At 44.8% G+C, this 60948-nt stretch overlaps 3 protein-coding genes across 12 annotated transcripts in view; 1 reads left to right on the forward strand and 2 right to left on the reverse strand.

Annotated features, from left to right (window-relative positions):
* The window catches only part of NUMB (NUMB endocytic adaptor protein), a 181391-nt gene extending 177653 nt beyond the window's left edge, over window positions 1-3738 (reverse strand). For 5 of the 7 annotated variants that reach the window (XM_032405523.1, XM_032405519.1, XM_032405522.1 and 2 more), the window contains exon 1: window positions 3654-3738. The gene's annotated coding sequence lies outside the window, so the exon portion shown is untranslated. Of the gene's footprint in view, window positions 1-2508; window positions 2685-3324; window positions 3488-3653 lie in introns of those variants that run through there. The other 2 variants (XM_032405520.1, XM_032405521.1) reach the window with 2 other exon arrangements.
* Window positions 3739-20496: 16758 nt separating this feature from the next.
* HEATR4 (HEAT repeat containing 4) lies at window positions 20497-60561 on the reverse strand. Its single transcript, XM_032405513.1, has 17 exons — window positions 59490-60561; window positions 58124-58314; window positions 56785-56925; window positions 52531-52734; window positions 52171-52314; window positions 48188-48367; window positions 46362-46522; window positions 45614-45718; window positions 43280-43398; window positions 42414-42594; window positions 41594-41663; window positions 40569-40758; window positions 38977-39055; window positions 38075-38234; window positions 36633-36691; window positions 22559-22721; window positions 20497-22108 (listed from the first exon to the last, which is right to left on the reverse strand). The coding sequence occupies exons 1-16, from the start codon at window positions 60368-60370 to the stop codon at window positions 22563-22565; spliced, it is 3024 nt and encodes a 1007-aa protein (XP_032261404.1). The 5' UTR covers window positions 60371-60561; the 3' UTR covers window positions 20497-22108; window positions 22559-22562.
* RIOX1 (ribosomal oxygenase 1) lies at window positions 32390-37992 on the forward strand. 4 transcript variants are annotated; one of them, XM_032405516.1, is made up of 3 exons: window positions 32390-36237; window positions 37355-37531; window positions 37876-37992. In XM_032405516.1, the coding sequence occupies exons 1-2, from the start codon at window positions 34510-34512 to the stop codon at window positions 37493-37495; spliced, it is 1869 nt and encodes a 622-aa protein (XP_032261407.1). In that variant the 5' UTR covers window positions 32390-34509; the 3' UTR covers window positions 37496-37531; window positions 37876-37992. The 4 variants fall into 4 exon arrangements, 3 of the variants coding, with proteins under 3 accessions (XP_032261407.1, XP_032261406.1, XP_032261405.1); XR_004299573.1 differs by lacking the exon at window positions 37876-37992 and having other exon boundaries at window positions 32390-36919; window positions 37355-37437; XM_032405515.1 differs by having other exon boundaries at window positions 37355-37992.
* Window positions 60562-60948: the final 387 nt, after the last annotated feature.

Consider the following 60948-nt stretch of genomic DNA (forward strand, 5'->3'; position numbering starts at 1 on the left):
TCAGTTAGTAAAAAATGAATTATCTCTACAAATGTGACCACCAACTGCACAGTGACTTACAGAACAACCATTTTGGTGGTAGGAACACTCCATCTAACGCAATGCAAGGAATTCAAAAGCTTTCATCCTTGGAACCTTTATCATAAAAATCAGTAAATTTATTCTGTGAAAAAACTGCTTATGTTTTTCAATTCAAGTATGTAATGATTATATGTTTTGTAGTCTTCCAAACAAAAATAAAATTTTAATGAAATATAAAAATCTGAGAAAAATTATTTTTGAGAGACAAGAAATTATGTAAAAACCCTAACGTGGGGCACCTGGGTGGCTCAGTAGGTTAAGCGTCTGCCTTCGTGATCCCAGAGTCCTGGGATCCAGCCCCAATTGAGGGTCCTGCGATCTAGCCCCAATTCAGGGTCCTGAGATCCAGCCCCGATTCAGGCTCCCTGCTCAGTCGGAGTCTGCTTCTCCCTCTCCCTTTGCCCCTGTTCATGTGCTCTCTCTCCCTCACTCTCTCACTCAAATAAATAAAATTTACAAAAAATCTTAATGCAAAGCTACACCAAGAGTTTCTTCACAATTTCATAAAATATTAATGAAAGGATTACATAAATCCCCTGGATTAAAGATTTTAAGGAGAACTGCAAGAATCTGTTTTCGATACTGCTTTCTCTGTTCTTATATCCACAAAAACTAATCTAAATCAACTCCTCCTAAATATAAACCATCTAGGTTTTTATAGAAGAAAAATCAAACCAAGAATAGCACAGAAAAAATATATATTCTTAATATAGCTTTAAAAAGGTACTACAGATTACATTTAAATCACTCAAACAAGTTAAATTTACAATATATGCCACATCCAGTTCATTCTCAAGGGAGAAAAACATCAAAACAAAAGCTCCTGCTTAATATTTACCTTGTACTTAAGCCTCTATCCCAGGTGCATTTTACCCTGGATTATTATCACTTTCTTCGCTCTTCAAAAACCTAAAAATCTAAAATACACAAGTATATCTGATTCCCTTAAAAATGCTTTTATATGTTTTGTATTAGTGTAAGGCCACGAGAAGCTTTAAATAACTTTTACTCTCTTTTAAAAAGGAAACACTCCTTTGCTTTTCTCCTTTGAAATGTATCTTATTTGGTTTATGCTTATTTTCTATATATGAACTGTTCTCAAACCAGTTCATTTCAGCGTTAGTTATTTACTGCCAATATGTCTATGTATACTTAGGTTTTTTACAGACAGTGCTTTACAGTATGGTGGTATAAAAAGAAAGGGTAAACAAGAGAGCACAAGTGAAACAAAGGTGTACCACATCTGAGAAACACCACTCGATTTCATTCCTCTGCCTCAAATTCCCTAAGTCCTCATACCAAAGATTTTCAGTATCTAAAAAGAGGCACAACACAATATGTGATAAGGCAAACATAAGAGAAACCAAATCAGAAGCTGAAGAGATGTAATAGAATGTATCACCACCAGAGACAAATTACCAGAAAAAGAAAAATAAAGATATAAATAATAAACCCAGTCTAGAAACCCTCTACTGAAGGGTTACTTTTGCTGCACTGCATGGCTCAAAACAGTTTTTGAGTTTCTTTTGACTGTAAGAAACACATTTTACATTGTGACCTAGTACACACACGAGAAAACTTTCCCAAACAATACTTTCCTTACCAAGTGCAATTCTGTTCTATTTCATTTTATTTTCAATGCTGACGGTAACCCACTAAATTGATTTTATAAATTACTAATAAATCATGATCCACAGTTTGAAAAACACAGGCTTCACAGAGGTATCCCTTATATTTGGATCATTTTTGCAATCTGCCTCTACTTGTCTCTAGCAGGATAGACAGATATTTTAAGGTTGCTACATTATTATTGTTTTCATGGAAGCAAGTGGTTTTTAAAGTGTGATCCTCTGACCAACATAAGCATCACCTGAGATAAATGCTAATTCTCAGGACCCACTCCAAACTTACTGAATTAGAAACTCTGGAGGGGGCCAGCAGTCTGTATTTTACCAAGCCCAAAATGATTCTGGTGCAAGCTAAAGTTTGAGAACCACAGCATAAAAAAAAACCCGGTCTTTTTCCTCTATTTAACAATCCAGTCAGTAAGTACCCAGGGCTTACTCCGTGGCAGTCACTATTCTAGAAGTTCTACAAATATTAACTCCTGTGAAAAAACAGCCCTATGAAATAGAGAGCATTATTATTCCTATTATACAGACGAGGAACTTGCATAGAGAGGTTAAATTGTCCAAGCTAAGTGGTGGAACTAGAATTCAAATTTTTTTCTGATTTGGCCAGGGTATGTCCATCCTTTCATGACTCCCCTCTTTCTGATCAAGTCCTCCGACCTACTCCCTTAGTTTCAGCTAGTCCTCCCCTTTCCCTTTCAAATTCACCATCCTGTCAATGTCCTCATTTTCTAATACCATCGGTGTCATCCTAAAACAATTTTTTTTCTAAAGCATTGGAATGCAAGTCACTTACAGTATTATGAAGCCGAAGTTTCTTCTATTTCTGAAGTCCTTAAAATCTACTAATGGCCACTGTTAATTTCTCCTATGTACTGTTCTAGCCCGTTTCCACAAGACCACCACTCTCTTCCTGAGCAACTTTCTCGCTCCCTCTTACTACGCCCTATGAACTACGCGCTTCCTACAAGGAAATTATTTCTCCCCGCCCACCCCTGTGTCATTTTGTTTGACTCCTCTCCAACTGAGACAACTTCTACTCCCCAGTAGACCCCTCACCCTAGTCTCAAATCCGAGCTACTCCTCGAGGATGCCCGGCCCCCTCGGATCCTCAGACCCAGGAGCTCCCAGTCCAGTCTTGGGTATCCCATCCCAGACCAGCAATGGGGGCAGGGCGCTCCGTTCCACCCCAGCTGTTCAAGGTCTCCACAGGTCCCACCCTCCTAAAACCCGCGGCTCCCACTCCCCCGGAGCCCTCCACCCTCGGACAGCCGCCTTTCTCAAGAAGGTCCCCCGCCACCCCCCCCCCCGCCCCCCCCCCCGCCTTTCCTCGACGCCCTCGCTCGGACCCAGGCCGCTCACTGTCACCCCGAACCCCGATAGCCCTCGGTCTCCCTTCTCCCTCGGACCCCGGCCACTCCCAGTTTCCCGGACCCCCAGTTCTCCCCGTTCGGGCCGCTCCTGGGATTCCCGGGGTCCTCTGCTCCCTCGCACCCAAGCTGCCCTGGGTGTGTATTCCCGAGTCACCCGGTCCTCGAACCAGGTCGTTGCCAGTCACCCTGGGTCAACCCCCCCGGGACCCCGTCCGCTTCCGTCTCCCGAGGGATCTTACCCCTCACACACCGGCCGCCGCTCAGTGCCCCAGACCCAAGCAGTGGGACGTCCCAAGGGACCTCCCTGTCAGAACCGCTCGGGTCCGGCCCCAGCCTATCTTGCCAACGCGAACTCCGCCGCCGGGAATCGGGCCATTCTCCCACCAGCCCAGTCAGCGCGAACTCGCTGCAGCCGCCGCCGCCGCCGCCGCCGCCGCCACCCTGGCCCCGGCCAGACCCGGCCCACAGTCCAGGCCCCCTTCCTCTGGCCTCCGCCTCCGGAGCGCCCAGCTGGAGTTTCTGCCCCGCGACGGCCCCCAGACCTCAGGCCCGCGTTACCGGCACTCACCTGCCGCTGCCCCCAACCAACTCCAGCGCCACTGCCTCTACCTCAGCCGCCAGTAGCCACCAAGCGCCACCACCTCCCCCATGACAACAGGCCCACCCCATTTCATACTTTCTACCTCTCCATTGGATAGTGGGGCGGCGGCTTTCTGCTCTGACTGGCTGAGTTTAGCCGTCCGTCATAGCTTCTTCACCGCCCCTTTTCCTGGACCCGGTATTAGCCCGCGTCCGGACCCGGAGCGCCCAGAACCAAGCTTTAGTTGTCATTGGTTGATGGTTGGGCAGTTCGAAGTTATGATAGGCTGCTAAAAGTGTCTGTTAAGTCAACTGGCAAGGGATGTGATGGCCATGGTTGGTTCAAGCCTGGACACAGTTTGGTTGCGCAGTAGCAAGCAAGGAAGGGGCAGACGCTCACAACCGAGGTTCCCGGGGAAGGGTTAACTCTTTGTTGTAGAGTTCACTCTGTATTCCCATCCCCTTCGCCAGTTCCCTGCCTATAAGGAGTTTATCACTGCTAGTTATAGAGTAGTACTTACAAAATACCAACATCAGAGATTGTGTTTAAGGAGTGTTTTCCAACTCCTTGGGAGAAAAGCACTTATACAGATAAAAATTTCTTCTTGAAGTCCCAAATGCGCCCAATTTCCTTGAAGTTCTTTCCAGAAGTCTCCACGCTAAAGGGCAAAGCACAGGTGCTTATTTAGCAGAAATCAGTCACTTCTGTTGCAATTATAACGTCGTTAATAAACTGAAGTGGCATGTTGAGCGTTCTCTAGCTTCCAGACTCACCCCTAGCTGGGGGCTGTCAAGTGACCAAGCAGCCATCAGCAAGTTTGGACTAAACGGGCCACATTTACCCTTGCGATGCTCTGGAATTGAGAATTTGGTTCCCCCCACCTTCTCCCAAATTGATTTTTATGTTCAGCAGTTCTTAAATAGCCCTACTAGATGTGTGTCAGATACTTGAAAAGCTTGTCTTTTTTTCCCAACCTCTCCTCTTCCTAGCAGTCTAAATTAGGATGATGGAATGAATTGCAGCCCTTTTCTTACATTGGCACAATGCACAAGAATAAATGATTGCATTTTTTATTCATTTGGTTACAAGTCACAGTATGCATTTTTGAGAAATCTGGTGTTGCTATAAAAACTCTTGTGCTCCTAGAAATACATCCATCATTAGATTTTGCTTTTCTTTCTCATTTCCACCCACTTTTCCTACTCCTAAATAACAAAATCCTGGCCTGGTTACTCTTTAAATTTCTAAGTCAGATTTAAATGTACCTTCCTCATAACTCTACCTATAAACAAACCCATGGACCATGAAACATACCTGGGGATGGATTGGGACAGGTCAAAGAGGTACCCCCTTACAAGAATTACCTTATGGTTGGAACGTCCTGTGGGACTGAGAATCTGGACTTTAGGAATTTTGTGCTTTGCCCCTTTCTTCTTCCTGCTAACTCTTTGTCCCATATCTCTTCTATTCACTCTTCTGTCCTTTGCAGAGCAAGCTACAGATAGTCTAAAACTGCACTCTTGGTTATCCAAGAAAAAAAATTGTCTATTTTCTAGCTTATATTTTTAGTCAAGTTTGAATAAAACTACCTATCACCAAACTAAGCGGAAATTATTCCTCCAGTAACTATAACAATAAGGTGTCTTTTCCTAGTTATTTTCCGGAACTTTCCTCCCCCTTCCCTCATCCTCACCTTCCAATTTAGAAATAACCTCCCCTTCAATTCAATGACTCATAAAAAGCCTGTAAAAGGAAAGTGGAAAAGACAAAATAACTTCAGAGATGTCTGAATCATTCAGTCGAAGGAAAGATCAGACATTGACCATGGTAAGATGGAAGCCAAGACATAAGGCAAGCCTGAGCTAACATCCATAACAAATGAAGTAACATGCAAATGTGAAAATTCCCCAATGAGAAGGAGGTGTCAGGATGTCCTTTACACAGCTTTTTAATATATTACCAGTTTTCTTCTCTCTAGTCTTGGCAGTATGCCCTACCTACCAAATTTAGAGCAAGTTAGAAGGCAATTAATGTCCTGGCAGATAGGAAACAATAACGTCATAGGAGGGCATGGGCATTATTATGGTACTTTGGGTAATAATGGCTCTTGTACAGCCATAGTGACTTGGTGCCATGGAGAACATAGAATTATGCCAATCTCACTAAGAGGACTTGCCATCAAGTTCAGGAACTCAACAAAATTACTGTCACAAAACTAGGAATACTGCCACAAAGGTCAGCTATTCATTCTATTCCATACACTGAAAAAAAAAAGGTATTCATAAATGTTTTCACTCATACATACATATTTACACTTCTACCACTACCATTCCTTGTGAAAATCAAATAAGAAATGTAAAATAAACATGTTCAACCCAGTAAGAAGAGGAAAAAAAATCTTAAAGAAGGAAGGCTTTAAGGAACATTCTTTGACCCACCAGAAAGCTATTTATTGTGTTATTAAAACCCATGCAGGGGGGTGCTTGGGTGGCTCAGTCAGTTAAGCGTCTGCCTTTAGCTCAGGTCATGATCCCAGGGTCCTGGGATGGAGCCCCGCATCGGTCTCCCTGCTCTGCGGGGAGCCTGCTTCTCCCTCTCCTTCTGCCTCCCTCTCCTTCTGCCTGCCACTCCCCCTGCTTGTGCTCCCTCTCTGTGTCAAAAAAATAAATAAATAAAATCTTTACAAAATAAATAAATAAAAGTCCGTGCAGTACTGGGAAGGTTATTGCTCGTACCCCCCATTTTGATTTAGCACACACAAGGTGACCTTATGACGTAATTAATCCAGTCAGACTCTGTTATCTTTCCTGTGCTATGTCTTCACCACTCTTCAGACCCCATCTTAGAAAGCAAGAACACTGGAGTCAGGGAGTCTGCATCTTTGTATTGTGAGGCTGACCGTGGGGGTGGTGCAGATGATATCTGCTCAGAGCCACTTGAGCAAGACCAGGATAGCAGGTATATTAAAGGCAAAAATAGACTTTATAAATCCTGATTAAGTAGACAATGGAGGACTTGGAGTGATGTCCTGATGTCTAAGGAGGAGCACGGTTTGCTCTGGGCTCCAGTGCGCGCTGACACTGCTTTCTGCTCTCTTTTCATCACATCACTTTTCAAGGGAGCAGAATCCAGGTTTCCTTTCATTGCTCTTTTATTTTATTTTATTTTATTGAAGATTTTATTTATTTGAGAGAGACAGAGACAGTGACAGAGATAGCGAGAGAGAGCACAAGCAGGGAGGAGAGAGAGAAGCAGGCTCCCCCCTGAGTAGGGAGCCCGACGCGGGGCTCCATCCCAGGACCCCGGGATCATGACCTGAGCCGAAGGCAGACGCTTAACTGACTGAGCCACCCAGGCGCCCCTCACTGCTCTTTTAGTCCAGGGGGCAATCTCACTAGGGAAAAGCTGCTTTTGGGGGTTTGTTTTTGGATTTTACACACAATTCCAAATGGATTAGAGAAACAAACAACTGGTAGAGAAGAAAAGCATTCAGATAGTAGACAAGAGCCAGAGCTGCCTGCTTCTAGTAGTTGGAAGCAAGCCAAGATATTTGATAAGAAGAGAGTTCCCTGAATTAGGGATCCCTGAAGATGGAGACTGACAGGGATGAAGGGATTAGAGAGGAGGGCTTGGGGTGGGGGTTGGGGGGGAAGGCCAGCAGAGAAGAGAGTAAGGAAAGCTAGACAGAGCCAAGAGGCCACGAACTGCTGAGCCAGCTTAGAGTCCTACCCCCATCTCCCTGCTGTGGACTTTATACCAGGTTGCACAATTACACCAACAAAGTGCAGCCTCTGTTACCGCTGAAAGGAGAACCATGTCAGAACTTTACCCTATGGGCTCTTTGCTCTCCTGCCACCTGGAAATCCTCCCTGAGCTCAAAGCCTGCTGCTCTGGCATCAGGGCAAAGCCGACAAGATCCATGTAGCCAGCCAACAAGTATATCTTCATTTGATGTCATAAAGGTGACCACTGGCGTGAAGCTCTGGATGAAGAAAGGGAAACTGTCTGGAAGAAGATGTTTTCAGCATCTCAGACTGGGGAGATTCCAACAGAGAAGTGCCAAGCTATGTCCCATGATGGAACAAAGCACTGTGGGTTCAAAGTTCAAGGCTGTCTTCCATGGATGGAAAGACAGTTAAAAAAAAAAAAAAGTGAAAAATGGTGTTCTCTCGGGTAGAACCATTTGCTTTCCAATGCTAGGGCTCATAAGATTTTTTTTCAAGATTTTTATTTATTTATTTGAGAGAAAGAGAGAGATGGGGGAGGGGCAGAGGGGGTGGGAGAGGGAAAGAATCTCAAGCAGACTCCACACTGAGCACGAGACTGACACAGGACTCAATCTCACAACCCTGCGATCACGACCCGAGCTGAAACCAAGAGTCTGATGTTTAACTGACTGAGCCACCCAGGTGCCCCCAATATGCTTTTTAAATAGCACACCAGACCTCCTCATTATGTAATGCATGCATTTTCATCCTCAAGAAAAATGTGCGTACCCCTTTACCCACCTTGCATTTTATAGATAAGATAGCCTGAGTGCTTGTAAAATGGATGGGCCGCAGCTCTGAGCTCTGCCATTATGCTGTTGAATGGAGCCCCTGGTTACTATCACTAGATCTATGGGTGGACCAGCCACTCTTCCGCAGCAGGGAGTGGGCTTTTGAGCACCATTTAAACTTTTGTCCATCCCTGTTCTACACACAAAGAGTTTCCTGGAAACATGGCTACACTCCAAAGATTTCGGAGAGTAGAATGCCTTCTAGAACTCCACTTTTCCAGTCACTTGGAATCACATAAGAAAGTAGATTTGAACTAAGACTCTTGAACCTAAATGTGTTCAAATCCTGGCTCTGCCATTTACTCTCTGTGTGACTTTGGGAAAGTTGATCCACATCCCCAAGCTTCAGTTTCTTCATCTACAAAATGGGATGTGTTAGTTATCTTTTGCTGTATAACAAATTACCCCCAAACTTAGTAACTTAAAACAACATTTATTATCTCCATTTCTGTGGGTCGGAAATCCTAATGCAGCTTAACTGAGTCCTTTGGCTCTGAGTCTATCACAAGGCTGCAGTGATCTCAAGGCTCAGTTGGGATGGATTTGCTCTCAGCTCACTCACATCATTGTTGGCAAAACTCAGTAGCTCACAGGATTTAGACTAAGGCCTTAGATCCTCATGAGCTATTAATATGAGGCCTCCCTCAGTGCCTTGCCATGAGGGTCTCTCCATAAAGCATCTCAAAACAAGGCAGTTTATGTCATTAGAATAAGCAAGCGAGAGGACAAGAGGGAGGGCCATTAAGAGAGAGACTGCTAGCAAGACAGACGTCATTGTCTTTTGTAATCTAATCACAAACTGATATCCCATCACTTTTGCCACATTCTATAGAATGTTAGAAGCAAGACTTTAGGTCCTGCCCACACTCAAGGAGAGGGGATTATACAAGAATATAAATACCAAGAGGGAGATGATTGGAGCCACTTTAGAATTAGCATACCTTAGGGGTACCTGGGTAGCTCAGTTGGTTAAGTAACTGACTCCGGATTTCAGCTCAGGTCATGATCTCAAGGTCTGATCTCAGGATTGTGAGATGGAACCCTGTTGTCGGGCTCCCACTGGGTGTGGAGCCTGCTTAGGATTTTCTCTCTCCCTCTGCCCCTCCCCAACCTCTAAAAAAAAGAATTAGCCTACCTTAGGAAATAATAATACCTCTTTGTAGGTTTCACTTAAAGATTAAATGAGAGGGGCGCCTGGGTGGCTCAGCTGGTTAAGCATCTGCCTTCGGCTCTGGTCATGATCCGAGGGCCCTGGGATTGAGCCCCATATCGGGGTCCCTGCTCAGCAGGAAGTCTGCTTCTCCCTCTCCTTCTGCCCCTCCCACCTACTCGTGCGTGCAGTCTCTCTCTCTCTCTCTCTCTCAAATAAATAAATAAAATCTTAAAAAAAAAAAATAATGATTAGATGAGAGAATGTGTTCAGTTCAGGGCCTGGCATATATTATATAACTGGCATATATAATAACTATTATTACTATAAATGTAATAGTACATATAGTAATATAATAGTACAATAGCAATGGAATGGAATGATTTCTCTCTCTTCTAGCTATTAGAACAAAACCTTTATGAGGAATAAATGAGATAATCTACATAATTCAGGAAGTACTGAACACATAGTATGTACTCAGTAGCCATGAGTTATTATTAGCTTTATATGAGTGTGTGATATCTGGTTTCCTCTCCAAGCTACCGGATATGCTATGACTATGGTAACTTTTCCGGGATGGACTTATTTTCAAATATTTTGTCTCATTTATCTATGCATACCCTACACTTGCCAGATCATAATGCCGGATTTGCGATTCATAAAATATGGCCAACAAAGCTAAACTCCAGCCTAATTTCCTGCCTGCCCTATGCTAAGAAATGTATACTCAAAACCAGCAAGATGGGCTAATCATGGCGCCACCTCCTACATGCAGAAATCTGAGCCTGGCTCCATGGAAGTTCCAGAGAGCGGGGAGTGTTCCCAGAATAAGCAGGGACTTGTTTGTGTGGACTTTGTTCCTTTCAAAAAAAAAAAAAAAAAAAAAAGCTGGTCACTGTGCAGTCTGCTAAGTCAGTCCGTAACCGTAGATAAGAGAAAGGGGATCCCATACAGTCTCTGTGGATGGAGTAAGGGCCCCCAAGAGGATGTTTCCACACCTGGATTGGGAGCAATAAGAACCAAGAGACTAAAAGAAGAGCAGTTTTGCAGTAAGAAAGTGAGAGGAAGAGGGGCACCTGGCTGGATCAGTTGGAAGAGCGTGCAGCGCTTCATCTCAGGGTTGTGAGTTCGAACCCCACGTTGGGTACAGAGAAATTTAAAGAGAAATTTTTTTAAATAATAATAATAAAAGGAAAGTGGGAGGAAGAGAGTCCAGTTCGCAATGTGAAAGAAAGATCAGTAAGAGGTTGGAGTGAGCCAGCAGGGCTGGGTCGAAGCTGGCTTCCTTATAAGGAAGGAGGATATGGAGGCCTGGCCTGTGGCCAGAGAAAACGAGGAACTATAATCAAGGAAACCCCATTATTCTGGCTTTGAGTCACTTCACAGGTTTCACTCATGATTATATGAGAAAGATGGGGGCTCCTAAGGTATAAATAATCTTTAAACCAAAAACACTATAGAAAGACAAAGGTCCAAGTGCACCGCTCATCTGATCTCATCTTTTTAGGCCAGGGGTATCTGTCCCCAGTCTCTCTCTCTCTCCCCGCAATCCCCTTCTCCTCCTGCCCGATAAGTGTACATGTTCTTTCCTTCTGTCCGTGTTCCATGAGGAAGAAAAAAAAACAATCCTCACACGGAAATGCCTTAGGATCCTTTAGACTGGAACTGTTTCTCGGTGCAGAATCACCTTCTCACGCAGTTACTGCTGTGGTGCCATACCGCGAGGGCTCAGTAAATACTCACGGATGATGGCAGCTTACGCCTCTGCCTCCAAATCACGTCCCCTGTGTAGCTGTGATTTAAACAGGCCCATGGGTTTTCAGAGATGCACTAGCCCTGGACCCTTCGCCCCCTGACGTGTCCCCAGACATTACCAGATTTGTGCACGGAAGGTTCAAAGCAGAAGTTGCTGGGAAAGTTCTGTGGAGTTCAAGGAGAGGTGTGTTGCAATATCAAGTTCCTCTTCCTGTGACTGTTGTCTTCTCTCCTTCTAACTCTGTGTTTCCTCTGTGTTTGAGAAAGAGGAGACTTGTAAGTTTCAAGACATTTCAGTAGCGGGAGAAAACCTCTGTCTGTTCCTCCGCAGGATGGCCGATTTTAGAAGGGAAAGAAGGGGTGGGGAGAAGAGGACTTGCCCCCAGGAAGCCTGACTACACAATGGGGATGGTGTATTTATTTACTCAGCCCTTTCCTACAGGCAGCCAGCGCAGCTGCCATTTCATTTTGCACTCAGGAAGTGTATTTAGTGGTAGGCTTGCTTTCTTTTCCTGTTAGTTTCCTGCAAGAGGACATCAGTGTCTTCTCAGGGCAGCAGCTGATAAGAAGGATGTTGTTGTTCAATAGAGACAGACAAACATATTTCCCGTCTCAGACCCGGACCCTTTCGAGGGCACAGGGAATTGGGCTTGGGTGTGGAAATTGAAGAACCTGATGGGCACGCCTATTTCCCTGGTGCCGTCTTCCTCCCTGACGTACTCTCTCTAGTGGGATACAATAATAACATCCTCCACTTGTGTTGAATTTCAGACTTTTCCAGGGTAGCGTCCCACTGTACAGAAGCAGAGTTGGGGGCACTGTATTTGGCTTAGCCTGGGAGTTACCTTGCAGGCCTAATATGAGGAGGCAGCTTTGGGTTTAACATTATGTTCTGGGGAAATTACCCTAAGTTGGATTCTATGACTAGTCCCTACTCATCCTACAGATCTCACCTTCGAAGTTACTACGACAGGGGAGTGTTCTGACACCCCCTCTCCCAGCCACCATTGAGTTGGGTGCCCCTCTTATACACACTACACTTCCACATTGGATTCACACATCCCACAGGGATACTTGCTTAGTGCCCGTCCCTCTTGTAGCGTGTCAGCATTGTGATACCAAGAACCACATCCATGCTGCTCATAGCTGCCTAGCACAGGGCCTAGCCCACAGTAGTTCTCTAAATATTTAGTGAATGAATGAGTCAGGAGTTGTCTCTAGGAGCAGCCTCGCCACCCTACACCATCATTTATTCTGGGGTGGTGCTCTGGGAATTATAAAAAAGGCATGTGCTAATTATCATATAATGATCACTAGTGGTTACAGTAATTAGTAGGGTAAAGCACAGTGGCAGAGCATGACTAAATAAAGCCCTCCACCAGTGCATATGGGCCCATCCCTGCACCCTGAATTTGGAATCCCACTGCCTGTCTCTGTTGGACTCCCCTAGACAGAGTTACTCCTTTTGGGGGAAATTCTGTTCAGAGTTGCCAACACTGGGGACAGGGAGAGCTCAGTTTCCTCTGAGTCAGTGAAACCATTCTGGCTTGGATATTAAATTAAAATACAGGGCCAATGGTGGCCATCAGGCTCTGAGACAGATTTCCCTTTAAGGGTCTGCACTGAGTCATCCCTCCTCCGAATTATATATAACTAACTAACTAAATAGATAGATAGATGGATGGATAGATAGATAAATAAATAAATAAATAAAACCTCTAACTCCCTCAGGATGAGTGATAGAAGCAAAAGTTCTTCCCATTGAGGCCAACGTTCATGGCCTCAGCCCCCTCCCTGGGAACAAGGGGGCAATCTGAGAGAAAAAAAACCAAACAACTTTTCCTTCCCATTCCTTCCTCCCTCACAAGCTCTGGGCCTATGGCTTCCTGTTGCTGAGGGGTGGTGAGAACGGAGATAGGGAAGGAGGAAGAGTAAGCTGAGGACACGGTACTTTGATGGCCCCGAGGCTGTGGGGGGAGGTGCAAACTGGGAGGAAGGATGACAAGACATGAAGAATCCCTGTAGCTTCTTCAACACTTCTCGCATCCCAGACAACCGAGGCACAGCCCAGATGCCAGGACACCGGGGAACCAGAAATGCAGCCAGTGGGAGGTAATGACAGCAAAGAAGCAGGCAGATCTGATACACAGGCCTGTGGGAGCACCACAAACTACTTAAGACTGAGGGTAGCCCAGAGAAGAAGGCATTGAGTGTGAGACCTTGAATCGGGAGGCCCACACTATTTTCAGCTCAGTCATCAATTTATAGGAGGACCTTAAGTGAAAAATGAATGTCAAAGATGTGGCTTAATCAGCTACTTAGGGTATGGGCAGATGTTTGTGAGATGCCATGAAATCTCTAGATGAAAAGAATTACCAGGAAAAGTTATTATGTTGAGCGTTCCATCATATGGAAGCCAGAGCATCTTTGAGCTCTTGTATTGGAATCAGAGGCCACAGTGTTTTCATCTTGGGTGGACTAGTCCCTAGTGATCTACTTTCTAACAACCTTAGCTGAGAACAGGGTCATTGTCGAGGTCCACAAGGAATAAAACCAGAAATCTCATCTCTGGAGTATTAGGAATTTCCAACCAAGCTCTAACACTTTTTCTGTGCAGATAGATTCTGGCCAGGCCTCACTTGCCTAGAGGAGTGTACAAGCTATGACCTGATCATGCTTCTCCCTCTCTCTATCTCTCCCAAACTCTCTTTCTCCTCTCTTTCTCTCTTTTACATGTACTTAGAAACGTTGACTCATCAAGGGACAGTTGGAGATTCCAAAATGATCACCCCAGTTGTGGCTCTCCATTTCCAACCACTCAGCCTTTTTGTTTTAAAGGAAGTGGCTAAATCAGACCCTTTTTCTTTTTATTTGGCAGGTATGTGACCCTGGTATTCTTCTCTATTCAATGCCTTGTATACTTTCCTATAAATACTTCCGCCCCACTCCCTTCTCTGGTTGCTTTCTGCAAACCATCCAGATTGTCATTCCAAAGGGATGTTAGTCATTGAGCAATTCAGTAAAAGTATATCCCCCTTCCTGATCTCTTCAAAGTTAGCAGGCTGTCTAGACTCATAATAAGACTTTAACCCAAATCTACAAGTACTGACTTGTGCTGAATGACCTAAGCAGTAACCACCCCAGGTCACAATCATCACAGGAGCAGATATTATTTTTCTGCTATTGCACAAAGTGGACAAAGGTTGTCTAGCTGATGCAGAATGGATCCCTTGATAAAGCCAGAGCTGCTTGTAAACAAACAAACAAACAAACAAACAATCACAAGAATGGGCATGTGACTGGTAAAGCATGCTTTAGGGGGAAAGCTGAGCCAAACCTACAATATCACAAAGAGCATGGGTAAGATCAACATGGACTCATCTCTGAAATCCCCAAATCCTAGGATTTCAATGTCATTTACAAACTTCCAGTATAAATAAGCTTAGTACTGATAAAAAGGAATATTACTTCACATTATAAATAATAAATGCATGACATTCTTATCCAGGGAGGGAATATAATCAGAATACAGTAAATACATGGATTGCAGAGCCATATATAAGTGAAGCAGCCATTTTTCAACCCTGGTCCTATATCACAATCCCAGGCCCCTCTCTTAGTTGCAGGGATTTCACTTCACTGGGCTGGAGTAGGATCCAGGGATCTGTATGTTATTTTTGCAAAGCTCCCCCAAGTGATTCTGATTCATAACCAGGTTTAAGTTTCACTACTCAGATAACCTTTTCTACAAAGTGAGAGACTATTGAATGGCCTATGGGTTTGACCCAGCCCGGTAGTCCCTATGATCCTAACTGTCAAATGGCTTGGGTAGAGACAGGCACAGCTGGTATCCTTGTGACATGGAACAAACTCCAAAGCAGCCTTCAGACTCTGGATCCACTGATCAAATCCAGTAGTACAACAGTCCTCTGGTCCCGGACTCATTTAGAAACTTCTCCAAGATTTGAGACTTTCCCACCATAGGGATGAATCAGTTGGGGCTTTTTAGAACTACCTTTGGAAGGAAATACTCAGATTTGCTTACCAGAGTAAGGCGCAGACTTCTTGAAACATTTCCCTTGTGGCTCTTTCTGCAGTGTTTAGCAGAGTACTGGACATTCATTTATTCATTCAGTAAATGCTCACTGATTAAAAATTAGATACATACTCTATGCTAATAGTTTGTTAGTGAGGATATCAACAAGTAAATACGACAGTGTTAAAACAGACCAGTTGCGGTCTCCAGCCTCTTTGGTACCTAACGGGCTCTCAACGTTTATTTATTTTATTACAGTGGCTGAGTACAGTGGAAGAGCCATCCCGGGAAATTCTACCTAAGGGTCATTCCACCCTCTTAGGAACAAAACATTTGAGTTCTTCAGAAGATATAGCTAGCCCAACATCAAGAACTGTAACAGAAGATCGCCCACATCTTTTCTTTTTAAATGTACATAGAAATGGACTTCCAGAGGATGAATGCCTTATTCACCTTTGGATCTCTAATACCAGATACATACAGCACCTTGCTCATAGTAAGTGGTTTTGAATGAGAACATGAATGAATGAAGCTTGAATCTCAGTTCTGCTGCTTACTGTACGTCCTGCACAAGAGACAGAATCATTCTGACCCTCTGCTTCCTCATGATTGGGACAACAAGCACCTTGCCCACTTGATATAGGATTAGAAATCACACGTTTTAAGAGTCATCAGCACTGTGACTGGCATAAAGGTGGTACTCAACAAATAGTTGTGGTCATGGTACTTAGTCGTTACCCTGACAACAGGTAACCAGAAGCTCCTAAGAACCAATTTGTGTGGTCAAACCGACACCTAGTGGTGCAATCTTAGAACACACACCAGAAGCACATCAATTGCTGGTGTGAAACTTAAACTGGGGAATAACGAGGGACTACGGAGTACCTGCCTCACACAAGCAACATTATTTCATCCTTACCAGTTATTTTCTATCCTGATTGCATATTAGAATGACTCGTGAAGCTTTTAAAATCTACAGATGTCGGGGCGCCTGGGTGGCTCAGTCAGTTAGGCATCTGCCTTCGGCTCAGGTCGTGATCCCAGGGTCCTTGGATCAAGTCCTGCATGGGGCTCCCTGCTCAGCAGGGAGTCTGCTTCTCCCTCTCCCTCTGCCTGATGCTCTGCCTGCTTGTGTGCTCTCTCTCTCTGTGCCAAATAAATAAATAAAATCTTAAAAAAAAATAAAATCTACGGATGTCTAGAGTTCACCTTCAGAAATTCTGACTTAATTTGGGGGAGGTATGTGCAGCACAAGCTGCGACATTTTTTAAAAAGCAATTTAAATATGCAACCCGGTTGAGAATCATAGCAATAGACCTATGAGATAATTATGCTTTCCATGTTACAAATGATCAAAGTAAAGCTCGGAATGGTAAAGTAATCTGCACAGAGTCTCAAACTTATTAGTAGCAGAAGGAAATTTGAACTCGAGCACACCATTTTTCTACCACATCGCATCACCTTTGCAAAGACTTTTAGAAGTTGGATGTGCTCCGCTTAGCTTTTAGCTGTGAGAGTCTCAAACTTAGGGGCATCAGGGAATTCCATGACCCTCTGGGGTGAAGTCCTCCAAACAACAGTTTGGTGGTGATGCAGCAGTATGGTCCAATACAGGCACCTATTTCCTGAGTCCTCTCTCTAGACTCTCTCTTCCCAGAGCGTTAAACTCAACTGCTCTGGTGATGGATAAACGAGCAATGTGAAGTTATTTGATTCTGAAGTGAATAGCTACAAGATAAATTTAACTTTTTTTCTTTTCTGATATCATGAATATGAAAGAGAATTAACACAGATTAAATTAATCGTCTGAGTTTCAGGAAAGAGCTGCTTATACTGTACTACTGCACACTTACACGTTTGGCCAAAACTGTTGTGATAGATAGCAGCAGGTAAATGAAAACGAAAGGGTCTAAACCCTAACATATAAGACTGTGTCTTGGGGCGCCTGGGTGGCTCAGTCGTTAAGCGTCTGCCTTCGGCTCGGGTTGTGATTCCAGGTCCTGGGATCGAGCCCCGCATCGGGCTCCCTGCTCCGCGGGAAGCCTGCTTCTCCCTCTCCCACTCCCCCTCCCCCTCCCCCTGCTTGTGTTCCCTCTCTCGCTGTGTCTCTCTCTCTGTTAAATAAATAAATAAAATCTTTAAAAAAAAAAAAAAAAAGACTGTGTCTTAAACTGACCTCCCACAGAAGTTCTAAGGGGACAGATGGATGGTCTTGAAAGGCGTACAAAGCAAATCTCTTCCAAACCCATCATGTAGAAAGTGCCAGTTCAGCCCAGGCGTGCAAAATGAATGGCACCTCATTGGATAAGTGAGGAAGGCTGAGGCATCTTACAGAGACGGGATCCAGGCCACTGCCTGGCTCCATGACTTGCTAGGATGATTTCCCTGCATTTTGAGAAATGTTTTTTTGTTTGGTGCTGGGCAGCATATGGGAGCAGGCTGAGAGTGCTAAAGTTCAGCTAACTGGGCTATATTCTAGAAACTCACCATGCGAAAAGCCTACATCAGGGGTCACAAACTGTCAGCCCAAGGACAGAATTTGGCTCACAGATGTGTTTGGCACAGTATTGGTTTATAGTGTTTTCATTTTTTTTTTTTTTTAAGAAAGAGATGGGGGGAGAGGCAGAGGGAGAGGGAGAATCTCAAGTCCGCTCCGTGCCCAGATGTGGGGCTCTGTCTCAGGACGCTGAGATCATGACCTGAGCAGAAATCAAGAGTCGGACACTTAACCAACTGAGCCACCCAGGTGCACCCCCTTCTTCTTCTTTTTTTTTTTTTAGAAAGAGAGAGAGAGCGGGGGGACTATTTTTAAGTTAGTTGTCAATATTTTAACATTGGAGAGATTTCATGTAAAAATCTCAATTTTTTGTGTGAGATGTAATGTAGAGAGCCTTGACTGTCCTGGTCACCTGCCATATCCCCAGTCTAGAACAGTACCTGGAACATAATGACTGTTTAATAAGTATTTTTTTAATAAATGTTATTCAAAAAACAGTTCTATAAGAGGAATTATTATTTTCATTTTACAGTAAACAAAAGAAATATCAGAGAATTCAAGTAATTCACCTAAGGCCACGCAATTGATAAGTAGCAGAATATTTGGACTCCGATGTGTTTGCCTTCCAAACTGGCGTTCTGTCCATTGGGCCACACTGCTCAGCGTCCTACACTGGTGGGCCTTTCATAATCGTAAAAAAGCTTTTCAATTTAGACTTTTTAAAAACAGCTTTACTGAGATATAATTACATACCATACAACTCACCCATTTAAAGTGTACAATGCAATGGGTTGTGTTTTTTGTGTGCAACCATCACCACAGCCACCACCACAATCTAATTTTAGGACATATTGGTCTCCCCTCAAAGGAACCCCCTTAGCAGTCAATTCCTATTCTCCTCTCCCTCCCCATTCCCATTCTGTCAGTCCAAGCAACCACTAATTTACTTTCTGTCTCTATAAATTTGTCTGTTCTGGAAATTTCATATAAATCATACAGTATGTGGTTTTTCAAAACTGGCTTCCTTCATTTAGTATAACGTTTTCAAGGTTCAGCCTTGTAGCAGATTGTACCAGCACCTCATTTCTTCTTACTGACAAATAATATTTCATTGTACAGATATAGCAATTTTTATTTATCCAACCATCACTTGATGGACCTTCGAACTGTTTCCACTTCTTGGCTATTATGAATAATGCCGCTATGAATATCCATGTCTATTTAGATTTTTGATATTTCAAAAGTTAGTCATTGTAATGTTTTGTGTTAAAAGCAATCACTTAAGTGTATACATTAAAAATCTACCACCATTTTTGGGGGCGCCTGGGTGGCTCAGTCGGTTAAGCGGCTGCCTTCGGCTCAGGTCATGATCCCAGGGTCCTGGGATTGAGTCCCACATTGGGTTCCTTCCTCAGCGGGGAGCCTGCTTCTCCCTCTCCCTCTGCCTGCCACTCCACCTGCTTGTGCTCTCCCTCTCTCTATCTCTGTCAAATAAATAAAATCTTTTAAAAAAAAAAATCCACCACCATTTTTAAAAATACGATTTTGGCACTTTATTTTTTAAAATAGAGCTGGAGTCTCAAAAACGTGAGAGTATCCAGCTCATTTGTTCTTGACCCCTGAGAGGATCTGATGCTGCCTCCAAACAAACAAGCCCATTTTATCCAACTAGAGAAAAAAATTCCTCAAAGTGAGAGAAATGGTCTTATGCTTCCTGGTGTATCCATGATGAGTAAATAACACATACATTTGGTAAGTATTTGCTGACAATACCGTCATCAAGAAATGATGGTAGGGTGATAGGATTAAGTGATAACCAATAGGAGATTGTGGAAGGACAGAGAGTAAATTCTAACACAGATGCTTTCGTTTTGACCCACAAGCCCCACTTTGCTGTTGGTCTGGTCAAGAAGCTTACTGTGGATGGTGATTCACTAATGGATACTAACTGAGATGGTACGTGTAAACTAATAAAGATATAAATCTTGGTTGAAAAACGGAAGTTTTCTCTAGATCTCAACGAAGAGAAGGACAGCACGGTGTTTCTCCCACATGCTGGGCCAAACAGAGCTTCCTTTTATTTTATGTTTTAAAAGATTTTCTTATTTGAGAGACAGAGAGAGAGAGAGTGCACAAGTGGGGGGAGGGGCAGAGGGTGAAGGAGAAGCAGACTCCCCACTGAGCAGGGAGCCCCCTACAAGGGGGGGGGCTCCATCCCAGGACCCTGAGATCATGACCCTTGCCGAAAGCAGACACTTAACCAACTGAGCCACCCAGGCGCCCCCAGAAGCTTCTTTTTGGGACAGGATAGGAAGCTGTCACTTGTTTAATCAACCAGTGGAGTTAATGTTGTGGCAGAAGAAAGGGAGAGGAAAGATGAAAAGAGAAACAAGGACAAGGAGGTAACTGAGAAGAGAGTGTGCTACGGATGTCTCATGGGGAGGAACAGGTGAGGGTCTTCATAAAGGAATGTGACGCTCCTGGAGTATTTTATCATTATAATATTTTGTTAATATGAACAGATTAGCAAAAGCAGGAGGGTAAGGAGAATGGATGTCCAGCTTCTTTATTGCAAAGTACCAAGTAAACCAATTTAGAAACAGGAGAGGAAAAAGGAGCTGTCCTGGACCCCTACCAAGCTCACTCCTTCTCCAGCCTTTTCGCCTGTCCTTCCGCTCACCTGGAAGGTCTTCCCTCCTCTCCTCGGTACGGCCCGAGTCCTGTGCTCGGTCTGAGAGCCAAGCGAGTTCCTGGGTCTCCATGACTATTCCTGCACCTCCCACCCCCACCCCGACTCCTACAGCACATCTGCTGGGTGCCACACACTTCCTACTAGATTAAGCATATTGTCTGTGAAAGATCCTTATATGTATGCCTTATAGAACCCTTGTAAACCCCTCGAGCACAAGGGCCATTTCTTTGGCGGCTGCTGCATCTCCCACAGTTCAGACCTTCTAAGAGACCCTCTGTTTGGCCTTGCTGACTGACTGAAGAGTTCATTTGGGCTCTCTTGTTCTTGCCAGCAATGCAAAGCACACAATAAAGGCCTTTCACAAGGAAATGACAAAGTCAAAGCTAGAGGGGCTGAGAAAGTACGCGAACAGAATTCTTTATTGTCTCAAATGCCTCTTGGTAGCCAGATCCCAGAATCCTCCGGTTTAATAGATGTGGAAATAACCTCCATATACACGATGGTGCTTTTTGGATTCCTGTTTCACTTGGATGGAATGTGTAAACTAATAAATAAAAACATGGGTTACGTGGGTCAGGAAAAGGAAAGATTTTCTGTTATGCAGTTAACTGATACTCCCCCAAAGTCCTTTTTTCCCCTGTGTCCCATAACTGCGAGGCATTCATAGTGGAAATTATTGCTTTTTTATATTGCTGGTGATGACAGTGCTGCCGGAAGAGGGGATGTGATTAGGGCAAGAAAAAAGGAGCGATTCACATTGCCTGTATTTTCATCTCTAAATGTCCCAAAGCTCTTTAAGGCATAAATAACAATCAATTTTTAAGAAAGAAAGCTGGAGTCACACTACTTTGAATACTGGGTCTCTCCTCTCCCATAGTGATTTTTTTTTTTTTTTTTTGGTATTGTGTTGAGACAAGGAACTTGAAGGGACCCCACGAAAAAAGAGCTGGTTTTATTCTTTGCTCCTTTTCCTGCTTGTCTTCTCACTAGGACCTGTACTCCTGCCCTGCATCATGGCTTCTAGTACAAATGTATGTCCTCCTTGTAAGGTCAAGGAGCTTATGATTTCTTTGGAGTCTCCCAGCACAATAGTATCTAAGGACTGACCGGGTGGGGTGGTCATGTACGTTTTTCAAGACCATGGGCTCCAGACACCACTGACTCCTGATGCCAAGACCCCTGACTCCAGGGCATGAGTGACTTATGGAGGACATCTGAGCACTCATCCTTGTTTTGACCAGTTCCTGGATGCCAGAAAGGACACGTAGATGAAACTACCATCCTCAGTAAAAACTCCAGACCCCGAGCAAAGACAAGACTCATGCTCCTTTCCCTTCTGGAGTCTCCCAAATGCTCCATCGGTATCTGCTCTCTCTATGCCTTCAATAAATTCTGCTCTCACTTCTTGCTGGCTCAAGTTTGATTTCTATCCTGCGTGAAGCCAAGGACCCTCTTGATTGGTCCTGCAGGACCCCTCTGGGTCCTTGCCCTGGCCCGCCTATATCAGTATGCTCTGACAGAATCCCATCCGGTGATACATACACAGTCTGCACCTCTTCCGTCATGTCTAAATCTTGAAAGCGTGAGGGTATGTTGAGGTTCCTGAGAATTGTCAGTCAGCATTGTGAAACTTCAGTGATGCTTCCAAGGGATCTCAGAGTGTTCATATGCCCACCTATGTGGTGCGAGGGAGAATGATCGTGCCAGCCTGGTCTTCTTGTAACACTCTTGTAAAGAACTTGCTCTAGAACAAGACTAGAATTGTACATTAAAAAAAAAAAATCACCTAAGCTCTCCCTTTCCTAGACAAATGGTATTCTAGTTTGGGTTTCAGAGGGCTCTTCATATAGCTTGCAAAGGATGATGGGTCTTTTAATATTTGTACTCTAGTAAAATTTGGAGCTCTGACCTATAATTAGTATATAACCTTTCTAGGGTATGGAAAAATAGGTTCAATCACCTAATGTGATGTCAATTTTCTTTAACCCTCTGTGTAAATGGTGCACATTAAAAAACCAGGACTACTGTTAGATTTTTCTTTATAAACATAATGACAAAAAGACTGTACAAGATCAATTAAAAAAACAGAATGGGTCCACTGCTGTCTGTCTTGGAGTAAGAGAAGGGCTCATGCTAGAAATGATCACCTTTCCTTCCAGGGGAAGAGGACATGACCCTGGAAAAAATTTCTCTCTGAGTATTTACCCAGCTAGAGATCCGGGTTGTCAGATCCAAATGGTCCCACCATAATCCTTTTTTCCCGGGCAGTGCGCAGATCTTTCACAGATGACAATTGACCTCTGCTTCTTGTGCGTAGGTCCAGGACTGGACTCTGTGACCAGGGATTTGGTGTGCGGGGCCTCACAGGCTGCAGAGAAATATTAACACATGAGTGCCTATGCCTATGCCGAACACATGGTCTCATGTAAAAGGTAGACCCAAAGAGAAAGCCTCTTCAGCCACGGTTTATCAGAATAGCTCTATGAACTAGTACAATAAATAAGAAAGTAGAATTTATGACCTCAACACCTGTCCTTCTTTGACCCCCGTCAGAAGCCTGACGTGGCAAATATGCCTGAATTTCCCACCCAAGAAGACTTGGGCATCTGCATGATGACCTTTGGGGTTAGCCTGCATTTTTAATGTCTTTACTATTATGCAGAAGTAGCAGCAGTGATGGGACGCCCTTGTATCTGTGACTAAAGAGACCTATTCCCGGGACATGCTGAGAAGGTGGATTCACTCAGGGTGAACAGTCCCAGGGGACATAGCACTGCTCTATCTCAACCCCATAAACCAATGTAGTGATGGCCAGGGCTGAGCTTGTACCTAGGTTACAGCATCCTCAGGAGTCTAGGTTGTTCTAATATCAATCAAGTTTTCTGCATTACTCCATGGGCTAATAAAAGGGACGTCCTCTGTGGAGAAAAAAGGACCCTCACACATTGTTGGGCTCCCCTGTGAGCAGAGAGTCTGCTTGAGATTCTCGCTCTCTCTCTCCCTTCACACCTCCCCCACTCGTGCACACTTCTCTTAAATAATAAAACAGCAACATGTAAATGCTAGAATAAATTAGATCCTTTGCATCTATTTAAACTTAAAATGAAAATACTTTTTTTTAAAGATTTTTAAAAAAATTTTTAAGTAATCTCAGGCGCCTGGGTGGCTCAGATGGTTAAGCGGCTGCCTTCGGCTCAGGTCATGATCCCAGGGTCCTGGGATCAAGTCCCACATCAGGCTCCCTGCTCAGTGGGGAGCCTGCTTCTCCCTCTGCCTCTCTCTCTGTCTCTTATGAATAAATAAATAAAATCTTTAAAAAAGAAAAGAAAAAAAAATTTTAAGTAATCTCTACACCCAATATGGGGCTTGAACTCATGACCCCGATATCAAGAGTCACGTGTTCTACTGACTGAGCAGCCATGTGTCCCAAAATGAAAATACTTTGGATGTCAATTTAAAAAGTTAAAAAGACGACAAAGCTTTTCACAGTTCTTTTAGAGGGTACGTAAGCAAAAGAGTTGGAAGTTCAACATTCTATTTTTTTTTTTTTTTTAAAGATTTTATTTATTTATTTGAGAGAGAGAGAATGAGAGACAGAGAGCATGAGAGGGAGGAGGGTCAGAGGGAGAAGCAGACTCCCTGCTGAGCAGGGAGCCCGATGCGGGACTCGATCCCGGGACTCCAGGATCATGACCTGAGCCGAAGGCAGTCGCTTAACCAACTGAGCCACCCAGGCGCCCCGGAAGTTCAACATTCTAGACAGCATTTTTCATGATTTGTATCAGGACTTGGCGGGCTTTTTCTATAAAGGGCCAGATAATAAATATTTTAGGTTTTGAGGGTCAGATGGTCTGTCTCAAAACCACTCAACTCTGCTGTTGTAGCATAAAAGTAGCCACAGGCAGTTTGTAATGAATGAGTGTGGCTGTGTTCCAATATAGGTTTACTTGTGGGCACTGCCATTTGAGTTTTGTATACATTTTATGTCACAAAATATTATTCTCCTTCTGATTTTTTCAACCATTCAAAAATATAAAAATCATTCCAGTCCACAGAGTGTATAAAAAAACAGGACACAGGCTGGATTTGGTCAGAGGGCCACAATTTGTTGACCCCTGATTTACATTAATTGGGTGAATTAGTCTTACAAATTAGTAAATCAGTAGTCTCAAAGCTAGACTGTAATCTGCCTCACATTTGCCAAAGCAAAGGCCTAGTCCTTGAGGCCTTAAGCAAAATAAATCAGAAATAGATGAATTAAACATGAAAGTTCTTCTATTGCCAATAATCCCATTCCCAGAGGCAACCTCTGTCTTCAGTTTGGTATATATCTTTCCAGATATTCAGCTGTGCAGATACACATACATATGCACACAACATATATGTTTTTAAAGAAACTAGGGTGCCTGGCTGGCTCAGTCTGCAGAGCATGTGACTCTTTTTAATTTTATTTTTATTTTTTATTTATTTATTTGACACAGAGAGAGAGACAGCTAGAGAGGGAACACAAGCAGGGCGAGTGGGAGAGGGAGAAGCAGGCTCCCGGCTGAGCAGGGAGCCCGATGTGGGCCTCGATCCCAGGACCCTGGGATCATGACCTGAGCCGAAGGCAGACGCTTAACTACTGAGCCACCCAGGCGCCCCGAGCATGTGACTCTTGATCTCGGGGTTGTAAATTCAAGCCCACATTGAGTGTAGAGATTACATAAAATTAAAGAATTTTTCAAAAAATAAGTAAATAAAAAATAAACTATATATATATGTATATATATAATATATAAATGTATATGAATTGTGGTTTTTTAAAGATTTTTATTTATTTATTTGACAGAGAGAGCGAGCGAGCGAGCAGATAAGCAGGGGGAGCAGCAGGCAAAGGGAGAAGCAGACTCCCCGCTGAGCAAAGAGCCTGATGCAGGACTTGATCCCAGGACCCCGGGATCATGACCTGAGCCAAAGGCAGACGCTTAACCAACCGAGCCACCCAGGTGCCCCATGAGTTGTGTTTTTTTAACAAAAAATAAGACAACATATATATTGTTCTGCAATTTGATTTTTCAATTTATTACATATACTTTTTTTTTTTTTTTTTAGGTGGGGAGAGGGAGAAAGAGAATCTTAAGCAGGCTCCATACCCAGTGTGGAGCTCAATCTCACAACTCTGAGATCATGACTTGAGCTGAAATCAAGAGTTGGGAACTTAACCAACTGAGCCACCCAGGTGCCCCTCAATTTACAATATATTTTAAACATCTTCCTTGTCATTCTTTTTAACAATTACCAATTAATAGGCATTTGAATCATTTCCAATTTTGAAATTATAAGCAATGAACACCTATGTATCTTTGTACACATGGGTGAAAATTTTCTTTTTTCTTTTCTAAAGATTTTATTTTTAAAAAATTATTTATTTATTTATTTGAGAGAGAGAGCATGTGAGAGTACTAGCAGCGGGGGAGAGTCGGAGGGAGAGGGAGAAGCAGAAGCTCCACTGAGCAGGGAGCCTGACGTGGGGCTCCATCCCAGCACCCCGGGATCATGACCTGAGCCAAAGACAGACTCTTAACCGACTGAGCCACCCAGGCGCCCCTAAATATTTTATTTTTAAGTAATCCCTCCACCCATTGTGGGGCTTGAACTTACAACCCCAAGATCAAGAGTTGCATGCTCTATCGACTGAGCCAGCCAGGTGCATATGGGTGAATATTTCAAAGGACAGATTCCTAAAAGTACAATTACTGGGTTTAAAGACATTCAAATTTTTATACTGATGCAATCATCCCAAAGTTTATCCTAGGGTTTCTCAATCTTGATATCATAGACATTTGGGCTTCAGTCTTTGTTGTAGGGCTGTACTGTACATTGTAGAATGTTTGTTAGCATCTCTAGCCTCTACCAGTTATATGCCAGCAACAACCCCCCTGTTGTGACAACCAAAAAAATGTCTCTAGACAACGCCAAATGTCCCCGGGGGGCAAAATCACTGGGTGGAGAACCATGGCCCTGGACATTTGTTTTCTTTTTTTTCCTTTTATTTCACTTTTTTTCCTATTCCCCTTTCAACAACCTCTTATATTATCCTTCCTTCACGAAGGAAAAGTACTTAAAGGAACTTGTGATTCAGTACATACCACTAGTGAGATAATAGAAAAAATATATATTGGTTTCTCCCACCACCCATTCCTGGCACAGAGTACTGAAACCCTCATAATTTCCTAATAACAAGAACACTAAGAGCATTTCTTGTTCTAATATTTGTCTTTGACCCCTCCCCAGACAGAGGGATCTTAAAACCTTTGTAGATTGGGGCACCTGGGTGGCTCAGTCGTTAAGCATCTGCCTTCGGCTCAGGTCATGATCCCGGGGTCCTGGGATCGAGCCCGCATCAGGCTCCCTGCTCAGCTAGAGGCCTGTTTCTCCCTCTCCCACTCCCCCTGCTTGTGTTCCCTCTCTCGCTATGTATCTCTCTGTCAAATAAATAAATAAAAACTTTAAAAAAAAAAAAACTTCATAAATTCTTAAGTGATAAGAGCATGTGGAGCATCTTTTGGTCTATTGAGGCTTCTGGGTTGGGGTTGGTCACCAGAAAGACCAAGCCATGATTAGAAGCTTGGGATTTTCGGCCCACCCCTCATTCTTTAGAGAGGGGAAAGGGGCTAGAAACCAAGTTAATAATTAATCATGCCTGTGTAAGGAAGCCTCCATAAAAATACCAATAGTATGGAGCCCAGAGAGTTTCTGGTTGATGAAACATCCACACCAGGAGTGTGACATACCCCAACTCCACAGGGACAGAAGCTCCTGCTGTCAGGACCCTCCCAGACCTCCCCCTATGTAGCTCTTGGTCTGGCTGTTCATCTGTCTCCCTTATCATATCCTTAATAAACTGGTCAATGTAAGTGTTTCCAAGTTTTGTGAGCCACCCTCAGAAATTAATAGAACCTGAGGCGGGGGCTGTGGGAACCTCACAACCCCGTTTGTTTTGTAATCAAATTGGACAGAAGTTGAGGGTAACCTGGGACCTACTACTTGTAATTAGCATCTGAAGTAGGGTGGGAACAGTCTTGTGGGCCTGAGCCCTTAACCTGTGGAATCAGATGCTATCTCCAGGGAGATAGTGTTCGAATTTAGTTAAGTTGTAGGACCCCCAGCTGGTGTTGCAGAGAATTGCTTGTGGTGGGGGGAAAACCCTCATGTATTTGGTGACCAGAGTGTCAGAAATGAAGTGTTGTGAATGTTCTGTAGGCGAAGGGTAAAGGAGACACATAAGAAAGAGACGGGAGGAGGAAAGAACTGGGTTTTTCCTTATACAAGAGGGGAAAATGGTTTTTCAATACAACACCCCTCTGTTATTGAGATAGGGAAACTGAAGGGACCCCACAAAAAAAAGCTGTTTGGGTTTTTTTTGTTTTGTTTTTTGTTTGTTTGTTTGTTTTTGCTCCTTTCCCTGCTTGTCTTCTCACTAGGACCTGTACTCCTGCCCTGCATCATGGCTTCTAGTACAAATGTATGTCCTCCTTGTAAGGTCAAGGAGCTTATGATTTCTTTGGAGTCTCCCAGCACAATAGTATCTAAGGACTGACCAGGTGGGGTGGTCATGTATGTTTTTCAAGACCATGGGCTCCAGACACCACTGACTCCTGATGCCAAGACCCCTGACTCTGGGGCATGAGTGACTTATGGAGGACATCTGAGCACTCATCCTTGTTTTGACCAGTTCCTGGATGCCGGAGAGGACTCGTACACCAGACTACTGTCCTCAATAAAAACTCCAGACCCCAAGCAAAGACGAGACTTACTCTTCTTTCCTTTCTGAGTCTCCCAGACACTCTGTCTGCATCTGCACTCTCTCTGTCTTCAATAAACTCTGCTCTCACTTCCTGCCCACTCACATTTGATTTCTATCCTGCGTGAAGCCAAGGACCCTCTTGGTTGGTCCTGAGGACCCCCTCTGGGTCCTCAGACCCAGGCAGCTGGTGTGATTATGGGCTCAAGTGTGTCCCCTCCCTCCCAAATTCTTATGTTGAAGTCCTAACCCCTAGTATCTCAGAATGTGATATTTGGAGATAGTCTTTAAAGGGGTAATTAAGTTAAAATGAGGTCATTTAAAGTGGACCCTAATCCAATATGAACTAAAGGAAGGAAATTTGGACACAGATTTGTACAGAGGAAAAACCATGTGAAAACAGGGAGAAGAAAGCCTTCCGCCAGGACAAGGGGCCAGCTCTCAGAAACCAGCTCTGCCAATACCTCAATCTCAGACTTCCGGTCTCCAGAACTGTGAGAAAATAAATTTCTTTTGTTTAAGCCATCAAGCCTGTAGTATTTTGTTATGACAGCCCTAGCAAACTCATATACCCTCCCAGTGTATTTTAATTTTAAATAAAGAATGAGTAAAAAAGTCAATGACCGATCCAAAGGGATAACTATCTAACAATGGGTTTTGGCAGGGGAGATAATTTGGGGCATTTTCCTGAGAGGCTTCAGATCATTCTATGTAAGCTTAAACATGGAGTTGGCTTTATTCAACTTGTTTTCTATAGCAGCTTCTCTGATGAACAATTATTAACTTCTATAATCTTAATGTCAGGTTCCTTTGATTTATTTAAAGGGGAATTCTACTGATTCAAAAAAACCAGAAGAGCAAGGCAGGCAATGATTCGAGATCACAAAATATGAAATGAGTTTGGGAACGTGAAGTTTGTTGCTTAGAAGCACTGTATTTTTTTTAAACCAGTTTTTTTTTTTTAAGGTTTTATTTATTTATTTGTCAGAGAGAGAGAGTGAAAGAGAGAGAGAGAGCATGCACACAAGCAGGGGGAATGGGCGGAGGGAGAAACAGACTCCCCGCTGAGCAAGAAGTCCAATGAGGAACTCGATCACAGGACCCTGGGGTCATGACCCAAGCCAAGGGCAGACACTTAACAACTGAGCCATCCAGGCACCTGAAAACACTGTATTTTTTAATCACACAAGTGATTTGTCACAGCACTCCAGCTGGTCTGAAGGGTTAACTTGCTTCAAGTTAACACACTCCTTGCTTGCTGACTTAAGGCTCTTCATCTGTAACAGAACTAATTTACTTTCAGGGCGCCTGTGTGGCTCAGCCAATTAAGAGTCTGCCTTCGGCTCAGGTCATGATCCCAGGATCCTGGGATTGAGCCCCGCATCGGGCTCCCTGCTCATCGGGAAGCCTGCTTCTCCCTCTCTCACTCCCTCTGCTTGTGTTCCCTCTCCTACTATCTCTCTCTGTCAAATAAATAAATAAAATCTTAAAAAAGGAAAAGAATAATTTACTTTCTTTGAGATTTGCAGGCCACTGGCCTTGGGGAATAAAGGACCACAACGTTCCCAGGCCACCACAGAGGCCAGCAAGTCTGAAGCCCCCTTAGCTTTCTGATTAGCCCAGCAATCTTTTAGCAAAATGTTTTTCATTTTTAAGGTCACACAAATGACTTTACTGGCCTCCCTTTGTGCATCTGTAGAACTTGCCCTCCTTTGCAGAAAGAACAGAGTACTTACTCTTGCATAACCCCTGGGCACCAAGGAACCAGAACTTACTTACTTACTTAATTTATTTATTTATTTTAAGATTGATTTATTTGAGAGAGAGTGTGAGCATGGGGGGGGCGGGCAGAAGGAGAGGGAGAGAGAGAGAGAATCTCAAGCAGACTCCCCACTGAGCGTGAAGCCTGATGCAGGGCTCCATCTTACGACCCTGAGATCATGACCTGAGCCAAAATCAAGAGTTGGACTCTTAACCTACTGAGCCACCCAGGTGCCTTGGAACCAGAACTTCTTGCACAACCTCTGAGTACTAAAATAACTCTGTAGCTGGCATCGTCGCATCTATATTCAAGAAATGTCACAGACCACTGCACTCCCTTAACTGATTAAACCCCTTTAAAAATCTTGGGCCAGGCAGAAGCCTGGGAGTTGGCCTATTCAGGTGGCCAGCCTCCGGAATAAAGCTCACACTCCTTTCCAAAAAACTTGTCTCTTGAGTATTGGCCTTTCGAGTGATGGGCAGCCAAACTTGGGTTTCAGTAATGATGTATGTTTTATGTAGAAAACCCAGAACATACAAACAAGTAAAGAAGAAGAAAATAAAAATCACCTGAATCCCACCATCCAAAGATAATCGCTGTTAAATATTGTGGCGTAAAGACTCCCCAACTTTCTTGAGTAGTATGTATTCTTAGAAAGAAACAACAGGCCCCAGTGGAGTCACTTTTGCTAAACCCCACCAAGCCTCAACACCTAACCTAATTGCACTTCTAGCCATTCCCAGCAGTGGAATTTTATACCAATTAGTTTGGAATTTCCAGATCTGCACTAGTGAGGTAAACTGCATGATAAGACCCCTTGCCTTCCCCTAAGGGAAGGTAACCTTACCTGAAATAATCCACTCTTTTAACTTCTTTGTCCCACCCTCTTTCTGCCAGCAAGAAACCTGCCATTTTGTACAACTTGGAGTTCCTTGCTACTTGCTAGATGGGATGCTGCCTGATTCATGAATTGTTGAATAAAGCCAATTAGATCTTCAAATGTATTCAAATTTTGTTTTTTAACAGTATGGATGTATGTATGGATAGACAGGTATACACATACACATTACACATACGTAAATGTCCCCCGAATGGGATCCTACTACAATACTTATTTTGTCTTTTATTTCCCCACCCAGTGATACATTAAGAACATTACTCCATGTCATTCAATTGTTTTTGTGAAGATGGTTATTAAAATCTGCTCTTAGAGGGGCGCCTGGGTGGCTCAGTTGGTTAAGCAACTGCCTTCGGCTCAGGTCATGATCCTGGAGTCCCGGGATCGAGTCCCGCATCCGGCTCCCCGCTCAGCGGGGAGTCTGCTTCACCCTCTCTCCTCTCATGTGCTCGCTCTCTCTCTCATTCTCTCTCTTTCAAATAAATAAATAAATAAATCTTAAAAAAAAAAAAGATTTATTAAAATCTGCTCTTAGAGTGAGAACTAAGTAGCACCACAGGAAAAGTGATGAAATTTAAAATAAGTCAGGCTCCAAAAGATGCCTCTCAGTCACAAGGGAATCTCAAAGACAGACAGCAACAACATTCTTTGAGGAAATCACAAAATGTTGAGAAAAGAAAAAGATGAGGTCACAGGAAGAACTGGGAGGAGGAGATGTTTGTACAGGATGTAGAAAAGATACATTCACAGCCCTCTTCTAGCTGAGTTTATACCCCAGCTTTGTGAGCCGAGGAGCACAGCTCATCCCCCTAGTTCACTGCAGGATGTGTATTGAAAACCACTCCCTCTAAAAAGGCAATTAAAGCTCCCAGTGACAAACCAGACCTGCCCTCTTCAACATTTCCCCAAGGGATCTGATATTACGGCCTTGCCAGCACACACAGCCTGTGTGTCAGTTAGGAAGAGGGCTCCCCCTCCTGCTGTCCTTTCTAGACACTGCAGCCCTAAACTAGGGCACAGGAATTGGGAGACTATCATTTGGTATCAGCTCATACTGCTCCCCCCAGCCCACCCTAGCTCATACTTCGATTCCTGGTCTGTTCCTCACACAATGGACTTGTCTGATATGATTTACTTAAACTTCTACAGAACATATGCAAAAATAATCTTAATCTCCACATCCCCACACCCCAAACCAGGCTAGGGACACACAAGCCATCTTACAGGGCTTTGCTCCATAATAATAAATTATTATTACTATAGCTATCATTTTTTAAGTGTTTAGCTCTGTACCAGACCCTGTGCTAAGTGCCTTAGATGCATTATTTTATCCTTACAACAACTCAATGAAGAAGTAGGTTCAGGGGAGCCTGGGTGGCTCAGTTGTTAAACGTCTACCTTCAGCTCGGGTCATGATCCTGGGGTCCTGGAATCGAGCCCCGCATCGGGCTCCCTGCTCAGCGGAGAGCCCGCTTCTCCCTCTCCCACTCCCCCTGCTTGTGTTCCCTCTCTCGCTGTCTCTCTCTGTCAAATAAATAAAATCTTTAAAAAAAAAAAAGAAGTAGGTTCAATTATTATTCCCATTTTACAGATGAGATTACTGAGACCGGAGAGAGTAACTTGACTCAGCTAATGCCACAAATAATGAGTGAGAAGGAATCGTTTCTAGTTGGTCGGCTTCCTACAAACATTTCCTGTGCACCTCCTGTATGAAAGGCAGTATACTAAACTCAAGAGAAAAAGGCATACAGCAGTCCTTTCTTTGAAATCTCACCATCCTTGAAAGAATTTACAGTTTAGGAAGGAAAATGACAAGTACATAATTTACCAATACAAGGCATAAGGTGCTAAGGTCACGTGAAAGGGTCAAAGTTCTCTTGTGATTAGAGATGCGAGGGCCTTTGAGGAGATGGAACGTGAAATGGGCTTTAATAAGGGTTTTCACAAAAGACGTTTGGAGGACAGCATTTAGGGGAAACGGCATGAGTAAAGAAAGGTATGGCGAACACAGGCAAGGAAGAGCAAATAGTTAAACTTCTAGAAGTAGAGCTTAGGGGAACTGTGACTGATAAAGCTGTAACATTACGTGACTTCAGAACCTAGCTACAGAGCTCGGATTGGTCGATGGAGTACCAGATGGGTTTTGAGTGAGGTAATGGTAAATCTGGGGCCACAACTTGAGAAAATTTGTTGTCACTCCCTGTGTTATAAACTGGCATAGGGAGAGATCAAAGTTAGAGACCAGTTGGGAAACTTATAATAGACCAAGGTTTCTTGGTCTCAGCACTAATGACATTCTGGGTCAGATAAATATCTGGTGGGGGGGAGTGTCTTTTGCACTGCACGTGTTTAACAGCATGTCTGGCCTCTACCCACTGCATATTTTAACATTCCGCCCCTCCCCAGTGTTTCCTGGGAGGCAAAATCGCCCCAGTTGAGGACAACTGTATTAGACCATATTACAGTCAGAAATTTAAGAAGGTGAATGTGACCCGTGGACAGGGGTAAAACATAAAAGCTTTGGCAAGTGTTTGGATAGAAGTGTGACTGAAGAGGATGGAAGGATCAAACAGATGTAGTCTAACATACTCCTAATTGCTTGCAACGCTGTAAACTCTTCAGAAGGGCAATTTGGTAAACCCTTTTGAAGGGAATTTGGTAAAACCTATTAACAATCACAAAAGCTATCTTGCCCTTTGACCCAGCAATTCCATTCCTGGAAATATATCTCAAATGATTCAAATGAAGACACAATCTTCATGTACAAAGCAACAATATTTACAGAGAATAGTGACCTTGCTGTTCTCAACAATTGCACCCTCATGCCTACCACATTTAATAGTGCCTGTTAAATGAGAGGCTCAGATTTAAGAGGTCAATTTAAGATTCAGAGAAAGTGTGATCGAAGATTCTGAGGGGAGAAGTCGTGGCTAAGGAAACAAAACCCCAGATGGGGTGGAAAGGGCAGATATCAAGAACGCAAGTAGAAACGCTTATAACTTCTTATTCCCATATCATAGAGGGCAATGACTCAGATTTTGTATATCCTTGAATTCTTTTTTTTTTTTAAGGTAGGCTCCACCCCCAACGCGGGGCTTGAACTCACAACTCAGATCAAGGATCACACGCTCTGCTCTACATTCTGAGCCAGCCAGGGGCTCCCCCCACCCCCAAAAGACAGATTTTTGTATTGGTCAAAGGAAGGAAGGAAATTAGGGAGTCAATCAGTGACGTCATCTGCTGAGAAAGAAGACCCGGTGGACCCGAGGTTTGAACTTTGCCCGAGGAATCTCGATCTTTGCCCAAGAACATTCCTTGAAAATAGGAATTGTGCGCTTTCCCGTGCAAAGTTGGGGGAGAACACGCTGTTCAGAAATGAGGACGTCCTAGGGAACACCCCAATATACAGAGATTAAAGATGAAGAGTTAATTAAGTAGACAACTTTCTTTCTCCCGGAGTCCCCAGCAACTTGGTTTTTAAATTGCCCTGCAAATGTGGAACCCTTGCTAATTCGGCAGGGACACCGCTATTCTGCGAGAAGCTGGGTACTGCCAACCGGGTGAGCGTGAGGCGCCGGGTGGAAGAATGGCAGGCGTGGCCAACCGGGAGGCGGCTGGAGGCCGCGCCCCCTTCCCAGAGTGCCTCGCTGCGGCTCGCCGCGAGATCCCTTTTCTACCCAGCCCCGCCGGCCTCTGAAGGGGCTCCCGCCATGGACGGGCTGCGGACTAGCACGGGGCTGTTGAGGCGCGGGAGGTTGAGACGCCGGCGCCAGCCGCAGCCACACAGCGGGTCGGTCCTGGCCCTGCCCCTAAGGCCCAGGAAGATCCGAAGGCAGCTTAGGAGAAGCGTGGCGTCCCGCATGGCCGCACTGAGGGCCCAGACGCTGCCTAGCGAGGACTCGGAGGACTCGAGGGTGGAGTCGACGGTCGACGATCCGGGGGACCCGCTGCCTGGTGGGGCGGCGGCCATCCCCGATGCGGCCCGGCGGGAGCCGTATGGCCACCTGGGGCCTGCAGAGCTGCTGGAGGCCTCCCCCGCGGCCCGCTCCCTCCAGACACCCCGCTCCCTGGTGGAGGCGCAGACCCCGCCGGCCCGCCTGGTGGAGGCGCAGACTCCGCCGGCCCGCCTGGTGCCGGCTTCCGCGCCGCCCGCGCGCCTGGTGGAGGTGCCCGCCGCGCCGGCCCGCGTGGTAGAAACCTCGGCCCTGCTGTGCAATGCCCAGCACTTGGCTGCCGCCCCGCCGTCCGTAGCCCCCGCCACGCTGTCGGGGCCGCAGGTGGACAGCACGGGCGGGGAGCTGGCCTGGGACTCCCCGCTGCAGCGCGTCCTGGCCGAGCTGAACCGCATCCCCAGCAGCCGGCGGCGGGCAGCGCGCCTCTTCGAGTGGCTCATCTCGCCCATGCCGCCCGACCATTTCTACCGGCGCCTGTGGGAGCGGGAGGCGGTGCTGGTGCGGCGGCAGGACCACGCCTACTACCAGGGGCTTTTCTCCACCGCAGACCTGGACTCCATGCTGCGCCACGAGGAGGTGCAGTTCGGGCAGCACCTGGACGCCGCTCGCTACGTCAACGGGCGGCGCGAGACCTTGAACCCGCCCGGCCGCGCGCTGCCCGCCGCCGCCTGGTCCCTGTACCAGGCCGGCTGCTCCTTGCGCCTCCTCTGTCCGCAGGCTTTCTCGACCACCGTGTGGCAGTTTTTGGCTGTGCTCCAGGAGCAGTTTGGAAGCATGGCAGGCTCCAACATTTACCTCACGCCCCCCAACTCGCAGGGCTTTGCCCCCCACTACGACGACATCGAGGCTTTTGTGCTGCAGCTGGAAGGTAGGAAACTCTGGCGCGTGTACCGACCCCGGGTCCCGACGGAGGAGCTGGCCCTGACATCCAGTCCCAACTTCAGCCAGGACGACCTCGGTGAGCCGGTGCTGCAGACCGTGCTGGAACCTGGAGATTTGCTCTATTTTCCTCGGGGCTTCATTCACCAAGCCGAATGCCAGGATGGAGTGCACTCTCTGCACCTCACCTTGTCCACGTACCAGCGCAATACCTGGGGCGACTTCCTGGAGGCCGTACTGCCTCTGGCAGTGCAGGCTGCAATGGAAGAAAATGTGGAATTCCGAAGGGGTCTCCCCCGAGACTTCATGGATTACATGGGGGCCCAGCACTCGGATTCTAAGGATCCACGAAGAACGGCTTTTATGGAGAAGGTGCGAGTCCTGGTTGCGCGCTTGGGACACTTTGCTCCTGTCGATGCTGTGGCTGACCAGCGAGCCAAAGACTTCATCCACGACTCTCTGCCCCCTGTGCTGACTGATAGGGAGAGGGCACTAAGTGTTTATGGGCTCCCAATTCGCTGGGAGGCTGGCGAACCTGTGAACGTGGGGGCCCAGTTGACAACGGAAACAGAAGTGCACATGCTTCAGGATGGGATAGCTCGGCTGGTGGGTGAGGGAGGCCATTTGTTTCTCTATTATACAGTGGAGAACTCCCGTGTTTATCATCTGGAAGAGCCCAAGTGCTTGGAGATATACCCTCAGCAAGCTGATGCCATGGAACTCTTGCTGCGCTCCTACCCAGAGTTTGTGAGAGTAGGGGACCTGCCCTGTGACACTGTGGAGGACCAGCTTTCCTTGGCAACCATGTTATATGACAAGGGGCTGCTGCTCACCAAGATGCCTCTAACCTGAACTAGTTTCTTGTTGATTGCTGGAAGCAAGACAGTGGTGATTCTCTTAACTACCATTACCACCTTTTTGGCAGGGGGCTAGGGGATGGGTGGGGGGGACTCATGTTCTTACCTTGAGAACCATTTACCTTTATGACTGCTTACATTTACCTTTATGACTGCTTTAATGTCACAAATTTCAGACGGCTTTCTAGGAATCACCACTTCATCTAGGCACAAAAGTAAAAGCAGAAGTTGGAGGTGGAAAAAGGAGCTCTTTCTGCAGAAGTAACTTTGATCCCTGATTATTTCAGAGCACCAGCCTCATCATCACCCCCAGGCTTCAGTGTACTGTGTAGCACTTGCTGTGTCGTTCTGCTTGAGACATCAGATGTTTTTATTTGGGATTTGCATCCTTCATTTGAGTTCTCTTTCCTCAGTTTGGGGGGAGGGTTGGGGTCAGTATCCTGTTTGTTACTGTGAGTTTGTATGTTAGAAAAGTTATTAAAGTGCCAAAGAATGTTTCTCTTTTTTAAGGCTAGATTATTATGTGACCTGTTTGAAGGAATTGGGTGGGGGGGGTAGGGAAAATCTATAATGGCTGAGGTGAAAGGTAACTTGGGGTGGCTGTAGGATTGGGGCCAATTATATAACTTTGGGGGTAATTTATTTTAATCATGCTACTTGAACCCCAAACATCACAATCCTATTGGAAAAGTTAAGAGTGTATTATGTTTTTGCTCAGTGCTTGCTTGCATCAGTAGCTGGCATTGCTCCCAAAGGGCAGCATGTCACCTACTTGTGCCTCAGTCAACCAACTTGTAGCAAGCTGGCCATGAAGGAAAGGAAGGCTGGTGTTCAAGTTACTTTCCACTCTCATTTTTTTCTGGCAGTTGGAGGAATCTTCCCCAAACCTGGCAAGTGACTGTTCTCATGGTTGGTGGAAGAGAGCCTGGTGTACCAGAGAGAGCACGGGACTTGGAGCCAGAAGACCTGGGTTTGGGGTGGTGGCTGGTAGGCAGCTGACTGAATGATCTGAGGCTGCTGCTACGCCTGGGCACACAGATTTTGTAAGTATATTTTGGTATAGCTTGATGTCTGCACTTCATTTAGGTTGTCTGGAACTTTAAGATCCTATTACCATAACTGACAGGTGCAGTTATATAAGGTTGAGAATTTTATGAAGTTTTTTTTAAGTTGGGAAAGCATGGATATACATAAAGTGATAGCTTTCTCTCCAACCCCACTTTCCAGAGGTAACTACTATTAAAAGTTAAACTTACAAGGTATTGTTTGGATGCATAATCAAACATAACAGTAGTTTTTATTTTGTTTTCCTAACCTCTCATTTTTTGACCTAACTTTCAAATACGTTAAATTAGAACTACCTCATTCTTTTTTTTTTTTTTTTAAGGGACAAAATAGCAAATTAAAAGCCAGGGAGCGGGCAGGAAAAAAATAAAAGGACTGAGAAGATGGTGGCCAAAAACGAAAGGTAGCAGCCTTTCCTGACTCATCCTACAGGGCTAGAAACTAAACTCCCCAAATGTCCAGATCCCAGAAGAGGCTTGTTAAAGGAGTCGAGGCATACGACTCACCCCTTGGAAACCTACCCTGAAAAGTTTCTTGTAGAAAAGTATGGAGTTTCAGTGGTTTTTGCCCCTCCTTGGGTTGCAAGTAAACACGTTTTGTTTCTTCCTTCACTTTTCCTATGACCCTCTCCATCTTGAATATTTTCTCTGTCAGCAAGTCCTTTTGGCTTAGTATTTGAATCTAGATCAGAAGAAATGATGTTGAAAAAACTGTATTAGGCTGCAAATCATCAAAAACCATTAATAAAGTAACTACTGCATTGTGCTTATTGGTATTAGGTCGTACAATCCCTCAGCATTCTTCTGATGTTGGTTGGACATTTTTTACACCCATTAATGAAAAATCTACTTTAGCTTTTTGGGCATGATGAAAGGAACCTGCTAAGAAATGCTTGCTTTGTGTGAAGCTGGTTTTGTGAATTATATGAAGAAAGAATCTTACATTTTTAAAGTCTTTGTCCCTCTATTTCTTCGTCTCATCTAACAGCTTTGAAAAATTAGAACCGCCTGTTCAGCTAGAGCATTCCTTTGGTAAAACCCCAGTTTAGGGATTAAGGAAAATTAAAAAGAAAAAAATCAAGGGGGCTAGCTCCAGTCACTCATTCCTTCTCCAGGTCTACTTATAAAAAAGAACAACTTGGGTTTAGTTGATGGTGGGGAGAAAACAGGAAGGGAAGGAAAAACAAGTATTTCAGAAATAATAACCCATTTTGAGGGTTACTTGATAGGGCTGACAGGATTATTGTTTTTACTTTGTCTTTACTAGGATTTTATAATGTGATTTTTGCATAAATGTTTTGTATCTTCAGAAAATATGGTACCTGTGTGGTTGTAGAAAGTATTTCTGTGATGGAGAAAAGGGTCTAAGGAATTCTTGAGAGTCCTGAATTTTCTCTTAAAAACATGGCTTGCACTTAACTTACCCTGTTCTTGATCTTCTGAAGCATTTCTTGGTTTCCTTCATTTTCTAAGTTGAGTATCTTCATTGCCTGATGAATTTCCCTGAAAGATAAAAGGAATTTCTTAGATCATTCTTACCTTTTTTTTTTTTTCATTTAGGAAGTTGGGGGTGGGAAGGGCAGACGGAGAGAGAGAATTCTCAGCAGGCTCCACACTCTGAGCTGAAATCAAGAGTCCGATGCTTAACCAGCTGAGCCACCCAGGTGTCCCAGATTGTTCTTAACTCTTTTTTCTTTCCTTTTTTTAAAGATTTTATTTATTTTATTTTTCAGAGAGAGAGCTGGAGAGCGGGGGGGGGGGGGGGGGGGAAGGGGAGAGGGAAAAGCAGACTCCTTCCTCACTGAGCAGAGAGCCCAATGTGGGGCTCGATCCCAGTACCCTGGGATCATGACCTGAGCCAAAGGCAGACACTTAACCGACTGAGCCACCCCGGTGCCCCAGGTTGTTCTTATTCTTAAAAAAAAAAGCATAAGGGTAGAAAATAGAGGAGTAGGATCAATCAAGAATCCTAAATTCCAATCGCAATCCTAACTGCGGTTTTGCTAAGCTTTATCTGCAAAAATGGTATGATGCTTAGCTTATAATGATGTTGTATAGTTTTTAAGATGATATATTTGAAGATACTAATGGTACCATTTATTTTTTATTTTATTATTTTTTTTTAAAGATTTTATCTATTTATTTGAGAGAGAGAAAGAGAGCACAGGTGGGGGGTGAGGAGGGACAGAGGGAGAGGGAGAAGCAGACTCCCCACTGAGCAGGGAGCCCAATGTGAGGCTCGATCCCAGGACCCTGAGATCATGACCTGAGCTGAAGGCAGACGCTTAACCGACTGAGCCACCCAGGTGCCCCCTAATGGTACCATTTATTGAACACTTTTATGGTGTATACTAAATATGTCATCTCTTTACTCATCACCACAGACCCATAAGGCAGACAATTACCTGCATTTGATATCTGAAAAAATGAGCTCAGAAAGTTTAAGTAACTACCCATGTTCACATAGCTAGTGTATGCCTGAGCTGGGATTCAAACTCTGGTCTTTTTGGGGCGCCTGGGTGGCTCAGTCATTAAGCGTCTGCCTTCGGCTCAGGTCATGATCTCAGGGTCCTGGGATCGAGCCCCGCGTCGGGCTCCCTGCTCAGCGGGAGGCCTGCTTCTCCCTCTCCCACTCCCCCTGCTTGTGTTCCCTCTCTCGCTGTGTCTCTCTGTCAAATAAATAAATAAAATCTTTAAAAAAAAAAAACAAAAAAACTCTGGTCTTTTTGACTCTAAAGCCTGTCATCACAGTAGGCACTTGATAAATGTTAGCTGAATAAATGAATCATTTAAAACCACCTGGGATGGAGAACAGGTATGTGAACTACATAACCTGACTTTTCATTCAATTAGGCCAGTTTTTCTGTTACCCACCTTGGTAGGCAGGTGAATGGTACAGGTGAGCCTGTACTTACAGCCATTAGGCATCCTGGAAAGGCAGGGATATATTCTGTTAAAAAGGATGGGAGAATTGGTGGTACAAGAGGTCGTGGCAGGATTCAGGTTTAGAGCTTACTTTAGAACAGCCTCATGGTTCTCTAGGAGCAGCACATCTAGGAAGGTGTCCCTGACCCGGTCCCCTTGAAGATTGAGGGCTAGGATGCTACGGCAAGCTTCTAGTCGTACACCTGGTGACTCTTCATAATGGATGGCCCAGAGCAGGAGGTCTGTCAGCTGGGGACTCACTTGGCCAATCTGACCCAAAGCTGCAGAGATTAGAGGGCAGCATGTTCCAGTGTCACTTAAGATGGAGTTGGCTGTATCCTAACATCCAGAAATGGCCTTATTAACAAATAACAGTAATAATATGTAGACAGCTGCCTGCTAAATTAAGTATTGCAAACATTAAACTATTTTGTAGGTATCTTCTCTTTTGGATGACAATTAATTATCATTAGAATTTTAGGGATGGGTTAGAGTAGGACATCTCCAAAGGATTCCTGTGGGGATGAGGAGGAAGGATCCATCCCATCCTTGCCCATTAGGATGTGAGAATACACTACTTTACTTATTTATGTAGGGAATGAGATGTGGGACAGATAACCCAGAAGACCAGCCTAGTCAAGGCAAGATAATGGGGAAAGGAGACACAATTACTTAACAGGTTTACCTAAAGCAAAGATGGTCAACGAGAGCAGGAATGCCAAAAATCCTTAAAAAGAAACTAGGAAAGTTTGAGGTCAGGGTTTTAAATCGGCAGCAGTCTTGAATCTGGTCTTTTACAGGGTCCTATAGTTGAGGCCTCCAGAGCAAGTGTATCCAATAGCGGATACCTACTTAGAACTTAGTACTAAATCTGTTGGCAGGGACTGTCTTTTTAGCCCTTTGCCATAACAGATTTGACATAAACCTAGATTCAGAATCCTTAACGAAAAATTAAAAAGAAGAAAATAACCTTCAATTTCTCAGGCAAGAACTTCTGAGAAGGTGTAACCATCTCTTCCCCTACATTCTACCCTCTTCCTAGGGAGAGTCTGGGGATTTATACCAGCATGTGAGAAGGTATTTGAGGTTGAGAAGCTGGGGCCACTCCCATACTACCTTGAATGGCAAATGCCTTGATTTTCCAGTAAGGATCCCTCTGTATCAGATTCAAAAGGCATTCAAGGACCTGGGATGAATAAAAGGGCAGTGTTGAGTGGAGAGAATCAGAGCAAGAATGAACCAGAGACAGGGACCCCTCTTATCTCTAAAACGTGCTATCACTGAAAAATGGGCTTCTATCAATTCTAGTGACAAATGAGCTGGAAGCTGAATTACTAGCCTGCACACATAGTGTATTAGCTGAATTATCTCCTGTCTAGATTGATTTTCCTCAACCCACAGTTCTGTGGTCATACAGGCTTCTTTAGAACACCTCCAATCAGGTTTTCCCCTAATAACTAGGGATTATAACTCCATTCACTGGAGTTGATCCTAAAGCCCATAATTGAGAACAGTTAAGTCTTGTGCTCCCTGGGAGCTAAATGTGGTTCTAACTGACTCATTGATGTGGCCAATCTACCCCCTCACCTTCCTGGTTCTGATCTTTCATTCTGTGTGTCCACAGAATGGTGAGTGTAGTATGCACAACAAGGGAAGCTCAGGGTAATGCCCCCTTCAGGTTAATCAGGTAAGATGGGAAAGTGTTTCTAAAGTTTTTTTTTTTTTTTTTTTTAATTTATTTATTAGAGAGCGAGCGAGAGAGAAACAGCATGAGAGGGGAGAGGGTCAGAGGGAGAAGCAGGCTCCCTGCTGAGCAGGGAGCCCGATGTGGGACTCGATCCCGGGACTCCGGGATCATGACCCGAGCCGAAGGCAGTCGCTTAACCAACTGAGCCACCCAGGCGCCCCAAGATGGGAAAGTGTTTCTTTGACTCACCATCTGATCGCGGATCTGCAGGGCGCCTGCTGCCAAACAGGCTGCCCGCCGAACTGCCATGAAATCATCAGAGAAGCAGCTCAGGAAGCTTGGGAGAAGCCTGACAGTCATGACCTTGAGCCCACCAATCAGGGAGAGAGCTTCCACACGCTCCTGGAAATTTCCTTGACTCAGCTTGACTCTGGAAGGCACAAGTGCTTTTATTTTCCCACCTTAAACTTTGGCATTCCCACCACTAATGCCCTCAAAATAAAATCCAATGTCTGTAGGCTCTCCATTATCCATTCCCACCCTTTCCTCGTCAGCCTTATGCCCATGAGGTTAAGTTTCACTGGGGACAGACCTCAACTGTCTTACTTATTTCAACCCCTATTACTAGCATACGCTGGGCACTAAACGATGTTGAATGGCTCCGTAAAGGAAACGTTCACGCACCTCTTGCTACAGTCAAGTTCTCTTCGCTGTCCTCACATGTGCCACCCTCATTTGTATTTATATTCGGCTCCCAGCCTGGAATGTCTTTCCTTCTCTCTGCCTATGTAGTCTAATCCATCCTCCATGAAAGTTGACCTTACAAAGCATTTGTGTATCTTGCCTATATAATCAGAATCATGTCGTACTTTCGAACTCTGAAACATCCAAGACAGGGCCTAACACCTAATGGGCACTCTGATTCTTTCCTTAGCCACATTGTTAGTGTCTATGGGGGCTGGTAATGTTTTATTTTTAAAATAATCCTGCAGTGGGACCCCGTACAATGCTGAGCATACGAAGCAGCTCAACAGATGCTGGCTGGCTGGATCCCAGGCTTCCTGAACACTTAAGAAGAGAAAAGTCTCACTGAGTTCATGTTAACTAGGTTTTACCTGATGGTATTGTACACCTCTTTCCCAAAGCTCATTCGCCCCAGAGCTTGGGCAGCTGCATGTCTTACTTCCTTATTCCAGTCACTCAGCATCATCTGGATCAACTTATGTTTCATATCCTATAAATAGGAGTAATAATTAGCTGCCATTTATTGAATGTCAGTTTTGTGCTTGGTACTGTGCGGTGTTTTTACCCATCACTTAATCCTCCCAAACAATCCAATGAAGCAGATTACCATTTACAGATGACAAAATGGAGGCTTAGGTTTACTTGCCCAAGATTAACCTGTTGGATGCTAGAGTCAGGACTCAAGACCCAGTCTGTTTTATAAGCTTATGCTTTAAACTGCTATACTATGGGGGCGCCTGGGTGGCTCAGTTGGTTAATCGGCTGCCTTCGGCTCAGGTCATGATCCCGGGGTCCTGGGATCGAGCCCCGCATTGGGCTCCCTGCTCCGCGGGGAGCCTGCTTCTCCCTCTCCCACTCCCACTGCTTGTGTTCCTGCTCTCGCTATCTCTCTGTCAAATAAATAAAAATCTTTAAAAAAAACAAAAACAAACAAAAAACTGCTATACTATGTCAGGACCAACGTTACCTGTACTTGAGGGACTTAACATTTGATGGTTATACACTATAAGGTGACACTCATTCCAGTTTGCCTGGGACCTTTCTGGGATTAGTACTAAAACTCCTCTATGTCCTGGACAAACCAGGACAGTTGGCCACCCTATATATTAGTACTTATTCAGAAGGGAAGAGACCAAGATTACTACAGTTGTAGTTCATCACTGTGTTAATGTGCTCAAGCTATTCTCCCTGCCTGAAACATCTCTTTTCCACTTCTACGTGGTGGAATGTTTCCCTACTCTTTTAGGATTTCTCTCAGAAAGCATCTCTGTGAACTCTCCTCTGCCCTCTGTAAGCATAGGAAATTCCCATAATGCTTTACAGCTGCCTCTGTTACAGCTATTTATAACATTTACCAAGAAAAGACAGTATTTTTGCATCCCTAATGCTGGCATAGTGCTGAGCATGTAGGATGTGGTCAGACACTGCTTACTGAATGAGTGAAGGACTGATGGACATGGTGCCTTTCATTCCAGCAACCTGACGTGAAGTTCTCATCTTTGCCGGGTCAGTCCCCTGTCTGCTCTGCATGTCTTTTTATTTTCAGTTGGCAATCCTGAGTGACAAGTGCTAAGGAGGTGAATGTGCAAATGAATAAGACGTTGTTAAAATGCAGATTCTGACTGAGTGAGCCTGAGGTGAGATTCTGCCCTTCTCACAAGCTCCCAGGTGAAGACTGCTGCTGGTGAGGACTTTAGAGGAGGGGTCCCTGGCAGCTGGGGCAGAATTAACTCAATTAACTCAAGACTAAAACATCTTCAGATGATTATACTGAACGACCAGATTTTGTGCTTTCCGCTCAAAATGTGAGGGTCCAAGGGTGGAGGGTGTTAACTTCTCATGAGAATGACGGTGTTCTGGGCCATTTTGGAGGTACTTAGTGTTATAAGGAGAAGATATAGTGGCACATAGGAAGAAGGGGAAGCCCCCATTTGAACAGCTGAAGATGATTTAAAAATAATGGCAAGAAGCAGGTCAAGTGAAAGCTCAAATGATGGTCAGGGTTTCCTCCACCTGGAAGTCCCTCTTCTGTTCTGTCCAAGTCTTGCCCAGCTGTTCCACACTCCTTCCCAGAACTCTGATAGGTTCAGCCTACACTAATGTCTCTCTCTGAAAAGTTATAAGAGCATACTGTACATTTATCACTTGTCCTTGAATCATTTATGTACGTTAGTATTGTTATTCCAACTATAATGTCAGTCTTTTTGAAGTAGGGACTGTGTTTTATACCTTCTCTATGTGCTGAACACTCAGAGCCAACATAGACACTAAGTATGGTTGGGTTGTTGGGTAGTTTAAGTCAGTGCTTCTCAAACTATCTGGTGAAGGACCAGCTTTGGCGGGCGGGGTGGGGGGGGTGGTGAGGAATGTTATTGGCTGGTACTTATATAGTACATTCATGTTAAGGCAATGTCAAAGTACTATAAAAGTTTCTAAATTCTCCTAGGGTTTTGTTTTTTTTTTTTTTTTCTTATTTCATTGTGAGTGGGTTACAACTGGTGAACTGCCACCATGCTAAGAAGCCAGGTGCTTTGAGTCAGAAAGACATGTTGGCATATGAAGATAATTCTGGGTTAGGACTAAGGTAGCAAGGTAGAGACAAAGATCTGCTCGGTAAGAATGGGATATTAAATAGCAAAAAGTGGAAGGGCTTCCCAACCTCCTTTTGCTTAAGACTTTCTGTCCTGGAAACACAGAAGGCTTACCAAACTGACATTCCCGCCGACCTGTGAGAGAACCCGGCAGGCTATGATCCGGTCCTTCCACTGGTAGCTGTTTAGCTCCACAGCAAGCATGGTGTGTATCAGGGTCTGAGGAATGGAAGACTTAGGTGGATATTCCGGATAACTTTCAGAGATGCTGGAGCCTGGAAGAAGTGTTAGAGCCTAACATGGCATTCAGCCTAATGAACGTCACAAGTACATGAGGTGCCCATCCCTGGCCAAGGAAAAAGTGGGTTTACAAGATATGGGGCACTCTTCGATCTGAGCCAACTGACTTTGGAATCCTAAATCAGGGAACAAATACACATTTAGTAACCTGAACAGAAAATTCCCAGGGCCTTCTCTTTAACTATCTTTACTCCTAAGATGATTTGTATATGCCTCAATCTTTGTGAGTTTCACATTTCTACTGAAAGTAAACACACTTGTAGGTCTGTGCAGTTTTCAGTGGTAACTTTTGGCAGAAGCAAATTCTACATATCACAACTCTTCTTGCCTACACAGAAACCATCTGCAGCCTACTTTTCTCACCTTTGTCTCAGGTGGCTGGTGTCCCTTTTACCTGTACACATACCTCTCTACCCCAGGTCACCCATTTAGTCCAGTCTTTTAACTATACTTATAATCTTACTCAGCCACCTGCATTTTCGATTCCTTACATGAACTGACCTCAGACTCAAATGTTCCCCATAACTTGGTTTCTTTCTCTGACCCTGTAATGAACACATACTGTCTTCTCACTGAGGTGGCTCAGGAGCATACAAGACTGGTACTCAGTGTCGTCATTCTTCTTACTGAACAGCTGCTGGAGGATCCTCTTAATCACGGGGTATGTGGCAGCACCTTCCAGAGCCAAGCACTGAGCTGCAGCCCAGCTGTCCACGCTATTACCTGTTGGGTGGGGTGAAAAAAATAGCTATCTGTTCTCCCCGCAGAGAGAACAGCCTCAGGGTTGGTACCCAAGGCTGTTACCTGCCTGGTATCTTACTCCCCTGTGCCCCGCTCAGTATAGAAGTCAAAGCCTGTATTTAAATGGATCATATCAAGGTTTTAAATATAGACTGAAAATCTTAACCTGAGAAGTCAAATCCTAAAAGGCTCTTTTTTTTTTTTTTTAAAGATTTTATTTATTTATTTGACAGAGAGAGACACAGCAAGAGAGGGAACACAAGCAGGGGGAGTGGGAGAGGGAGAAGCAGGCTTCCCGCCAAGCAGGGAGCCCAGTGTGGGGCTTGATCCTAGGACCCTGGGACCATGACCTGAGCCAAAGGCAGATGCTTAACGACTGAGCCACCCAGGCGCCCCAAATCCTAAAAGGCTCTTGTTGGTTAACAGCAGTAGGCCCTTATGTCCTGGGTGAGAGATAGAGTTGTTCCTTCCCCTAGAGACTGGGAAGCCTGGAGTGGAGACTCCCTCTCTCTCTCTCTCTTTTTTTTTTTTTTTTTAAAATTTTTTTTTTTTGGAGAGAGAAGACAAAAGAGAGTGCAAGCAGTGGGGAGGGGCAGAGGGAGAAGCAGACTCCCCCTGAGCAGGGAGCCCAATGTGGAGCTTGATTCAGGACCTGATCTCAGGACCCTGGGATCATGACCTAAGCTGAAGGCAGAGGCTTAACCGACTGAGCCACCCAGGTGCCCCTGGAGTGGAGACTTTCTTAAGACAAATGGATTAAGTTGTTGAGGGTCTATATGCAGAAGGTCAAACCATTCAGCCAGCTGTCCTTGTCTGCCCATCTCCCCAGTGCCCCCAGGACAGGAAGGAACAGGCACTCTTTCAGAGAGCAGTCAGGCACGTCGGGTACCTGACAGCTGTCTTGCTTGTATTACTCCAACAGTGTGTGTGGATGATACCGGTGAGTTAATGTGCAAAGATGGAAGCACAATGTGTTCAAGTGGTGATTTAAGTTTCAGAAAGTATTCTTTAATATTGTTATGTCATCTTTTTAAATTAAAAGTAAATCTGTGCATGGGGCACCTGGCTGGCTCAGTGAGAAGAGCATGATCTCGGGGTTGTGATTCCGAGCCCCATGCTGGGTGTAGAGATTACATACATACATATATAAGTAAACTTTTTTTTTTTTTTAAAGTAAATTTGTGAGACATCTGGGTGGCTCAGCTGGTCAGGCATCCAACTCTTGATTTCTGCTCAGGTCATGATCTCAGGGTTGTGAGATCAAGCCCCACGTCGGGCTCGGCTCTGGGTGTGGAGTGTGTGTAAGATTCTCCCTCTCCCCCTGTCCACTGCCCCCTCCCCCACCTCGCTTTCACATGCTCACTCGCTCTCTCAAGTGAATTTGTGTGAACGGGGGGCATGGTGTCTAGGCAGATGCATCTGTGAAACACTTAGCCACCCAGGTACCACTAGGTGGAAGTGCACCTATTTTATAAAAGTGCCTAGGAACCACTATCTCTGGATGTTCATGAATGTAAACCCAAATCCCCCAATACAGTAGACCTCACAAATACGATATTGAAGAAGAAAGGATTAGGAAAAGCTGATGGTGAGGTATCCTGTCTCTACCCCATATTCCCAGGTCAGAAGTGACAGGGAGTTACTCACCCTTCAAAAGGACACTGTGCATGATGTCCCGGGCGAGGGGATTATGCGACTGTATGACATACTGGCATAGTGCTGCTGCCATCCGCACATTGGCACTTTTGTCACAAAGAGCAGCCTCCAGAGCGGGCTGTAGAACCTCTGGCAAGTCCTGGACAGATGGGGCTTTCCCAGTCTCCTTGTCTGTGATCAAAAGAGAACCAGGTAAGAGGGTGCTAGCCCCTTTGATTTCCACCAACAGTTTCTTTCCCATAGCCACATAGTGGTTGACCTCAGTCTCAGTTGCTGGTGCTTACTGCTAGTTAATATAATTGGAGTTTAGCTGAGCCCCTGCAATGGGCAGGCTTTTATGGCTCACTTCCGTGCTGGGTATGCCTGTTCCCAATCCTTGATCACGCGGCCTCTAAAGAGCTGGATTCAAGCCACAGAAGGTTTCCAGCTAGACTATGGCGACCTTCACCATTAGTTTTACTGATGAAAATCAATGTCTTTATCATATGTATTTTTGTATTTTTTTTTTTTAAGATTTTATATATTTGACAGAGAGAAAGAGCACAGGCAGGGGGAGCAGCAGGGGTAGAGGGAGAGGGAGAAGCTGGCTTCCCGCTCAGCAGGGAGCCTGCTGCAGGGCTCGATCCCAGGACCCCAGGATCATGACCCGAACCAAAGGCAGACACTTAACCAAGTGAGCCACCCAGGCACCCCTATATTTTTGTATTTTTAATAATAATAGCAATTATACTTAGAAGGTGCTTTGCCGTTTATAGTGTTTTTGTAGTCATCTCACTCAGTGTGGCAGCCCTCACGGAAATAGGCAAGGCAGGTATTAACTGCAGAGCTCACCTGAAATATGTCATTTCAGGAGTCTTTTTAGATCGGAGCAGTCAGACTCACAAGCCTCACAGACCACACAAAGCACCAATCTTCGAAGGATTTAGGATGGGAGCACGGTTTGCCGACAGGGCAGCACCAGGCATTCCTTCTGGCCAGAGTTCTCCAGGCACTTCGGACAGCGTCCACAGAGTCTTCTGGGGACATGTGCTATGTTCCACAGGAGTGAGTATGTCTTATAACAAGTCCATAGATCTAGTCCCAGGCCCACAAAGGGCCTGCTTATTAGAAGTCACGGCACTCGTGGAAGCCCAAGGGATGGCACCTCCTTAAGGCATTTCTATCTCACTTGCAGTTTTCCCAGTCCAGATGTGATTTATCAGAGTTCATGTTTACCATAAGTAATGTTGCCTATAAAGATCAGGGCAACAGGTAGGCATTTTAACTAAAGCCCAAATTCTCAAGTAGAAGGGGAAAGGGCCTGTTAAAAAGGGCCTTTTGTCCACAGTTATCCTCATTTTAGAGATAAGGAATTTGAAGCTCAGATAGGCTAACTGACTTCCCAAGAAGTGGCAGAGCTGGATCTGTGACTAAGATTTTAGGATTTCTAATCTGTCTGTCTTATTATCACTGCAGGCTGCTATGCCATTTGTTAATAGGCTAGATGGGGGGCGCCTGGATGGCTCAGTCATTGAGTGTCTGCCTTCAGCTCAGGTCATGATCCCAGGGTCCTGGGATTGAGCCCCGCATCAGGCTCCCTGCTCAGCGGGAAGCCTGCTTCTCCCTCTCCCACCCACCCTGCTTGTGTTCCCTCTCTCGCTGTGTCTCTCTCTGTCAAATAAATAAATAAAATCTTTAAAAAAAAAATAGGCTAGATGGGAATAGGTATATTTTACGGGAATATGTAGAAGTCAAATCAGAATTTGAAGAAAGTAATAAGTAAGATAGTTTTCTTTGGGAAGGTATGGGGAAGAAACAAGACAAAGACACGTTAAAATCTAGATACCTAGGACATGTGAAAGGGATCACATGAAGGCATAATTCTGGGGGCAGACAAAAGTGTTCTTTGTGGAAGATTTGGGGATAAGATTATAATATCTGTGGCTCCCTATTGAAGGTTTTCTCTGTGCCAGGCACTGCAAATATATCATCCCCATTTAATACCCAAGGAAACAAGAAGTTATAATAAAAAAAACGTATATGTGGGGGGGGGGCCACCTGCCTGGCTCAATTGGAAGAGCATGTAACTCTTGATTTCGGGGTCGTGAGTTCAAGCCCCATGTTGGACGTAGAGCTTATGTTTAAAAAAAAAAAAAAAAAAAAAAAGTATATGTGTGGAAGCATATAGTAGGGACAATGACCCAAGTCTGGGTGGTAGGGCAGGGAAAACTCCTCAGAGGAGGTGATAGCTGAAAATTAAAGGACAAATATAGACGTTAATCAGGTAAAGAGAAATGAAGAGTTTTCTGGCGGATGGGGCAGCAAATTCGAAAACTTATAGCAAAAATGCCCATATCTGGAACTCAGCTAGGAAATACGTGAAACTTTAAAAACATGACACTTTTGTAGAAGTAAAATTAGTCCCCGCCATTAAGGAGTTCCTTGTCTGGTAGGAATGGCAGAAAAGTGAATGGACAGTTACGACAGAGTGATACATATTAGGACAGAATATTATTAGGATGCTACCAGCAGCAGAGAGGAAGAAGCATTAGCGCAGGCTTCACATAAAAGGTATCTGAGGGCATCTGAGAAATAAGTAAGCCAGTTGGTTTTGTGTCCTTCCAATAGCACTTGATAGTTTCTATCATTTGGGTCCTGTGTCTTGTTAAACTGGCTCCTCAGATTACAATTCTGGCTGTTGTAGATGGGAAATTTTCCTTTTTAACTACTTATTGCTAGTAAAGCAAAAAGTTATTGACATTTCTTTTCCAAAAGATTTAAGACCATTGGAAAGAATGGCTAAGTCCTTAATTCATTTTATAAAGCTAGCAAAAACTAAAACTTAACAAAAATAAACTACTCATTTCACTTATAAATGTAGTAAAACATTCTAAAATATCAACAAATCAAACCCAGTGGAGTAAAAAAAGAATAATATATCATGGATCTGTTAGATTCTAAGAATTTAACAACAGAATTCATCATATCCACAAATTAAAGGAGAGAAAATAGAAAATGGGTAGTAAAATTCAACACTCATTTTTATAATAAATAGAAAAGCCTACATGTATGTTGGCATATTATTTCCAAAAGCATCGAGAAAGACGTGAAATGCCAAACTGAACATTGGTTACCCTGGGGAGTGGCATGGGGTGGGACTGGGACTGGGAATTTGGGGGGAAGGGAATGACCTCTTATATTTCTCTGTTGACTGATGAATACACAAAGAGGGAAGCAGAATCAGTAGAATCTGTTGGTCGTTTGGTTATGGGAAGAGGAAGGGTTTGTCCAGGATGACTCCCAGGGCCCTGGCTCAGAAACTAGATGGATTGTGATGGATTGTGGTGCTGCTGATTGAGGTTTGGAACTTGGGGAGGGGTCCATGGTGAGGGTGATTAGTTCAGTTTGGGTTTCAGATGTGCTGTCAAAAGAAGGGCTAAAATAGAGTTAGGAGGGCGCCTGGGTGGCTCAGTCATTAAGTGTCTGCCTTCAGCTCAGGTCATGGTCCCAGGACCCTGGGATCCCTGCTCAGCGGGAAGCCTGTTTCTCCCTCTCCCACTCCTCCTGCTTGTGTTCCCTCTCTCGCTGTGTCTCTCTCTGTCAAATAAATAAATAAAATCTTTTAAAAATAAATAAATAAAATAGAGTTAGGAAGGGGAAGTGTGTGTATATATATATATAATGTATATGTATATACACACAAACTATATATAATTTTGGGCTATTACAAATGGGATCTATCAGGGTGGAACAATGTGAAATTCCTTGAAGCTGCTGAGCAAACAAAATGTGATGAAATGTAGTGCCAAAAGCACTGGACCAGAAGTCAGGAATTTTATCTCTTGCTGATAAGCTGTGTATATTCAGGCCAGTCTCTGGGCCTTGGTTTCGTTTGTAAAATGATCTCAGATAAGCTCGAAGGTCCACACCAGTTATCATTGTCTATGGCTGTGTGAGTTGCTTATATTCTTAAGTAGTTAAGTTCTGGCTCTCACCTGAGTCCCCCTGGCTGGTGGCAATCCGGGGCCGTTCTAAAGCAGCTGTGGCACATGTAATGATGGCTTGGATCCGAATGTCATCATGCACATCCACCAAGCCCTGCAGCAGGCCCTCTGTTGTCTCATGGTGCCACTCAATGACTATGCCACAGGGAGGGAAATGAAAAGAAAACCATCTGGTGAGGGTTAGATAGAAAGGCTCTCCGCTAGTGACACCTTGGTGAGGTAACCAGATTTGTATGTTTTCACAAGAGAGGGATGGCTTTTCATAGATTGAGAAACACGAGTCCAAGGTAAGAACCTCCTCCCTCTCATGTTTACTGGTATCTCTGGACCCACCCCTGCCCCTTCACTCACTCAGAGCCCAGGCAGTCTTCCATTCCTGCAGCATCCTCTGCAGGACCACCAGTTCCCAAGCCACATCCTCCTTTGGTGATTCCTTCTGCTTCTTCCGTCTCCTGGTCTTAATGGCAACATCCTCCTCACCCACCTGGAGCAGCAGATCTCTGACTGGAGTGGGCAAAGCCGTCCAGCGCGGAGCTCCTTTCATAGGCCTGCAGGCTATGCAGTGTGAGATAGGCTTACCCCCCGCCCTAGGCCCTGGGTTCCCAGCTACCATTACATCCTGCTCCTGACCAACACCAAGGCAAAACAAAACTCTTGGGAACTAACTTTCCCATGGTTATACAGGGAACTAAGTACAACCCATAGGGAGTTAGGAAAAGTCCTGATGACAGACATGATTAAGCCATGATGGGGGAGACTGAGATATATATAAGCCTTTTTATACATTTAATATAATGTATATATATATGTTAATATATATACATTATATATATATACATTATATATATATATTATATATATATAATCTGTATACATAATATAACAATATAATAAAATTTGTTTATATGTAATAAGGTTTTGCTCAAAATTCAGTATCTGATATATTGCAATTTAGAGTGTAATTGTCCATTCCTAGTTTATTAGGTTTTCTTTTTTTTTTTGTTAAAGATTTTATTGATTTATTTAACAGAGATACAGCGAGAGAGGGAACACAAGCAGGGGGAGTGAGAGAGGGAGAAGCAGGCTTCCCGGGGAGCAGGGAGCCCAATGCGGGGCTTGATCCCAGCACTCTGGGATCATGACCTGAGCCGAAGGCAGACACCCAATGACGAGCCACCCAGGCGCCCCTTATTTTTTTTTAAGTTTATTTATTGGGGTGCCTGGGTGGCTCAGTCAGTTAAGCATCTGACTCTTATTTTGGCTCAGGTCATGATCTCAGTGTCCTGGGGTCGAGCCCCCTGTGGGGCCCCGTGCTCAGCAGGGAGTCGCTTGAGAATTCTCTCTCTCTCTCTCTCTGCCCCTACCCCTGCTTGGGCACGCATGCATGCTCTCTCTCTCTCAAATCTTTTTTTTTTTTTTTTTAAGTTTATTTGTAAGTGATCTCTACAGCCAACACGGGGTTCGAACTCATGACACCAAGATCAAGAGTCGCATGTTCTGACTGAGCCAGCCAGGTGCTGACTTTTTTTATGTTTCTTTTTAATGTTTTTAATTTGGGAAGAGGAACGCTGCTACAACCTACTAAGTTTGAAAGATTTTAGCATCTCTGAGTTTTTTCTCATTATGACAACAGCTGGAAATTTGAGGACAGAACGTATTATAAAAATACAATTATAGTTGTTACGTTTTCTAGACTTCGTGATCTCCCTGGTGTCAGATTCAGAAAGCCTCTTCCTAAGAAGAGCAGTTGTGTGGAGAACGCAAAAAATATAAAAACATTTCCAGATTACCAAGTTCATGATCTGTGGCATTGCTTATCAGCCTCATGCTCTAATCTGTCACTACCAAAGGTTTGTGTCTCTTCCAAGATTTCATTCTAACTAACATGTTTAGATTTGTTCTAAATCCGTTCTTTCCTTTGAGCAAGAAAGGCAATGCCATTTCTTTCTTCTAATGTAAAAAGAGTCTTTGAGACCCCAAGGCAGTTTAGCTCAGATGCTATACAGAGCATACCCTCCAGTGGTTCTCCCCCAGCTTGGTCATGCTGGGGGAACTCTGTCACCCTGTTGAGGGCTGGCTTCCTTTGCAGTATAGGGTATGCAGCCAGAGAGATAGAACCACCTCCAGACAGGTCAGCTCCCAGTGAGTCGATACTATGATAACTCCCCCATTTCTCTCCTCTCAGCCTGCTTGAAATCCCTCCCACGGAAGTGAGTAGTGGCCGGATTAGTCTAGTCCCTTTCCTCCTATATCCCCCTGCTCAGGGAGTTAAAAAGGATGTGAGAAAGCCTTGAATCCCTGGTATTTAACCTGTGTGGGAATAAACATGCACAACTGCCAATATTAATTTTACTTCCAGTCCTTTGAGTTCTAGGCAGGTATAAATACATCCACTAGCCACATTCCACATCAAAAGTCCTCTGACACGAGCACACAGACAACCCTTTGGCTTTCTGTGGGATAAAAGGCGCAGTATACTTTGTTGGCAGAAACAAATGGTGCCTTTCACTTTGTACCACAAGACCTGTGCTTACTATAGAAGAACTGTAATGATCTGGGTATACTAGAGAGTTTTATATCACAACTTGGGGGAAATTAAGGCTATTATAGCAAGAAGTACACTTTGTATCTTGAGAATGTTCATCATTTTAAAGAAATCATCATCTAAGGTTTTCAATTCAATCAAAGTGGAGAGTAAAAAAAATCTACCCACACCTTCTAACTCCAGGAATTTTTTTTTTTTTTTTAGGTTCTTTCATTACCTAGTATTTCCTGAATGAGACGATGAATGAAATAGTTATAAGAAGGTGTGTCTATGTTACTCTTCTGACTTTACTTCTCCCAGATCAATTTCAAATATTTTTTTAAAGATTATTTGAGAGAGACAGAGAGCATGAGCAGGGGGGAGGAGCAGGAGAGGGAAAAGCAGACTCCCCACTGAGCAGGGAGCCCGACAGGGGGCTCGATCCCAGGACCCCGAGATCAGACCTGAGCTGAAGTGAGGCGCTCAACTGACTGAGCCACCCAGGTGCCCCTATTTATTAATTTTTTTAAATAGGCTCCACACCCAACATGGGGCTTGAACTCCCGACCCTGAGATTAAGAGTCGCATACTCCCACCAACTGAGCCAGCCAGGCCCCCTCAATTTCAAATACTATTTTAAAAAAGAAGTTTGGGAAAGATTCTACAGCTTCTTTGTTCATTAGATGTTCTATGTTCTGGGGAAAAGAGGGCAGGCATCTAGCACAGTCGGGGAAAAGTGTGAAGCCAGTGAGACAGGTGGTGAGACATCTGAATCCAGCAGGGGGATTTGTTTTTTATAAGAGCTGTGAGGTAGAATTCACATACTATAAAATTCATCCTTTTAAAATGTACCCAATTCAGTGGTTTTTAGTATATTCAGAGTTGTACAACTATCACAATGTCTAATTTTAGGATATTTTTATCACCCCAAAAAGAAATCCTGTGCCGATTCCTCCCTTCCCCTAGCAACTGCTGGTCAACTGTCTGTCTTTGTGGTTTTGCCTATCCTCAGAGGGGAGGGCGTACACAATACAGTTGCCTTGTGGGGAAAGTAGTATACTAATAATAATTCCTTGAGTTTGAGCACTTAATGGTTTATAAAATGCATTCACAAAGTCACCTAAGTATCAATAAATATCACAAAATCAGTAAGTATTTCCAAAGTGCCTTCCTGTAGGAATGATTAGCGTCTCAGCTCTAATGAAGCCGGTGAAGCCCTAGAAGGGGACTTGCCTAGACCCAATCCTAGGCTTTGCTGGGGTCCTTTCTCCACTAGTACCATTAGTTTCTGCACACGAGGGGGCTCACCAGAACAGTGACCCTGCAAAGAAAAGTCAGGGGACATGGAAGCATAGTCTCTTGGAGGATAGGCACTTTTTGTTTCATAAGCTCATTTCTTGGCCAACTCCCTTCCTCTCTCTCTCTCACAGAATTAGGAAAGAAATGCTTATGAAACAGAAATATAGAACAGAGGATGACCCTAGTACCTGAGACAGATATGGGCCTGAGAATGGAATGGGAAGGTAGAACCAGCCCAAAGGGACAAGGTAGAGTGCTGGATCGAGGGTTTGATGTAACTTCCTCTGGAAGCATGGGAAGAAGATGGGTCCTGCCTCATTGGTAATTCCCGGCCCTAAATCTCTTGGTTACACCTAAGTTTGATCTGATTTCAACTGAATGGATGTTCCACAAAGGCTCTTTCTAGTTACAGTTCGTGTTTTATAATTTTATGAGATGATTTTTAGTTAGTAGGAAGGGACTCCCCTACATACTGGTGATGCCCAGCCTATAAAACAGCGTCCTTAAAGAAACAGCCCCATTTCTGGGGCACCTGGGCGGCTCAGTCGGTTAAGTGTCTGACTCTTGATTTCCGCTCAGATCATGATCTCAGGGTCGTGAGATTGAGCCCCGCTTGGGGCTCTGTGCTCAGCAGGGAGTCTGCTTGAGATCCTCTCCCTCTGCCCCTTCCCCTGGCTTGTGCACACGCTCATGCGCGTGCTCTCTCTCTCTCAAATAAATAAATCTTAAAAAAAAAAATAGCGCACTTCCATCATCACCCCTATTACCCATTTCCTGCTTACGTGCTTCAGGAACTGGCTGGGAAGTCCACCTTTCTGGGGTTTCGGGGAAGACTTTAGACAGCTGCTTCTTGTAGCAATTGAGGTTTTCCAGGAAAATGTGGTCTGTCTTCGCACCAATCTGGTGTATGATCTGGACTTGATCTGTAAACACATAAAAGAAATAAGGAGTCCCTAGTACCACCCTCCTTCCTCTCTTGCTGGGTTTTCAGTCACCAGGATCACACCCAATTTCCTTCTGCCTTACTCTTCAGCCCCAAAGACTCATGATTACCATGATGTGGGGGCATCCTTTGAAGGTGACTGTTGCTTGGAAATAGGAGCTAGTAGTCTCATAGAGGCTTGGAAGCCAAGGCGGAACCTACCTTAACTTACAGGCATTGTCCCTTATGAAAAGCTAAGTCCCAATAAAGGGGTATCTAATTCATTTCTTATCAGTCATAAATAACTTCATCTGAATGGAATCTAACGGAATTCCGTTAAAACACTTTAAGAAGACTTTCAGTTGACAGTTTAGGAGCAAGATGGGGCAAGGAAGAATAAACAGCTTGGAACATACAGACCTAGATCATGTATCTTGGAAGCCCAGGCATTGAAAGGATAGCAAGATGGAAGGGGAAGGTAATGGACATTATTGAGCATTGAGCAAGAAGCATTATAGATGCTTTCCTGTCTATTCTTTACTTGAAGTGCTTTTTTTTTAAAAGATTTTATTTATTTATTAGAGAGAGAGAGAGATAGTGAGACAGCACAAGCAAGGAGAGGGAGAAGTAGGGTTCCTGCGAGCAGGGAGCCTGATATGGGGCTCGATCTCGGGACCCTGAGATCATGACCTGAGCCAAAGGCAAACGCTTAACTGACTGAGCCACCCAGGCTTTAAGTGCATTTTTGTTACTATCGTTTTACAAATAAGGCTCAGAGGGATTATATAATTTGCTAAAGTTAGTAGGGAAGGGCTAAACCGGGATCCTCCAGACTTCAAAGCCTGTGATTTTTTTCTAACATAGCAGCTCAATGGGGGATTATCTCCAAGGGAGAGAAAGGAGAAGAGCAGAGAAGAGGTAGTTGTTCTCCAAGCCAAACCTTGTTTGCTTTACAACCCCACACTCCACAACCTTCTTAGTAAGATAAAGGGATAGAGCAAGGAATGGGGCGACAGATTCCTCCCCACCAGATACCTGCCTGCCCCTTGCCAAGACAACCCTCCTGTGCTAGTCACGAGGGGATGTTGGTCTTCGAGGGCCTCTTATCCACACCCATGACTATTTCATTCCCCAGCTGCCTTCCACCTCCCTGCTCCATGCCCACCTCAGCCCCCAGCACAGCACCCCAGCTCTATTACCAAAGTATATCTCCTGTTCAAAGGTGTTGTCTGTGGAGTAAGCAAACTTTCCAGCTCGACGATTCACCTGCCGGAAGTGGCTCTGCTTTGGGGGCTGGCAGATGTTCTTCTTTCCTTTGATATCCTCAGCAGTCTCATTGTTGCCAGGCATAGCTTCAGCTCTCTGCACTGGTGGCAAGTAATTGGGCAATCTTAGCAGGAGGAGAGGGAGAAAAGGGAAAGATAGGAGATGGACCTCCTGCCTTCCATCAGACCCATAGCTCACTCCTCTTTAAGCTCACCTTACATACACATGAGCATCTGGAAAACACCTATGTTTAACTATTGGCCTGTCCCAAAGTGCCAAATGAATATTCAGGCCCGCCAGAAGGGCCTGTCTGCAGCCACCTTCCTCCTCCTCCAGTGGAGCCACTCCGGCAGCCACTGGGCAGCATGGTAGAGTGGCCAGGCTCCCAGCAGTACCTTTTTTATCATGGTGCCCTTAGAGGTTACATGGACTTGGGGAAGGAAACCAATTCCTACATTACTTCACTTTATCATGTGTGTGGCTAAAGACTGTCAACCCCAGTGAACAGATCATAAGCTCCTTAAAGGGTCTCTCATTTACGTTGTATTCCCAGCACTTTGCAGAGTACCTGGCAAGGAGTAGGAAAGCAGTTTATGTTTGTCCAATAAATGAACAAATAAATGGATTCCCACTTCACTTTTAGTTCACTTTTGGGAATCAGATATTGTAATAGCTCTGGTCTTCCCTCGAGCTATAAGTGAGAAGAAGGCAATCTGAGAAATATGCAGTAATCAACCCTCAGGTTGTTTAGTTCTCTGTCTGGTTGCCAGTCAGTTTTTGCATCAGTGACACAGTGGCTCCTTATTCAAAGTGAGACAGAACCAAACCTCAGAGCCTTGAGATCTCTGCCTTCTCTCTCTCAATATGGATACATTTCTGAGAGCACCTAGACAGCAAAATAGCTCAGTCTGCTAGGAAAGGCCAGGAACCAATCCCTCTAAAGGCAATGGTTCTCAACTAGGAGTGATTGGGGTCCCTTAAGGGGACATGTGTCAATGTCTGGAGACATCTTTGGTTGTCCCAACTGGAGAGTGCTTCTGGCATCCAGTGGGGTGCTACTAAACATCCTACAAGGCACAAGACAGCCCCCCACAACAAAGAATTGTCCAGCCCAGGATGTCAGTAGTACCTGGTTGAGCACCTTACTTTAAGGAGATCATAGAGAACAAGTTGACAGTGGAGAACACAAGAGGTTGGTGGGGCAGCAGGTTCTGAAATAAGGAATATGAACCAACCCCGGAGTCCTGGAAGGGGACCCACGGGTTCTCAAAGGTGTGCCTGAGGCCCCAGCCAACGTACCTATAATAAACAGGGAGCAGCAGCTCCGGCTTCTCTCTCTCCTGGGTGGGCAAGATAACGCTTTCATCCTCAAATTCTGCTGTTTCTTCTTTCTCTAGCTGTTTCAGTAGCTCCAGATCGCTAGTGGAAGTAAGCTCATCCCGGATGTGGCTCCAGTCGTATTGCTGGCGAAGAAATCTCTGCCACTTGTTGGGGGATACCCCAGGCCTCAGAGGACGTTTGCTCTGGATCCATCGGGCGGTGCGCTTGTTCAGCTTTTCCAGCACGATGGCTTCCCAGGCTCTGGCCTCCTTCTCAGGGGGTGGCAGCCAGGCTTCCCTCTCCTCCAGGTTCATGTCTGGAGAAAGTGACAGACCTGGCATATCTGGATCCCTGCAGGAATGAGGGATGAGAGGGCAAGATTTTTCCTGGCCCACACTTGCTGGCTTGGATTCCTTTGGCCGCTTCTTAAGATTGGCAGACCTTTCTGTCTTCACAGCCTGGGAGGTGACCCTTGCTGAGGGACCTGAAGAATGCAAGGATTTGAGGCCAGTGGGATTCTCGCATCGGGCCCTGCTGATCTGGGGAGGCTGGATGATGTGGCCTGCCTTGTAGAGATGGTCAAAGTTGTACTGGCTGTAAGGGGTGCTGGGAAGCCCTCGCTGCCATACCACCTCCTGAGAGAAGGTGAGGTTTGTAGCGGCCTTTTTCAAATACTGGTTCTTCAGGTGTGCACAGCGATGTGGGCTAAAGTGGAAGACTGGAGGTACACTGGACACCGAGGCACACTCCTCGTGTCCTGGTTTTGAGTGGGAAAAATTCATGCCCCATGCCAGCCGTGGGGGGAGTGACTGATGGAAATGGTGGGAAAGAAGTGTCTTTCCCTGTTGGGTTCTGGTCATTGTTTCCCAGCAAAAGCTTCCTTCCACACTGCCTGGTCCAGATGCAGGGCTGGAGGTATGACCAGATACCTGTTGAGGGGATGGGAGGAACTGCTGAGAGCTCTAGGTCAGTAGAAATCGGTAGCCCATAGCAGTCCAGAAAGGAAATAAATGGGAAGACGGGGGAGCGGGGGGAAGCCACGTGAGTTAAAAGGACAAAAGAGGGGCGCCTGGGTGGCTCAGTCGGTTAAGCGTCTGCCTTCAGCTCAGGTCATGATCCCAGGGTCCTGGGATCGAGCCCCGCATCGGGCTCCCTGCTCCGTGGGAAGCCTGCTTCTCCCTCTCCCACTCCCCCTGCTTGTGTTCCCTCTCTCGCTGTGCCTCTCTCTCTGTCAAATAAATAAATAAAATCTTCAAAAAAAAAAAAAAAAGGACAAAAGAAAGAAATGGTGCGATATTCTAAATATTCCTTGTATCAGCCCCTTGCTTCCAACACTCCCATTTGTCCCCAAAGCTCAGCCCCTCCTCTCCTTATGAGGGATTAGATTACTGCTTTTCAGCAGTATCCATGCTTCTAATTTTTCCTCATATGTTGCTTT

Source organism: Phoca vitulina, unplaced genomic scaffold, assembly GCF_004348235.1.
Source record: "Phoca vitulina isolate PV1807 unplaced genomic scaffold, GSC_HSeal_1.0 scaffold7, whole genome shotgun sequence".
Classification (NCBI taxonomy): Eukaryota; Metazoa; Chordata; class Mammalia; order Carnivora; family Phocidae; genus Phoca; species Phoca vitulina.

Coding starts and splice junctions, on each gene's coding strand:
- RIOX1 (XM_032405514.1), top strand. CDS start 34,510: ATGGACGGGCTGCGGACTAGCACGGGGCTGTTGAGGCGCGGGAGGTTG.
- HEATR4 (XM_032405513.1), bottom strand. CDS start 60,370: ATGACCAGAACCCAACAGGGAAAGACACTTCTTTCCCACCATTTCCAT. Junction 56,926..58,123: donor TGAACAGGAGATATACTTTG/GTAATAGAGCTG, acceptor ATGTGTTTACAG/ATCAAGTCCAGATCATACAC. Junction 48,368..52,170: donor CACCAGCCAGGGGGACTCAG/GTGAGAGCCAGA, acceptor TTTTGATCACAG/ACAAGGAGACTGGGAAAGCC.